At 47.2% G+C, this 71602-nt stretch overlaps 1 protein-coding gene and 1 long non-coding RNA gene across 3 annotated transcripts; one reads left to right on the plus strand and one right to left on the minus strand.

Annotated features, from left to right (window-relative positions):
- Nucleotides 1–694: 694 nt before the first annotated feature.
- On the minus strand, nt 695–56191 carry RYK (receptor like tyrosine kinase). Of its 2 annotated transcripts, none has more exons than XM_039556990.1 (15): nt 56028–56191; nt 38626–38747; nt 36829–36928; nt 36376–36510; nt 34094–34150; nt 33301–33445; nt 29279–29379; nt 26323–26457; nt 23769–23855; nt 10715–10784; nt 9132–9264; nt 8245–8354; nt 6159–6318; nt 2594–2730; nt 695–1696 (listed from the first exon to the last, which is right to left on the minus strand). In XM_039556990.1, the coding sequence occupies exons 3-15, from the start codon at nt 36890–36892 to the stop codon at nt 1585–1587; spliced, it is 1446 nt and encodes a 481-aa protein (XP_039412924.1). In that variant the 5' UTR covers nt 36893–36928; nt 38626–38747; nt 56028–56191; the 3' UTR covers nt 695–1584. The 2 variants fall into 2 exon arrangements, with proteins under 2 accessions (XP_039412924.1, XP_039412925.1); XM_039556991.1 differs by having other exon boundaries at nt 26323–26448; nt 56028–56190.
- Nucleotides 25456–28905, plus strand: LOC109146200. Its single transcript, XR_002048097.3, has 3 exons — nt 25456–25627; nt 28026–28086; nt 28831–28905. It is a non-coding gene; the product is annotated as an uncharacterized LOC109146200 (long non-coding RNA).
- Nucleotides 56192–71602: the final 15411 nt, after the last annotated feature.

The following is a 71602-nucleotide window of genomic DNA, read 5'->3' on the forward strand; positions in this document are numbered from 1 at the left end:
TACAGACAGGAAAGCTCCGGCGTTTTGAGGGACACAGACCACACAAGGCTCTACCTCACGTCACTCTAATTAGAGAGGATTAATTTTCTTCAGCAACTGCAGAAAGAACAGAAGCTGCACATCTGCATGACCCAGCCAAATCCAGCTGCTCGTACTTGCACAGCAGTCTCCCGAAATGCTCCGATGGCTCCGGAGCCTGTCAGGGCAATGTCCCACCCCTGCAGTTGCACAAACACTCGAGGCAGCGGGTGCTCGGCTGCACATGGTGAGAGACAAAAGGCAACTCTTCATGCCCCACATTGTGCTGAAGCACAACCCGCCTCGTGGTGCCACCAGGCAGAGGATGCAGCCTCCAGTTCACCAGGAAAACTGGGAGCTATCCTGCAAGTAACTTCGTTACACATAGAAAAAGCCTGAATCTATCACATATTTTGCTGAAAAAACAGGCTCAGTCCTCTTAGGCAATGTTCAACTTAAAACAACCCGGGGTGGAATGGACCTTTGGGTTAAGGAAGGCAGCAGGATAACACCTGAAGTCTCAGGGAGCAGTTCCACAGGGAGGCAGGTTATCCATCTTCCCTTCCTGCCAACTCCAACCTAACCACCACCAACGTGCACAATCCACACAAAGGGCAAGGTGAGGGACCAAGCTTTCACATTAGGTGTAATAGAAAAACATTCTTTACTCTGCAAGTGTCTTTACAAATATATATTTATATATTTAAGCCCATTTCAGGCCATAAAAGCCCATAAAAAACAACCAGTACCTTTTTGAACAAGAGAAACTGCAGAAGCCTGAGGTGACAGACTCCCACCCAGGAGGGGCTGCTCTGGCGCTTCTCTGAAGGCCTTTAGTTAGCACATAAAACCATCTCAAAAATCCTTTGATGTGAAAGGAGGGGCACCATTCTTACCCCACCTTCCCCACTCTCTGTATGAGGTAAACTGGGATCACTTTTACATCATCACTTTAGAAAGGAGATGTTGTATCCTGAAGACCAGCTTTTCCAAGAACATTTGTGAACGGGTTAAAAGGTAAGATGTGTGGATCCAACCAAAATGTGCTGTTGTCTCAAAATAGAAGAAGTTGATACTAAAAAGCTATTCCAGATACATACAAGTACAAACACTAGAGCTGGTCAGAAAGATTCAGTTTCAACTTTTTTTTTTTAAAAGCAGGGAAAATTTTCTGCAGTGCGGCTTTTCATTTCCCCTCTCCTCACTTTTATACCAGTTCCATAAACCCTTCTGAAAAAAATCACGTGTCTGTTGTCAGAGTGCAAAGTCCATCCAAATCTCGTGTTTCAGTTCACTATCTCTACACTTTACAAATCCTGATGGCAAACCAAAAGGTCTCAATTTAACTTAGCAAAAGTGATATCTAGAAAATATTCAACACCAAGAGGTCTTACAAAAAAACTTGAGACTACTAAGGCATTCTAAGGCACAGTGTTTTGGAAGAAGTGCTTTCTCCCTGTAGTGTTGCTTTATACACATCACGTGTGCGAGTCCGAGGGATGCATGGAGCTGCAGATGGATGCCATGGCTTCTCCCAAGCAGGGAATTCCACCTTCTGCTGCTGTTTCAGACGTAGGCTCCCAACGCTGCGTGGAATTCAGTGAGACATTGCACCAGCTGCTGAAACTTGGGTCTCTCCTCAGGATCTAGGGCCCAACAGCAGGCCATCACAGCAAACCTGCAACACAGAGGCACACAGAGCACAGGGGAACGTCAGCCAGGCAACCACAGCCCCAGCCTGAAAGGCAAAACAGCATTTGTCACTGGAAAACTGGCTGAGCAACCAGAGATCGACAAGGAGCCCTGGATCTTATGGTTCACAATGCTGAACAGCTCCTCCCAAGGATGGACACCAGGAATGACGAGCAAAGGGGCTGTGACCAGAGGTGCTGGGTTGATTTAGGATATGACCCATGGCAATCCAGGCAGGAGCAGTACACAGGTCACTGGAAATTGCTCAACTGCCGTAAAAGCATGGAATGGTTTGGGTGGGAAGGGATCTTGAAGATCATCCCATTCCAGCCCCTTCCACTAGCCCAGTGTGCTCCAAGCCCCCCTCCAACCTGGCCTTGGACACTTCCAGGGATGGGGCAGCCACAGCTTCTCTTGGCAACCTGTGCCAGGGCCTCCCCACCCTCACAGGCAGGAATTCCTTCCCAATATCCCATCTAACACTGCCCTCTGGCAGTGGGAAGCTGTTCCCTCTTGTCCTGTCACTCCATCCCTTGTCCCAAGTCCCTTCCCAGCTCTCTTGGAGCCTGTTTAGGCACTGGAAGGGGCTCTAAGGTCTCCCTGGAGCCTCCTCTGGTCCAGGCTGAACATTCCCAGACTGTCTCCAGAGCAGAGGGGCTCCAGCTGTCAGAGTATCTCCATGGCCTCCTCTGGACTCGCTCCATCAGTTCCACATCCCCAGAGCTGGAGGCAGTGCTCCATGAGGAATGTTTACCCCAGGGTTTGTCTGACAGGCAGAACAAACAGGCAGGGAAAGGCAAGCCCAGCTCTCTCTTCGGCCAGCCTGGCTTAACACACCAAACACAAAGCAGCCCCTTTGTCCTTCCCCAGCAGAGGCACTCACAGTTCATCAGGGCAGTTGATGGGTTGAGCTATTCGATAGCCATCCTTTAAATAAGCTGCCATCTCGAAGGGGTCGATGTCCACGTACGGGGTCTGTCCCAGGGTCATCAGCTCCCACAGTGTCACCCCGAAGGCCCACTGCAAAGGAACAGGGCAGGCATTAAGGAAACATGCTGAACCCCCAGAGCTCCTCCAGGCAGGGCACAAATCAGCTGTAAGGAAGATTACACACAGTAAGAAAGCTTTACAGAAATGCTCTATACAACCAAATTCAATGTGTCTCGAATTAGGCTAATTAAGAATCACAGAACTGGCGAGAAGCTGTGGCTGCCCAATCCCTGGAAGTATCCAAGGCCAGGCTGGATGGGGCTTGGAGCATCCTGGGCTAGTTGAAGGTGTCCCTGTCCATGGCAGGGGGTAGGATCCAGATGGTCTTAAGGTCTCTTCCAACCCAAACCAACCTGTGATTCTAAGAAGTTTACCTAAACTTAAAATCTTAGTGCACTAAGATTTCAGTGCTAAAAATCATGTGTTTTTTAACAAGACATTACAGAACACCTAAATCTAAACAAAACTGAACACTGCACCATTGTCTAGTATAAAACTGTTATCTACTGTTTTACATTTTACTTCTCCAAAATGTCTCAAAATGCCTCAAAGAAGTCTGTGAAATTCAAAGGCTCAGAAGAGCAGACTGAATAAAATTTTAATTTTTTGATTCCGAATCATCTGTGTATTTGGAGAGTATGCTCAGGAACAGGACTCAGGGAAAAAAAGAGATTTCATCTCAGCAAACCTGACAGCTGGATCAGCATTCAACACATTCAGCCGACAATCCTTGCCAGAAGGAGCTCAAAGTGATGAAAAATCCATCAATTAATGCACGCGTAAGCTGAGTACAAGGAAAATGATTTATTATCTGGTATCCAGAGACCCGGGAGAGCAAACAGAAATGGGGCTGACACTGCATGCTTGTGACTCACTGCTCAAGTTACACATCATCGTTTATTAAAAAGGGGCAGAATCCTGCAAGGCTCACACGATTCTTGTTTTAATCAAGAGAAATCCCACCACTGCCTTGAGCAAAGCCTTAGGGAAGGAATGTTTTCAGGTGGGAAGGGCAGAGAAGGGCAGGGGTGCAGATGTGGCCACGCTCCAAACAGCCACAGAAGGATATAAAGCCCCTTTTTACCCGCGGTGGAGAAGAGTGCTGAGGGACAAGGGGTGGTCATGAAGATGAGATAAAGGGTGATTCAAGCAAAACCACTCTGGGAATACAGCTGTTCTAACTCCATAGGTAGCTGCATAAAAATAGCACGAAGAAGTGCAGAGCTTCATGTCCAACAGCAGGAAAACCACGGAATTAAGATTCAGCAGGAATCGTGGTTTGTTTTCCTACACTCTGGCTGACTGATAGAGCTGCTGGCAGGGGAGCAACACATTATTGGGAAAGTTTCAAGCCAGCGAACACATTTGAAGGAAAGTCATCCAAAAAGCAAGCCTGGAACACGTCCCATGGCATCTCTGCAGACGCAGACACTGTTTGTACCACACTTCATCACCCGTTCCCTGTTACATGGAACGGGTTTGTTCCTACCAAACCCACAAAAACATCTGACATCAGCTTTTTGTGAAAAGAGTCCAGGTAGATGCAAAGCTGATACTTAGGGCAGATGGTGTTTTCTACACCCAGAAAAAATGTCCACTTTTGAACTCTACGAAACTCAGATGGTCACGTGTCTGCAGTTAGAACTGTGTGTTAAAAGGTGGGTGGCATTTATCGCTGTGCAATGAAAAAAGGACTTCTGGGTTAAAATGGGCTGGAAGAGATGCTGAATTGCATTGAGTTTTCAAAAATGGTTACATTACTGAGATTTACTCATCCTAATAAAATTCCACATCTCACTGCCACTGTTACATAACCTTTGATTTCCCAGTCCTCACAAACAGCAAATGCTTTCATGTTCCAGATTTAAAAAAAAAAAAGTAGAAATAAAAAACCCCCACCATTTAATTGAGTTCATTTAGCACTCTAAAAACATGCTTTTACAGGCAACCTCCATTTCCTTTTCTGTCTTCAAGTTTGGTGTAACACAAACCCCCACGTGTTTTCCAATGAATACACATGGAGCAGAGCTGGAACCTTCCCTTCCTTCCTTCTTTTCCTTGTTGTTTATGTGGCTGCAGCACTAGTACAGAGACCAAGGAGGAAAAAAAAACCAACCAAAACTTCTCTAAAATTTCCCAAACTGGCACCTGACCACCATCCTGGATGGGAGGCATCCAAGGACACCGAGGGAGCAGGCTGAGGTCACTGCAACAGTGCTCTTATCTTTGAAAGGTCACCTCCCACCAGGGGAGGTTCCTGGTCACTGGAATAAAGGCATCCTCTGGAAGAGCTGGGATCCAGGGAACTATGGGCCACATAGTCAAACATCAGCTCCTGCTACTGTTAGGGAGCTCCTGTTATCCTGGAACTCGCTCCCATGAATAGGAAGCACAGAGACATCTGGGAAGAGCCAGTGTGGATTCATGAAGGGAAGCTGTGCCTGACCAGATCTTTGCTGAGCAGACAGAGCACAGGGTGAACAATGGATGTCCATCTTGACTTCCAGAGGGTGCTGGGGCACTGCCCAGGCTCCCCAGGGAATGGGCACGGCCCCGAGGCTGCCAGAGCTCCAGGAGCACTGGGACAATGTTCCAGGGACGGGGTGGGATTGTTGGGGTGTCTGTGCAGGGCCAGGAGCTGGATTGATGATCCCGGTGGGTCCCTTGCAACTTGAAATATTCTATGAAAAGCAGACTAGTTCCAGTACAGCTCCCTGAACTTGATTGTGTTTCCTGCCAAGGGAACAGGGAGCAAGGGGCAATGTGGGTGTGCACAAAAGGCCTGACTGAGCCCTGAGCCATCTGCCATGAGCAGCTGATGCAGGAGTGGGTGCAGAGATGCTGCTCTGAACAGGCCACTGTTATCTATCCAGTGCCATGATCCCCTGCCTCAAGCTCTGGGGTCCCCAACATCACAAGGATGTGGAGCTGCTGCAGTGAGTCCAGAGGAGGCCACAGAGATCCTCCAAGGGCTGGAGTCCCTCTGCGCTGGAGCCAGGCTGGGAGGGCTGGGGGGGTTCACCCAAAGAAGAGAAGGCTCCAGGGACACATCACAGCACCTTCCAGTGCCTAAAGGGGCTCCAGGAGAGCTGCAGAGGGACTATGGAGAAGGGATGGAAGGACAGGGTACTGGGGAATGGCCAGAGGGCAGCATCAGATGGGATTCTGGGAAGAATTTCTTCCTTGGGAGAGTGGTGAGGCCCTGGCACAGGGTGCCCAGAGAAGCTGGGGCTGATCCATGCCTGGAAGTGTTCCAGGCCAGGCTGGACAGGGCTTGGAGCAGCCTGGGCTAGTGGAAGGTGTCCCTGCCCATGGCAGGGGGTGGAACTGGATGGGCTTTAAGGTCCCTTCCCACCCAAGCCATTCTAGGATTCAGTGATTCTCCAACAGCTGATAAAAGAGAAAAATGTCAACAAAACACATTTTCAAAATATAAGAGGCGGGGGAAAAAACCTCACCACATCACTAGCACTGGAAAATTCATTGTTGACCAGGCTTTCCAGAGCCATCCAGCGGACTGGTCTGTTCTCGTTGTCCCCCAGGCAGTGGTAGTCCATGGGGAACAGGTCCCGGGACAGCGCGTTGTCCGTGATCTTCACCTGCAGTGCATCGTCAATGCTGGGCACAGAGAACAGCACGTTCAGCCAAGCCAGCAGCACAGCTTCACAGCAAACAGTTCAGCTCAGCCCTAAATTGCAGACTCAGGATCTAACTGGGGAGTGCTAATCCACATCTCAAGCACTGGCACTCTCCTGCATCAAGACACACTTACTCTGTGATTAGCAAATATTATCACAGCACCTATTTATTCTGTGCCAACTGATAAGCACTAAAGAAATCAGCAGGCTTGATTAAATAAAACCAAACATTTACAAGTGCAAAAAAATACCGTTAAAGCAAACAAGTAACTGCCTCAAGTTACTCCTGCTCCTTGGAAGATGCCCTATCAGAGCAATTAAACACCTTTTAGCTCTAGTACTTCTGTGGCAATAATGAGGCAAAGATCTAAGCAAAGCAAGAGCCAGTAACCTCTTTAAGCAACCAGTTCTCTTTGTGGTCCAAAAGCTTGTCTCCAATCAAGCCATCTGGTGAAAAACTGTTTATTCCCTCCACAAGAGATATTGATGCTTGTCAGAAATAGGGCACTAAGGGAAACTTATTTTAATGAAGAAAAGATGACTTGAGATAGCTCAGAGAATTTGCCCCCTCTGGGGTGTGATTCAAACTCTTTGAACTTAAAACTGTGTGTAATAAAGTTCAGTGTTCTCATGAAGAGATGATGTCAGAATATGGCAAAGATGTTGGCTTCAGCATTGTAGGACAAAAATACAGAAGGAACATTGGGTTGGGGGCATTGTAACAAAATGGTTTTTGTTGTCTTCTCATCTTGCCAATTATTTATTTATTTTGATGAGAAAAATGAAATATAAATGCTCAATCTGTGTGGTTCCCTCTTTACTATCTCAGATACCTTTTTATTTATCTTATCTCTATGCACTTTCAGGCCAGTTTGTTATCCTCAAAATTTACAGACCAGGATCTAGTCAGGGAATTTCCTAGAAGACCCATCTGAAAACAAATGCAATCCAAAGGGAAGTTCCCCAGCGATTAGAGAGCCCTGACGTGTGTCATCCTCATGTCCACTGTAATTAGACCCAACTGTGTCAAAGGGACATGAGACCAAAAGCATTTCCTCCCTTAAACCTGCCAAGATCACTGGAATCCTGGCTCCCTTCCCAAAATTAGGACACAGGTCTGATGCACTTCCCAGCCTTTCACCACCCAGAGCAAACCTGGGGAACAAGGAGGGGCAGGTGGAACGAAGTCCTTCAGGGGACCCTGGCTAGTGGCAGCTCTTTCCCTTTCCAAACATCAAGCTCCAGGTGATGTCCCTGATGTTTGTGATCTCTGTCTCCTGTGTCCCACTTCCTCCTCAGTGTGCTCACCAGTGAGGAAAGGCAGCAGAAATGAGGAACAGCATCTCTCATCCTGAACATCCTTACGTGGCACAAGAGCAGATGGAGAGTGAGCAGAGATGGTGGTCACTGAGTGACTGGGTTTCTAGAAGGCCACCAAACACCTCCATCTCTGCATTTTGGGGTATAGTCCAGCCTGAAGATGGTCTCAAACCCCACTCTGGCATTCCTGCCATTCCAGAGCACATTTGCATCTATCCATCATTTGGCAACTAAGAAATCTACCAAAGAACAAAGTATTTAACTCAATTTTTAAGGGAAAAAAATGAAGAAAACCAACTTCAAACAAAAATCTATCCATCGATAAACTGTCAAAGATATTCCAAGATTCATTAAAGTTGAAGGGAAGCTTTAATTCTTTCCAAGCCTTTGAAAAAGTGATAGACAAACCCAGCTGAAGCATTTACAGAGAGGATGTTCTGTGTCCTTTAAAACCACTCTTCCTGCTTCTCCTTGGCTTTGGAGGAAAACAATTTCACGGACCAAACCAGTGACCCAGAACCTGCCTTCTGAAGAGCAGCTCAGGCTGACTGCAGGGAGCTGCAGCTGCTGAGGGGACAGTACTCACACGCAGTTCCTGGCAGCCAGGTCTTTGTGGATGACCTCCCGTCTGGCCAGGTAGCTCATCCCACAGGCGATCTGGATGGCCATATGTACAAGATCCTGCTGGGAGATGGCCTGCAAGAGCCCAGAGCAGCAACCATCAGCCCCTTCAGCCCAGCACCTGCAGGGTTACTGGGTTTGCTGGGTCCCAGTGCCCCCTCCCCTCCCCTTGTAGTCCTCACAGACACGACCACCTACTGACACTCATGGAGGTGCCTCACTTTTAACTTCTTTTTTTGATGTGCCAAGGGAAAATACTCCCATCTTGCAACTGCCTCACTCTTTGTATCTACTTTTCCTTTGATTAGAGGTGGACATAGACAAAAATGGTCCATTTTACCCCTCTTCCCACACCTTTTTCACTTTGTTTCCCTGGAAACCAGCTTACTTCCAGTCAAAATCCTTTTTGCTCTCCAAAACTAGTGTCAAAGGCTGTTCCTGCAGCTCCTTTTGCAACTTCACTGTCCCATCGTAATTAAAATCTTCCACGCATTTATAGCTTGGGATACCAAAAGTAGTATCAGTAAATCTGAAATTTCTCCATACACAATTTCCCCTAACTTAATCCATAATTTTCTCTATTTGTTGATATTATTTTAGGATGCATTGATTGAGCTCCTACCCTAATGAGATGTGACTCAGCTTCCTGCTCTCTGAACACCCAGGATAAACAGCCAGGAATGTTTTCCTGGTGGGAATCAAGGCAAACACTTGCTGGGGAGCCACCTCTGCAGTTCTCCTGCTGTCACACCAAACAGGAGAGTGCCACAACCATTCCTCTGGTGGCACAAACTCAGGTGCCAGACCAACTGGAGACTTAATGGGCACAAAGTCCCCCATGCCCGAGGGTACCTGAGGATTGTTGGCTTCCACCAACTTGCACTGTCGCAGGAAGAGTTTAAGGTTCCCCCAGTTCATGTAGGGCAGCAGCACCATTGGTTTCTCTCCCTCCTCTATACAGACATGAGTGATAGGCAGCAGATTCCTGGAAGACAGAGAAATTCCTAACCTTATGGAACTGGAATTTGATAAAAATACTTTTGATTCCTAAACGTGGTAACAAAATTAATTCAGCATGGAAGAAAAGCATTGAATCTTGTATTAGGAGACGCAGAGCACAACATGTCCGAGTAATTGAAGCCCTAGACATTACTTCTTTTAATAAACAAAATATTTGACTACTTTCCTGTTAGGAAGAACCCTCCAAATGTTTTCACTTGGTCCAAGAGGGCTGACATAAACTGTTGTGAATACAGGTTACCATTTGTACTCAGAAGTGCTATATCCTGAACTGCTAAGTGTAGCATTCTAAATCAACTACAGATATAAAACATATAATTCCGTTACAGCAGTTTAATAAAAAAAAAGTCACGACATCATGTTTGATTCACTGCAAAGTGACAGAACAGAACATTTGAGTTCTGAACCAGCCACTTTAAAGGTCCTTTCCAAGCCTTTTGTGGCTCAGGTAACCCCCACGCTGCAGTGACTCTGCCCATCTTCCTCAGAAGGAATATATTATTATATATATATATATCAATATGTAAATTCATAGAAACTCAAACCAAACTGGATACAGTTTCAATTTCCATTAATCACTTTTTAAAATACCCGTATTTTCCATTGGAAACCATTAGTAAAAGTCACCAATGACTTACAATTGTTTTTAATTTTGACTTTTGAATTTTCTTGCTCTTTCCTGAAGATTTCTCACAGCCAGGTGTCACATCCATGAGCTCTAGAGACCCATGAAGGTCCCAGCTTTAAAGGCAGGGTAGGGGAGAAAAGCTTTTTGGAATTTTTTTAAAGAGTTTGCCTTATAAAAGGGAGGACAAGAGCTCATTTGGAATGATGAGAGCGGGGCAGGTTCATTTGGTTTCTATTTTAAGTATGTTTCACCAAGAACCTGCTACTCCTGTATTTTAGGCAAGGCCTTTACTACATAAGGCTGGGAGAGCTGGGAATGTTCAGCCTGGAGAAGAGAAGGATCCAGGGAGACCTCAGAGTCCCTTCCAGGGCCTAAAGGGGCTCCAGGAGAGCTGGAGAGGGACTTGGGACAAGGCATGGAGGGACAGGACACAGGGAATGGCTTCCCACTGCCAGAGGGTAGGGATAGATGGGATCTTGGGAAGGAATTCTTCCATGGAGGGGTGGTGAGGCCCTGGCACAGGTTGTCCAGAGCTGCCCCATCCCTGGAAGTGTCCCAAGGCCAGGTTGGACGGGGCTTGGAGCACCCTGGTCTGGTGGAAGGTGTCCCTGCCCATGGCAGAAATGGGCTTTAAGGTCCCTTCCCACCCAAACCACCCTGGCATTCCGTGATTCTACAGAAGTGTTGCTGAATTCCCAACAAACAGCTCCCTCTTCCCAGGGAGCTTTAGCCCAGGTACTTCCACCTCACAGGGACATGGATTTGCCACCAGCCCTGCCTGCCCTACCTGTGGTGAAGCCCTCTGAGTTTACAGCTTTCCGTCAGCATCATTGTCACCTGCACCTCCGAGGCTTGATCTGAGGGAGAGAGGAACCACAGATAAACTTTGGAAACAAATCAACACATTAATTAAAATTCGGTCCAGATTTGCAAGTCACTTGAGGTCATTTGAGCATGAACAGAACTTGTTTGCCTCCTTTTTTAAAATGGCACTTACAAAAAGCCCCGAAGTTCAAGGCCAAGTTCTGAGGCTCATTTTTGCTGAAAGGAGTGGGGTGAAGCCCAGAAAGGAAATCAAGCACATTCCAGGTGCTGGCAGGGCGTAGCTCTGCACTTTCTGACAGCTTCTAGGCACTGGGCACTGTGGTCCCATCCCCATCCTGCACGGGACTGGTGCCCATGGAAGCAGTGGGATGTGCCAAGTGCTTCCCCACCACAGATGTGCTCTGAGGACACTGCTTTGCTGCTGAGTTACCACTGCAGGTACAGTTGTTTACTGCCCCATGGCTGGAGGCTGTTTATGTCTAGATGTACTTATCTCCATGCTCTCTGCTTGACACACTTGACTCTTGGTAACCTTAGAACTGTTTGCTGTTCTCTTCCCCACCTTTGAAAATGAATAAATAAATAAAACTCACTGCTGCCAGCTAAAACTCAGGCACCTGTGATAACTCCAGTGACCCACAGCAATCAGAGCATCCACAGGGCAGAAGCACAAGTGGTGCCTGGAACCCCTTCCCCAGCACCATTTGTGTATTTGGGGGGTTTTGCCCCCTTTGGTGGCAAGAACCTCCAGGGAAGCTTAAGGAGATGTCAACGAGAGCTCTCCCAATCCCACCCTCCTCACACCTGGGAGCATTTTCCTCTTCTCCCTCGTGCTGGGACTAGTTCTGGCAGGGAGCTGGCACAGGAGAGCCCAGCACAGCCCAATGAGCTCTCCTTGCTGCACTAGAGGGAATTTACATTGTGGATGAGTCAAGCCAAGGTTTTACTGCCCTGGGAGGAAGAATAGGCAAGAAATCCTCTGCTCTTTTCCCTCCTTCAAGATCTGATCCTGCTCCCTGTACAGCCCTGACACCCTTTCCTAACTAAGCCTGAGCCCTGCAAAAAAAAACAACTTTGGCTGAGTGAAGAATGATGGGAGCACTCTGGAGAAGCCCAGAGGTGCCACTAAATTAGTGACAATTATGGCTGCGGTATATTATGGGATACATCAACCAGTGTTTTTGGGCTCATCACTACAAGGACATTGAGGGCTGGAGCGTGTCCAGGGCAGGGAACAGAGCTGGGGAAGGGGCTGGAGCCCCAGGAGCAGCTGAGGGAGCTGGGAAAGGGGCTCAGGCTGGAGCAAAGGAGGCTCAGGGGGGACCTTGTGGCTCTGCACAAGTCCCTGACAGGAGGGGGAAGCCGGGGGGATCAGGCTCTGCTCCCAGGGAACAGGGACAGGACAGGAAGGAATGGCCTCAGGCTGGACCAGGAGAGGTTTAAGCTGGATATTGGGGAGTATTTCTTGACAGAAAGGATGGTCAGACATGGGAACAGGCTGCCTGGGGCAGTGGTTGAGTCCTCATCCCTGGAGGGATTTAAATCTGTGTGGATGTGGCACTCGGGGACATGGGTCAGTGGTGGCCTTGGCAGTGCTGGGGGAATGGTTGGACTCGATGGCCTTGGGGGGGGTTTTTCCAACACCAACAAAGCCAGATATCCCTCAGTTTGATAACAAGTGCATATGTGGGGATGGTATGAACAGGTTCTTGCAGTGCAGGAGACACTTAAGCCATGGCCAGCTGAAGTCTCTGGTCTGCACTCCAACAGAGGCATGAGAAAGAGAAGGTCCTACCCCTGTGGGCTGGACACTTGATGAATTTGATACACATGAGACAGATGCAAAAGGCTTGGAAAGAGGAAAGAAAAACCAAGATCCTACATTAAAACGAAGTTACACAGCCCTGAATGACTGAATCAGGCAGTTCTAAAAGCCAGCATTAAAAATGGAGGTGGCAAAGCGGATTCTGGTAAGTCAGAGGAGCAGGTTACCTGTACAGAGCTTCAGGTGTAAAAGCACTAATTACAGGGCCCAAAGACCTCAACCTCTTCACCCAGCACATGATGAAGGGAGGAAAGAGATTCCTGGGTGTGAGTTTAAGCTGATTAACTCCTCACACACCCTCTGGCCCTTGCTGAACTGGTTTGCTTTTAATTATAAGAGCCACCAAGCAATGATCTGAAGCTTTCAATCAGAGATTGTTTAAGAGTGGATTTAAAATCTACAGAACGAGTCAGGCTGGTTTGGACAATGCACCCATTCATTCATCTCCTCATGGTAGCTCTTCTGCCGATGCCTTTCCCTTTCCAGCACTCAGGGAAGTTTCCAGCAGGTCACTGTGACGTTCTGTTGTTCTCTCTCCACGTTACAGTGGTTGAGCACCCAAAAGGACGATTGACTCCCAGGCGAGTATATAAGGAAACTGAAATCTTATCTTGTGAAACAGTCCCACCATCCACATTGTGTTTGCTTATCAATATTATTTCCTTGTTTTCTGCATGGAAAAAACCGTACCCAACACCAACAAATTCAACAGACTCAGAGCAAACAATAGCAGTTCAAGGCTAATCTTCCCCCAGTTGAGACCAGTGCCAATTTAGAATCACCACACAATTTGATTATTGTGGGTTTGTACTAGATATAATTCAAAACACAATATTAATCACCACTTCTTGGAGTGATTCTTGTCAAAAGGGGGAAACAACACAAAAATACTGCTACTGCAACAGTCCCCACTGCAATCAGGCTTCCTTTAAAGGCCATTTTCATCAGTCACAAAGAAGAAAGTTCAGCTAAACAAACTCTGCCACATTTAGTAGACTATAACCACTTTTGAGCAACCCACACACAGATCCTCACAGATCAGGACAAAGGTGATTCTGGCAATTTGACATTTTTGTTGTGAGGGCCTGGTGAATCTGACCATCCTGTACTGAAAACCCTTAAAACCAATCCAGCAAACCCACCATTTCTGGCTTTGATAAGAGAACCAGAGTCCCAGAGCCTAGCCAGTGACCGCTGTGCCACAGCAATCCCAGCTCGGTGAGACGTTGTTCCAAGGACATACTGAGATGAATCCTACTGATTTCACCTTCCTGCCTGGGCCAACGTAGAATCCCAAAATCCCCAAGCTGTGTCAATCCCTGAGTGTTACACTTCGTTTTCTTCTCAGAGCTGTTTGTGCAGCCACTCAAAGGAGACAGGGGAAGGAACCTGTCAAACCCACGGGATGCCCACGGGCTTTTCCAGCTCCTTTTGTCTGCCCCAGATCTGTGAAGTTGTGGGATATGAGCACAGCCACACACGCAGCTACAGAGGGGAGGGGGGGGAAGCCTCCCACAGAGCCAGAAACCTCTGAAATTACAGCAGCTGCTTGGAGACACAACTGAGGAGGTCACAGTTTCCCATTTATTAAATTTGGGCACCAGGAACAGCCCTGAATTTAAGTTGAGCGCTCCAGGGCGAGGCAACAAGGGCTTGTTGCAAGACTTCCTCAAAGCCGTGAAAAAAGCTAAATTGAGGTATTTACATTATTTGTGATTAAGAACATGTCAGTGCTCAGCCTTGAATGGAGTTGCAGTTGGATGGTCGTGAGGAACAGCCAGGTTTCCATAAGGTGATCACGCACCAGCAGCTGAGAAACCAAAGAGCAGCAACTTCAGGTGAGTTCAGAGGAAGATGTAACACCCAGTAATATTCCAGATGTTCAATTAGGACCAAAGAAGTCCAACTTTCAGAAGGTGCTTAAAACCAAGACTGAGATGGATGTAAATGCATTCCAGAGAGGAAGGTGCTCTCCAAGCCCTGGTTTTACCCAAAAGCCTGGCTGTGAAAGCCTGCCCTGAGGCCCAGAGCAAGAATAAGGCAGGATTCCAAGCTCTGACAGAGCTGCAGGTTTATCTCCTGATATCACAGGATTTGCATGCAGCCAGGCACAATGGGGCTCCTGGCACTGTTGATTTTATAGAAGAGGCTGATCCCTCTGTGCTGGGATGTGCTGGGGCCCTGCCTGGTTCAAGGGGAGAAAAAACACCTATTCCATTTTTACCAACTTCTCAAAATCCAGCTGCAAAAATGTATTTTAAAATCTTTGTTCATTATCACTCATCAACCACATGAAACATCAGGTGAAAAGATCTCAGGGAAGTTCTGTGATGACGTTAAATTGAAGGAAATTGCCTGCTCTGAGACCAGGCACTCATCAGCTGCAGGGCACCAGGCTCTGCTTTGCTAGGAAAAGTCACTCCACACCCCAAAGGACGTAGCAGAGATGAAAAGCAGCAATTACCTGGATATTGCAGAGGGTAACTGAGTAGCTGGATGCTTTCATGAGTCACTTTGTAAGTCAGACCTCCCAGAATCCCAAAATAGCAAAACACAGCTTAAGTAGGATCACAGAATCCTTTAGGTTGAAAAAGCCCTCCAAGATCGAGTCCAGTCATTCCCTCAGTGCTGCCAAAGCCACTCCTAACCCACATACCCAAGTGCCACATCCTCCAGGGATGGGGACTCCACCACTGCCCTGGGCAGCTGTGCCAGGGCTGGACAGCCCTTTCTGGGAAGAAATTTTCCCTGATATCCAACCTAAACTTCCCCTGGGGTAATTTGAGGCAATTTCTTCTTGTCCTGTCCCTTGTTCCCTGGGAGAACAGACTGACACCCACTTCACTACAACCCCCTCTCAGGCAGCCCTACAGTTTAAAAGACTTCTGATTGTAGAGTGGTCACTGAAATCTGTTTCTTCAGAAGACAAAGAAGAACCTGAAAATCCATGTAACCACAGGTTTCAAAATTGAACTAAGTCACATTTGAACCCTCTCACAGCCTGCTACAGGCAGTAACAGCAGATTCTCTCAGCACTCCTGTCAGAAGCACCTCAGCAAACGCTACAGCCAGGAGCTCCAAGGCTTCTGATGAATGTTTCCAACAGCAATATTTAAGATGTTTTACCTGCAGCTTTTCTCATCTTTGGACCATTTGTAATGGCCTGTTCCCCTGTGAACCTCTTCCTGCTTCATATTGCAAAGTAATATTCCCCCACATCACAACACTTACACAGCCCATTTTCTACACACCTGCCTGTTTTCACAAGCTTCTATTACCCTTATTATTTTTCAGCCTTGTGGGCTTTGCCAAATAACCCAAGTGCACAAGCTCCAGTTCTTGAAGGGTGACAGGCACACAGGCAGGCACACTGGTCACTGAGTGTGGCCACAGGAATTGAGAGTGCAGGACTAGAACAGCTCCAGGTGATAAATGCTCCCAGTATCAACACATCCTTGTTAATTACTGCTGCTTCTGCATTGTAATTAATTAGGTAGAACTGCTCCCAAGGCAGAATTTCACCCCAGTTCAAAGAGAATGCATGCCTGAGTATTGCTTTAACCCCTCTACACGAGTCTTTGGAAGAAACTCAACGCCCGTGCTCACATCTGTTGCACAGGACATTTTTAATGCTCCTATCAGGTAACTTTCACAACCTTCCTTCACCAGAAGGATGCTAAAGTGATGCCATGAAGATTTTTGCCTTTTCTTTTATACCCCTGTTATACCTTTTTACAACTTCTGTATTCCTGGTGCTTTTTGCCTACATTCTTGGACTTGTCTGTCAAGCTGAGAGACTCAACATTTCAGAAGCTTCGTAGCCAGGGATCAGTGTGCCCCAGACCCCAAGGTGCTCTCCAGAACACATTCTGTAAACCAAGATAGAACCATCCAGGGGAAGGTTCCTTGGGGAGGGGGGCTCACTTGAGCCTCTCATTAGGGAATCTTTGATAGATCTGCTAATTAGTAAAACCTATAATGTTGTACCCAATGTTGGTGGGGGGGGAACACACACTCTCAGCGGGGTGCATCTCGATGCATATGACCTGGACGTGTGCACCTAAGGATCCTTAAAAATAAATACCAAGGTAAAATCCCTTTTCCCCTTCTAACCGTGTATGACTCTTGATTTTAAGACCAGGAAAAGGCATCAAAGGAATGCAAGAAGTCATGATCCAACCTACTTTTTCATAGGCAGGAAGGAAAGTACATATAAAAAATATTTCAGCTTTAAAATTTCCAGAGGCCCTGGGAGTCAGACAGGGTCAAGTGGAGCATCCAATGCTTCCTCCTGCCACGGACTGAGCACAGGACACTGTGCTCCTGTTTGCAGCTTGGAGCTGCAGGAGGTGCTCAGGTCCTCACTTCCACACATCAACATCCCCCTGCTTTCCAAGGCAGCCCTGCATCCTACGGAATTCCAGTCTCCTGTAAAGGTAAGACATGCACTCCACACCACAGCAGCAGGAGGTTACAGCACGGGAAACCACACTTAGTCCTGCTCCAGAGAGCAGGATTTCTCTTCCAATCCTGGTATCCAGGCATCAAGTATCAACCACGTGGGTCTATTCTGCAAAGCAAGGCAGCTCAGACTGACAAATCCAAGCTGAATTTTCATAAATCCTGGGAGTGAGTCAACATGACACTACTAAAATAGGGAATGCTGTTCTGGTTTTCCTCCATTACAAATGCACACGCAGTTTTAAACCACAGAGAAGGGCTGAGAAAAGCAGGATTTGGGGATAGTCTTAGTTCCCTGTGTAACAGTAACACCAGAATCCAAGAAGCAGCAGCAAAGAGGAGGAAGTAAAAGGCTCTTTGTTCAACAATGCATTTAACTCAAAATGAACTGAAAGTGTTAAGTGCAAAGTGAAAGTGGGAAAGAGAGACATGACTGATGTCATGACCCAAGGGTCATGGGGAAGCAGGTGATAAAATTGATATACAAAAGTAGGGATTTTAACTGTATGTAAATAAAGTGTCCTGCAGGTGAGTATTTTTCAGCACATGGAATAACAAATCTTTAAATGATGTAGTACAATCCTTTGGAAATCACCCCCTCAGTATTTTCTGAAGCATATTGTACTCCTTTAGGTGTCTCAGGGTATTTTCTTCAAGAACTAGGATTAAATGACAAATCAAGTGCATTTTTATCCAGCAATTTCAGAAATCTGAAATTCAGAAATTTGCTAATTATCCCAATTCTTTAAATTCAAGTATCTTCATTTATAAAGAAACTCAAGAATTTAGCTCAGATGAGCAGTAGCTCTTGATTTTTAATTTTTTTTGGCATAAACTATATTCTTCTGAAACAGGATCCCGCACTCTGATTTTGGGAAGTTAAATACTTCGAACAATTAATTCAAATACCGTATGTTTAAGGTATGAACTTAAACTTAGAACTGTTTTCACAAGGCTGTACTTTTAAGAATGAACTGCCCAGAATAGCAAATTCCATCAGGTTAAACATGACCTATTCAGAACAACTGTGGATGCTCCAAGTTCTGGTATATGTTTAATGTGAACAAGAAACCTTCACCTTGATTAGCACAGAGGTGCTTAAGTCCCCTAAATGCTCCTATTGCTTTCTCCTGCTTGGCACGGCCTGAATTCTCAGGATTTCTATTCCTACACTTCCCAAGTGCATGAAGTCCTAAAGGGTCACCAATCTTGCAATCACTGAACGGTTTGGGTTGGAAGGGACCTTAAAGCTCATCTTGCTCCACCCCCTGCCATGGGCAGGGCCACCTTCCACTAGACCATGATGCTCCAAGCCCCATCCAACCTGGCCTGAACACTTCCAGGGATCCAGGGGCATCTCCTGTTAACTAGATCAGCAATAAATTAAAAACATCTAAAGAGTAAAATGTCAGAGATAGCCAAGAATGCTGTAAGTCTTTTAGTGACCTAAGATGACAAAACTCAAAGCTTTGTTACAAGTTGGTAGAACAATGAAGTTTAAAGAGCTGACCTTGGTCACACACCAACTTTGTTTCCAGTGCTTTCCATGGGTTGTTTGTTTCCAAACACTCCTTCCTTGTACATCAGAAAAATGTTAAGTGGTTAGAACATGAAATGGGAGCAGCCGGGTTATCTTGAACAGCACACTGGGTTGTTTTTACCAAAAGTGTACCTTGGCCAGAACATCCTAAATGAGTCAGGGCTCTGCACAGCTCACCCTCACTTCGTATGTTCCTGGAATAACACAATTCCATTTGTTTTGCTAAGAATTTTCTACTTCACAGGAAAAGCACCATTAAACAATGTGTTCTTTAAATCAAAGGTGAAACCTGTGCGGTTTTTTCCTCCTCTGACATCAGATGATGTAAATAATTCCCAAGAAAGGCAGAAGGGATCTGTTAGACACTGGCAAGAGATGCAATGCCAGCTTGGAGAAACATGTCATCAGAGACACTTCCAACACTGAGAGAGATTGGAAATCTCAGATTGGAAAGTGAAGCATTCCACCCTCATAACACAGTTTTTCTGTAAAACAAAAAAAAAAACAACGAAGAAAGCAAATGCCAGTTAAATCTCTCATCTTTCCAAAAAAACTTATTAAGGTTGTGTTGATCCAAAGATTCCAGAATCCCAAATATTCTAGATAACAAATCCTTGGTTCCTTCTAGCAATGACACACATCCTCAGTCTTCATCAGTGTCTGAAGACAGAACGAAAGTGGATTTTCCATTGAAATGTCTAAGTGTGAAAGTAATTATGACTTTGAGCACCTTGCCTAGCAAATGAACACAGTGGAAGTGTAAAGTGCAAAGACAACACAACAACTGTATGGCCAACATGAAGGATGTAGGGACAGGCTGAACAAGTCACACCTTTTCCCCAGGGCTTGGGATCTTTGTAGTCCGAAGTCATTAGAGCTTCAAGAAAGCCGAGAGAGATCCATTTTCCTTTTAAGCTCTCCTCCTTGGCACAAGGCACTGCACATATCAGAAGGCTCAGGCACCCAGACACAGATGATATAGCATGAAAAAAACTTTATAAACTCATGTATTTCATGAACCTGCACGTAGAAACTTTATCACTGCCACGGGCATGTTACAACTTTCTCCCTGGAGTGAACTAAAGTTCCATGAAAGAAAAAACTCTTTCAAGGATGTGGAGTGAAACCCAGGGATGAATCCTCCTTCAGCCTGCCTTTATAAGAGATGTGGTGTTGAGACTTCAAGAGAAGCATCTCCAACTTCTACATCCCATCAATTTATGAGCTACAGAACAAGTAATCACTGAATCACTTCAAAAGTACTTCAATAACTTCATGAAGCGTTCAAACGAAAGACCCCAAATTCTGTGGTGGAGGAGAAACCAGTCAGATCATGCTGAACAAGCACACCCCAACCTGTTCACCCCCTGCACTGATACTGCTTAATCAGGCTCAAACTTGCCCTTTGAGAGTCTGACCTAACAGTTCTACCCCAGCTTGAGACAAGAGGGAATACAGCATATTCCTGGGAACTCCCTGGATGGGCTCTTCCACCTCCCAGGCAGGTCCAGGCTCTCTCGGTTTTCACGTCTTACTGACTCCATTAAGAACAGATCACTTCAGAAGGGGAGCAAGCACAAAGCTCAGAGAAATCCAGGGATCCTGTTTTCACTGGGCACCCTCCTGGTTTATAGCAATGCTCTGCATCTCACTGGAGCTCTGGAAAACACCAGGGAAGGAAAGTGGGAAGGGCTGCTGCAGTTACTGCAGTCAACTACCTGTGCTTATGGTCCTTTGAGGGCAACAATCAACCATGGGGAAAGAATATAGGGAAAAGACAAACTGACAAGGTTGCAATCACTCTCCATCCAGAGCAGGAAATACCCACAGATGTGACTATTGCCTGATGAGCACAACAGCCACAACATTCACCTTCCCTGGCACAGGAAATGGGAAAACTGACAGCACGTTCCCTCTGTCCACATTATTGGAAATAACACCTCTTGAAAGGGTATGGATGCTGTAATACACTGACAGCTGAAGGAGGGACACATGAAAAGAGATCCACTGTGACAGGCACTGAGGGCATGACTTTTCCTCATGGATTTTCATCCAGAAACCATTCCCTGAACAGCACAACCTTGACACCTGTCCTAGTGGAGCAGAGCTCTTCTCCTAACAGCCCACAAACTACAGCTCAAGGCCCATCTGTAACACTTGTTGGGCTGAGGGGGTTCAGCCTGGAGAAGAAAATTTTCCAAGGACACCTTTCTGTGGCCTTTCAGCACTAAAAAGTGGATTGTGAGAAAGACTGAGACAGACTTTTGATCATGGCTTGCAGGGACAGGACAAGGGGCAACATTTTTAAATGGGAAAAGGGTAGATTTATATTGGACATAAGGAGGACAATTCTATTTATTTATTTTTCCCTGTGAGGTCAGACACTGGCACAGGTTGCCCAGAGCAGCTGTGGCTGCCCCAACCCTGGAAGTGTCCCAGACCAGTTTGGATGGGGCTTGGAGCAACCTGGGACAGTGGAAGGTGTCCCTGCCCTTGGCAAGGGGTGGGACTGGATGGGCTGTAAGGTCCCTTCCCACCCAAACCCTTCTGGGATTCTAGGATTCTCCTGAAATTCCAGGTTTAAAGCCATAACAACTCCCCTAATGTCAGAATAGCCAGTGCAGTGTCTTCAGTTTCTCAAGCTCTGACCCTGGTGAGAAGAATGAAGTGCTTATTCTCTCAAGGAGGTTATTCTTCCTCACAGTAGCTGCTAAAAAAACCTCAGTTCACATTTTCCAAAGACCTGAAATACTCCACCCCCCTCCCCATTGTTTCCTGACATTTGGGGCACCGCTGGACTTCCTTTTATCACTTTCAGAGTGCACCTCTGGGTAAAACAAGACAGCTCTGGAGCAGCTCGTACTTTTGGGAAGGGATAATTTAATTCCACAGACAAAACCTTTATTCCTTGTCTATTTTCCATGACCCTCAGGCTTTACTGCCTTCAGCAAAGAGATACTTAAGTCAGTTTAATGTTCTCATATCCATCAAGCTTTTATGGTCCTGCCCTGCTCCTGCTCGTGCCAGAACAGCAGTGTGTGTGTGGCCACTGAATGAGATCAAGGAAAAACTCTGGTTACAAGAGAAGTTTTGCAGGTTTTTTCTTCCAAGGAGATCAAATTCCCAACTTATTACATGTCCCAGCTGCACACACAGCAATCACAGCCAGGGTGTGAAAATGAAGCTGTGTAATATCAGCACTGCAAGTGAGCTGCTGTGAGGCGAGGGGATGTTACAGTTGTTTTCCTTGCAAACTTCTGCTGCCCAAGCCCCACAAGCATCAGCAAAACCTACTCTACACTTTTTCCATATAGATCCTTTTTAATGCTGGGAAATTCTTTACAGGGATCCTACGAATGCCATCACTCTCTGAAAGACCTCGCTCCAGTTCACTGCAGCAAATCCTTCCCTGCAAAGGGAAGAGCTTTCTTCCTTTAGGACATGGCTGTGTCACTGACACAAGCCACTGTAAGGGAGAATTATGGACTGAGGAGTCCACTGGAAGTCCCATTTTGGGAAAGCAATTCAATAAGAGGTCATGGGAGGCAGCTAAATTAAGATCACTTTTGACAGATGTTATTGGGTTGTTTAATCCAATGCTAGAAAAAGTAGCTTGTGTGCCAAGGGCTAAGTTTTTGGGAACTATATTAAGTAAGAGTCAAGAAAAAAAAAGACAGAACTGTTTGGCAGGGAAAGGGAACAGAAGAAGGCAGAATTCAGAAAATGTACCCAAAATACTGGAAAGAAGGATATTTTTTTGTTTTTAAATAAGAGAAGCCAGGCTGGGAGAGCTGGGGGTGTTCACCTGGAGAAGAGAAGGCTCCAGGGAGAACTCAGAGCCCCTTCCAGCACCTGAAGGGGCTCCAGGAGAGCTGAAGAGGGACTTGGGACAAGGGATGGAGGGATAAGACAAGCTTTAAGCTGCCAGAGGGCAGGGATGGATGGGATATTGGGAAGAAATTCCTCCCTGTGAGGGTGGTGAGGCCCTGGCACAGGGTGCCCAGAGAAGCTGGGGCTGCCCCTGGATCCCTGGAAGTGTCCAAGGCCAGGTGGGACTGGGCTTGGAGCAACCTGGGCTAGTGGAAGGTGTCCCTGCCCATGGCAGGGGTGGAGCTTTGAGGTCCCCCCTCAACCCAAACCATTCCATGATTCGTTCTATGATTCTAGGACATGTGAGAGAAAAGAGCAGCACAAGCATCTGATTGTGTCAGAAACAGACCAAGGCAGCTGCTTCCCTTAAGTAAAATACTTTTCTTAAAGGTGGCAGAGAATAAATGGGTAGCAGAAAGATTCAACAACAGAATTCAGCAGCTTCACCATTTCTCAATCAGTATCTTCAAAAATTAATAGCCAGGCAAAAAAAAAAAAAAGTAGAATGAATTGAAATTCTTACAGACACTTATTTTTTTTGCAAGAAATAATTAAAGAATTTGTCAAATGAAAAACCAAAGGCAATAAGACACCCAACTGAAATGACAAAAATAACTTGTAAAACAACCACTGTACTGGGAATTCGGCAAAACTCTTGTGAGCTACCAGAGATCATGTGATGATTGCAGAGGAAGGGACACAAGTAGGATACGTGTAATGCAGGGATATATGTAGGATACATGTGACAGACACGTAGGACATTTGCAATATGGTTTTCATCTACACCTACCTTGTTCCTTAAGTCTACCTAGTCCCATTTCAATCACTCCAACAAGATATTTCTTGAGCACAGGCGCTCTGTTTGGACAAATTCAGTTCTAAATGCCAGCTCTCACGCTTCTGTTGCAAACCTTAAGGAGGGCAGAAATTATGCCCTGTCTTTTGTACAGCCATGCATTTGTCAAAGATTTTTAAGAGGCGTTTCAGGTGTTTTTCAGCAATTTGCAGGGGACAGGGCTGTGACTGGGAAGACAATGACATACCAGGGGAAAAAAAACCAATATAATTTTTACTTAGAAGAATAATAAACAAAAGTATTCAAGGGCAATGACTGAAGGCACTGGTGGAGAACACATGCATTTTTCTTCCATATAAGATTGCTGCTCTCTGTGGCTCAAGGAAGCGTCCAAATTGCTTTTGCTTTTCATCATTTGCGTGTTTTGGGGAGAAGGGGGTTGTTGTAAAGCCAGCTTTGGCACCCTCAGCCTGCAGCACAATTCAAACACCTGCACACAAACCCGCTCCTTTATGCCAACATACCTTTAACAGTTTTGACAAAAACTTGTTTCTCTTTACTGGGGTCTTTTTCTTCTATTAGAATTCCATGGAAAATGCGCCCAAACGTGCCTAGGAAGAGAACATCCAATTAGTGTTGTGTGGTTAAGAAACACTGATAACAAACATTAGGAGTGTCTTAAGCAAACAGCACCTTTCACAGCAGAAAGTGAGGAGTAACTGCAATTCAAGTGTCCCTAAACCCTAAAAAGTCACTAAGAGAGAACCCAACCACTCTCCAGCATGAGGGGGATTCACAATTACAGGCAGCAAATGCTGAAGTTTTACATAAATAAAACTTAAGGGGACAAGCATGAGAGTGAACTAGTGATAGCAGCAGAGTCCAGTGAAATTAAATATCAATATGATGATGGTTTATTTGTGGCACTTCAGTCAACTCCCTGCACTAAGAACTCCAGGTCCTTTTTTTCACCCACCCAGTCTGGAATTCTAAGCCAAGGCACTTCTCACAAGGACCAAGTTTTTTTTGGGGACATTCACAAGGCAACAGGAATTTTGGCCAGCCAGCTCATATGGAACAGTTTGAAATAACCAGCACCACATTATTCTAAAGTTTCACCTCAGCTGGAAGGTGCTGGGTTTGTTTGGGGGGGTCTTTCAGACTCTCCAACATTTTTCCATTCACAAGACATTACTGATGCTGCTACAGGAAGAGGAGCTACTCTGAGGAGCTGGGCTGAGAACAACTGGCAACACACACAGAATTAATTGGTTTTTACTGCTCAGCTTGGCAAAACCTTTCTGCACCAAGGTGTGCATCATCTCCACGCAGTCTATTCCAGCATTACAGCCCCTTCCCAGGCATTCCTCCTCCCTGACTAGGTTGAAAGATCTTTGATAGTATGAAATACAGGTCTTAAACAGGGGCAGTGCAACATTTCTGTCACCTACCCTGGGGCTGCAAGGAAACCCTGCATGACAGGGGTCTTCACACTGCAATCTCACTAAGCAGCAGCTGAACTCGGGAGGCTCTCAGGCAACCACAACTACACACCACGAATTACTGAAGCAACTAAAACCCTCCTGTCTTGGTTCTTGAACACTTCGAGGAAAGTGCCTAAGTACATATTTCCAAAATGTTAAAGCAGGTGAAGCTACGGAAACTACTTGAAGTTTAAAATTAATCTGTGGCCCAGATCCATAAAATGTATCTGAGTTCCATGCACACATTTACTTTATCCCCTTCTTCCCCTCTGAAGCTCTTTTGTTCTTCAGTGGCAGAGACCCAACACTGCTGCGATCCTGACCTAAAATTGGTCAGGTCTTTTAAGTCCTCTGACATGTGGATGTGGCACTTGGGGACATGGCTGAAACTGGCAGTGCTGGGGGAGTGTTTGGACTCATGACCTTAAAGGGCTTTTCCAACCTTAATGACTCTGTGATTAACTTTCGAAGCTTGGGACTCAAATTAACAGCTGGAGGCTAAGAGATGAGATCCCAGAATGAACTGGGTCCAAACTGCATTCAACAGCTCTTTGTGCCTCATCTGGCAGAACAGGGCAGCTTTGTCACCAAACATCTGAAGCGTTGCTGGGGCACTGAGTCACTTCTAGTCATGGATGACTCCCAGCATCCCAGCTCCAGGCAGCCCACAGGAACACAAAGCGCATCCCACACGCCAAGGAAGGTTTTTGCAGAGCCCACACTGGAAGTGAGCACAGAGCTGCCTCCTCAGAGGTTCACTGAACGAGAATGGGAACATCCTCCATTGCTGCTCAGACTAACACAAAGCATTCTGTCTCCAAAGGATGATTATCTCCAATCTCCAGCTTTGGGAAGTTTGATTTCTCAGGGAACAGAGACTCAAAATTGCAGCAATGAAGGTGAGTGACAAAGAAAACCAAATATTTAAGGCTATTTTTCAAACTCAGTATCAACAAGAATCAATTCATGTTGTGCATGAACACTTTTGAAGTGCACATTAAACAAAGAGTGAATAACTCAGGAACTGGATGATCCTTGTGGGTCCCTCCAACTCATGATATTCCGTGAAAACAATCAGGTAATCTCTGAATCTTTTATATAAGGCCTGTAAATGTTGCATCTGCTGATGAGATTTCCAAATCAAAGTTATCAAACTGAGACACCACATTGGGACAATTGAAGTTTTTCTGGGCTTTGGGTTGGTTTTGCTTTGATTTTTATGCTGTTAAGAGCCGCTCTCCTGTAGGAGCTCCCAAAAGTGAGTTACCTTGGCTGCTGACTGAGAGCCCTGACTGCTTACCTCACTCCTCAGCCACCCTTCACTTCAGGGAGCAGCTCATTAAGGCAGACAAGCTGAACGATTTACTGAGCACACTTGGTCGCTCCCCCAGCCTAATGAATTCTGGAAGCTGCTTTCCCCACCCCCCACACCCCAAATGCAAACATAACTCATCATTCCTCCCCTCCACCAAAGCTATGAAGATCAGGAATGTCATCCCTGAATGATTTCAGAAAAATCTGCCAATAAATATGTATTTCTATTTATGTAACTACACAGTGTGGTAGGAATGAAGTGTCTGAGTGCTGTAAATACCTTCTTGGAGCACGTCTTTGAGGGTGATCCTCTCCCTGGAGATGGCTATGTCCTTCACTTTAGCTTTGGCCTCCATGAGAGTGACACTTTTCAGATCATTCTTCTCTATCCGTAATGTGGGATAACCTGAGGAGCCAGCAGAGCCAAACAATCCAACATAAATACCCTTGGAATGAGAACAGGCACAGGGCTTCACCTCTGCACCACCTATGGCTCCACACACAGCAGAGCAGCACGGTCTTAAATGTGTTATATATTAATTTTAGAAAGATGATAATATTAAGCAACAAAAACCACAAGAATAATCATCTGCAGGGAAAGAAATCACACAGGAATTCTCTGTAGTGTCATGCAAACAACTTTTATTATTAACTCCAGGTGAAGGAAACTCCTGTACTGAAGGTGATCAACACTGCACTGCCCTCAGGAGGAGGAAATAGAGTGTTGGAAAACTTGGAGCAGGGAAGATGCCTTACCCCAGCAGGGCATTAACAAACTACCAGTGCCCTCTTCTGGCACTTCCAGACATTTGGATACACCAGTAGAGTCAGAAAAGCTGGAATATTTTTGTACACGTGTATGAATCATTAGAGAAATCTTGAGAATTACTCTGATAATACTTTCTTCAAAATTTAAACGTTACTGAAAACAATATTATGCAACTGTGAAATGACCAGGAATGTCAATCTTGATTCTTTCACACATCCAACCTTTTCTCTTCTCCTATTTTCACCATTTCCAGCGCTACTGGGCATGTCCCAAAGCAGGTAAGAGACACTGAGAAGCAAGGGCTGCCCCCAGCAAACAGCTGCCACTTGGGCACATTGGCCACCACACTGGGCAGGGTGAGGAGGGTTGAACCATCATCCTGGGCTTGGTCCCCTGCCCTTGGCCAGAGGATTCTGGGAGACAACATTCCAGCAACTGGAACTCAGCTGAATTAACCTGTGTCACTTAGAAAGCCAAACAAAAAACCTGAGGTTGACAGGACATCAACAGCTCAGCCTGAGCTGGGATAAGACATTGAGGGCCTGGAGCGTGTCCAGAGAAGGGAATGGAGCTGGGAAGGGGCTGGAGCCCCAGGAGCGGCTGAGGGAGCTGGGAAAGGGGCTCAGGCTGGAGCAAAGGAGGCTCAGGGGGGACCTTGTGGCTCTGCACAAGTCCCTGACAGGAGGGGGCAGCCGGGGGGGTCGGGCTCTGCTCCCAGGGAACAGGGACAGGACAACAGGAAAGGGCCAGGAGTTGTGCCAGGGGAGGTTTAGATTGGGCATGAGGAGAAATCCCATTCCCCAAAGCGTTGTCCAGCCCTGGCACAGCTGCCCAGCTGGTGGAGTCCACACTCCTGGAGGGAGTTGAAAGCTGTGTGGCACTTGGGGACACGGGTGGCCTTGGCAGTGCTGGGGGAACAGCTGAACTTGGTGATCTGGGAGGGCTTTTCCAACCTAAATGATTCTGTGACTCTAAGAGATGGAAAATAAAAAGGCTGGGGAGGACTCAGGTGACAAGAGGGAAAGCAGCTCTAGAATAAGCTGCAGGATAAGGTCTCTTCCAAACCCTGTGAAAAGGAATTTTTTTAACATTTCATACATTAAATTTTTAAAAGACTGTTTTTAATTTAATGCTTTTAAGAAATAAATTTTAAAGGCAACTCTTTGAGAGGGAAAGATGAACTCAGGTGACAAATAAGATCCTTTTTTTTTTAGGGAGATACAGAACAATTTAGAAGCGAGCCAAATCTCTCCCAGAGTTGCAGTTCAACCTCAGGTAAACACCTGCTTCTACACATGGGGAGGAAAAAAGGAGAACACAGGAGGGCTGAGAGTAATGACAACCTTTCTGCTGTGCTCCCTCATGATGGGACAGTCACTGTCACCAAGTGCCATCAGAGGACAGTGGGAGAGACTTTGGGGTGCTTTAAAAAACCCCGTGTGTGTCCCTATGCTGGCCACCTTCCCTCCAGCTGGAACAGTCCCTTCCCTGGAGCAGTGCTGGATGGGATAGTCCTCCACCAGACAACAATTTGAGGAGTAAAAATTCCACAGATAATAAATACGTTCATTAACTACAGAATTAACTCAGAACACAGCCAAGAGCACTTGGTCTGTTCAACCTGGAGGAGACAGAGACCTGATCTCCGTCTGCAGCTCCTCCTGAGGGGCAGCTCTGAGCTCTTGTCTCTGTGCCCAGGGACAGGAGGACCCCAAGGAATGGCCAGAGTTGTGTCAGAGGGGTTTATGTTGGAGATCAGGGAAAGGTTCTTCCTCCAGAGGGTGCTGGGCACTGCTCAGGCTCCCCAGGGAACGGGCACGGCCCCGAGGCTGGGGCAACATTCTCAGGGATGCCCAGGGTGGGACTGCTGGGGTGTCTGTGCAGGGCCAGGGGCTGGCCTGGATGATCCCTGCGCGTCCCTTCCAGCTGGGATATTCTGTGATTCTGTGGTATCAGTTACCAGATCAGTATAGAAACTGCTGCCACCCTTCCTTTCCACTCACTGCTCTCTCTCTTCAGCTACTTGGTATCACTTCAAGCACAGCTGAAAGCAACAGGAGATGAAAAGAGTAACAACAACAGGATTCACGCACAGGGGATCGATCATCTGCTTTGGTAACTGATCCCAGGGCGGGGTGGATACATCCTGTTCTCTATCTGCTTGGACTGCACGAGGTAGATTCTTCCCAGTGTTAAAGAACAGACGCTTCACAGCTACTGGTGAAGCCTAGCTGGCTGACTGCTCTGGGTGCAGGGAAAATAACCCAAGGGACAAACACAGTCTCATGCTCATATGACCACTCACATGCCCCCGAACTCGCTCCTGACTACGGCATGGCTGGATAAAACACACATTGTGTGAATTCAAGAGGCAAAGTGACAAAGCCAGAGGATTATTCATGCTCTCCTCTTGTACTTGACACCAAAGCAGTGTGGCAGGAGGGTCTGTGCTTAGATTAACACTTACTGGTTACTGGTGTGGCGTTGTTGGGCGTGTCAGCCCGCAGGTACTGCGTCGTCTGCGTGGAGGGCTGCGACAGCCCCTGCGAGCTGCTGCTGTCGCTGATGCTGTTGGGAAACAAAATTACACATCAACATCGCTGCTTGCCACTCCAACACATTCCAAATTAACTTCCCCAGGTGAAAATCAGGAGATTTTCCAAGCAAGGCTTGAAATGAGCAGAGTTTTTGAAGTCTTGCACACATGAAAATATATTTCAGGTAACTCATAAATCTTGGCACTACAGTTTGTTGAGCACGAACAGCTCCCTCCTATTTGTTTTCCAGAATTTGCTCTATTTTCTAGTACTTCTCCTCACTTTTGAACAATCAAAGTCACAAAACATTCCTTACCAGAACCACCCTGTCACACCAAGAACAGCTATTATATTCTAGAGAAGCTTTGCACACATTTCTCTCATGGCACTGATGTCCCACTCAGACGAGGGCTCTGTTTTACAGCCCAAACTGCTCTACTGACCCTACTTTGTCACTCCCCTCCCTAAGGGTACCTGCTTCCCCTTCCAGCACCACCTAAAATGTGCTTTTTGAGATGCTTTCTTTGGGCAGAACGACCAGGGGGCCACAGAGTACCCATGATACAGGTAAACCACAGCCTAAACCACAGCAGGCTGATTTCTGCCTTATTTTCATAATCAAAACCCTACAAAAAGGGCTGTTGCAGCCCTAACGGACCAAAAACCTGTCAGCAGGTCAGATGGCAGGCCCAGAAGCTTTTCTGATGTTCCCCCCTCCAAACACACAAACATCCCCCCCCCTTTTATCCAACTTCAAAGCTTCTCCACTGCTGACTGCATTGGGAGGACAAAGAGGAAATTGGTTTAGGATATCACCTCTGCTTTGCCAAATAATCAACATTTAATGTTTCTTGGGCTGCTGCTGAGCACTGACCAAGCAGTGCCAGCCACCCCCTGTAGGACTGTCAGACATGGCTGGTGATGCCCTCCAGGCCCACAGCTACCTCTGAAGCCAGGCTTCCTTTAAAAAACAGAAATCCAAGTCCACTCTTCCCCATTATACCATAACCATGGATGCACCCACTGAATTTTTTCTTTGGAACAGAATCTACTGAATCTCACAATACAAACTTACTCATTTATAGCTGACCTCCATCTCTCCCTGGAACCATTTTTTTACAGTTATTCCCACATTCCCTGGCTTCCAGGTGCAGGATTCCAACACAGCATTTAGCACAAGGCTAAAAGCCACAGATGCTGGTCTAGCTACTCCCCTTTAACTTCCTTCAGAGTTTTTGAATGAATATTCTCTGGTGCTGGCAATTTATTGCTGCTTATTTGAGCTGTTCCCACTATGGTGTCCATGAGCTGCTTCAGGATGATGCACTCTGCAGCGAGCTCCCCAGGAAGGAGGGTCTTGGCATGGTGTCCACATCACACACCAAGGCACAACTTGCACTTCCTTTTCTTGCTCTGGCTGGAAACTCCTTTTGTAACCTGATCACCCACCAGCCCTGCGGATTCCTTTGGCTGGAGGCAAGTGTGAGAAAGGAATTATTTATTCTTTTAATGCCTGTTGCAAGTTTGAAAAACTCCCTTTTGGGTTGGCTTCTTTCTGGGTTTTAGGTTTAACTCAATTCCTGAGCTTCCTCACTTGCATATTTTGTCAGCAATTTGAATGATGCCTTCTTGCTTTAATGACTCCCATTATCCTGCTGTTAAACCATGCCAGTTTTCCTTGGCACTCTTCCAGTGCCTTTGCTCTGAGATTTGCAGCATTTGCTGTGGACTTTCCAATACAATGTTCCTAAATAATCCATGTGCAGCCTGTAAACTCGGCTGCCTGACTTGAGCTTCCAGTTAACAACCCTCCTCGGTTTTATTTAATTCTGGGGGTTGAAATTAAGAGCACCAGTGGGTTTTCCAGGCTCTGTTGCTCCTGGGAGGTCGTTAACCCTTATGACATTGTCATATTCCATTCACAAACCTTTTACAGAAACAGTCTGAGATTATTATTCACAACCAAATGAGAAGCTGTTGCTTCTCTCGCTGAGTTTGTTCAAAACAAACCCCACAGCTCCTGATTTTCAGGCACATTTTGCTTCTGTTACGCCTTTGCTCTGGCACTGCCTGAGCACAGCTTTTACACAGCAGCACACCCACAGTTCTGCCAGGCCAGGCACCTTCAGGCTCAAAAAAAAAAGTCATCATCTCATGGCGCTTGAAGAGCTAAACCCCAGGAGCTGCACAAACTTCATATAATCCCTCAGTGGTCTGGGTTGGAAGGGACCTTGAAGATCATCTTGTTCCAATCCCCTCCCACAGACAGGGGAAGCCCCCTGAATTTATCAGAATTTATTAGCAGGATATACAGTGATTCAGAGCAAATTATTAACACCTGCAATCCAAAGAGGACTAACATTAGATGGATTTTTAGCTTTATCTCCACAGAAGGTCAGCTGGTTTTTTAGGATTTTTACCTTGTATCTCCACAGAAATCCAGTGCAATGGAGTAGATGGAAGGACACCTGATCACACTGCTGGGCTGGCCACCTCAAAACCTCACAGATGACACTATCCCACACTATAAATGTAATGTTTTTCCTTTCTGAATTAAAGCAAGCTGCACATCCTTTAACACCTTCAGCTGATTAAAACCCATCAATCAGACAATCAGGCACAAAGGATTTGAGGAAGGCTGACAAATTCATTTGGTTACAATCAACTGAGAAACCACAACTGCTCGATGCAGTGGCACCACCAAAGCCACATGGGCTGGGGACACCAGGGGAGGGAGTGGCAGGGAGAAAACTGAAAGGAACAGATGAATGGATAAAGAGGAGGATGAAAAGATAAAGCTACTCCATGAGGCTGCAGGCAGTACAGAAGCAGTTCAAGACATCCTTTAGTTCAAGATATCCTTTCACAGGGGTGACCACCCACAGGCTGACTGTTTTCCAAAGGATCCAGTTTCACACTGCCTGCTCCTGAACAGTTGCATCTGATGCAGGCTGTTCACACAGCCTCAGTCCACCTGCTCTTCCAGCCTCCCTTCTCCTCGGTGTTTAATCCCCACTCCAATGCCCTTGGACTCATGTTACAAGTCCCTTTCCCATGCATGTGCTACAGTTTTTCCGGACTGGAAATATATCTGGGAGAGCCCAACATTATTAGTTTTAAAACCAAGCAGTTGTAATGCTCAGACTGCACCCCAAGGCCAAAGTGAACACTGGAAAATCAATCAAAGTAGGGAAAACTGAAATTCAGTCTCCTGCAGATGTCAGTAAAACCCAAATGTTTTCACACAATTGTGGATCACAGAATGTTATGGGTGGGAAGGGATCTTAAAGCCCGTCCAGTCCCATCCCCTGCCACGGGCAGGGACACCTTCCACCATCCCACGTTGCTCCAGGCCCTATCCAACCTGGCCTTGGACACTGCCAGGGATTCAGGGGCAGCCCCAGCTTCTCTGGGCACCCTGTGCCAGGGCCTCCCTACCCTCACAGGGAAGAATTTCTTCCCAATATCCCATCTAAGGTAAAATAAAGGTAAGAACTCCAGCAGTGGGAAGCCATTCCCCCTTGTCCTGGCACTCCAGGCCCTTGTTCAGGAGCCCCTTTAGGCACTGGAAGGGGCTCTAAGGTCTCCCTTGAGCCTTCTTTTTTCCAGTATGAACACCCCCTGCTCTCTCAGCCTGCCTTTCCAGTGTGCCCAAGTCAATTTTTCCTTCAATCCTGACAATCCCTGCAGATCTGATTCTGTCGGAATCTTCCCCCTCCACACAAATATTCTGGCAAAACCTGAACAACCCTTCCACCTCATAAACAGCAGAGCACCTGCAACTGCTGCCTTTCGGCAGCACAGCTCTTACCACAACCCTACCCAGGCAGTATCTGCTACAGCTTGCCACTGGGAGCAGAAATTGCAAACTACCCCAGAGTGCTCATTCTGAGACCAAACTCCCACAAATCTGGGAGTCCCAAAACCACACTGGGAAAGCCTGAACACATACCTGTCATCCAACTCTATCCTTTTCATGCTGTGGAGGTGCAAGACAGCCAGGATTATTGCCACCAGGAATATCACAGCACAGCACACGCCCACACTGATATAGAACACCCGGGTCGAAGTGGTGGGAGCTGCGTTTACAGGATCGACTGGAACAGAGGTGGAAAGTTACTGAATCCTCCTCGAAAAGGAGAAAAACCAACAAAAAACCCCAACTAAAACCTCCAAGAAACGACATTTTGTTAGTTTGTTACAGCACCACAAGCAGAGGGGCTGGAGGCAGGGAGAGGCAGCAGCCTCAGCCACCCCAAATGTTCAATCAGGAATCCTGGAGAACAACTACCCTGGAAGAGACAGTGGGAGGTAAAGAGAGCACTGAGCACTCTTTCCCACTGCTTTCCAACAACATTTTGGCAAAAACGCTCCCATTTTGGGTATTATGGAGCCACAGTCAGACAATGACGTTTCCAGCTAGAAGGGGAGAAAAGGAAACTACCTCATTCTATTCCTTCAATAGTGAACAGCAAACCAGACAGGTCCTAAGGTCAAGAAAATAGATCAGAGTCTTGTACGGAAACCAGAGCCCCTCAGATGTGATACAAAAGTTTTAACAAGACTTGGAAAAGGTTTTTTTCCTCTTCACCAGTTAAAACAATTAATTACCAAAAAACCACTGCAGTAAGGGGTATAGCAGAGACTACTTGGGAACTGTTTTCATTGGGGAAAGCTGTGGAATCAAAGCACATAGCAAGTTTTTCAGTTTTTACACCCCAAGTTGTACATTCAGGATTACTTACAGATAGCCTTGCTGCTGTTTTTATCAGCTGTTGGAGATTTGACTTCTGGTTCGAGCTCTAAAGAGATGAGAGAAAGCCATGAAGTTTGGAGTACATTTATTATTGCAGCCCTTCACATTGCCTCAGGTATGGAAAAACGGATGTGCTTTTCCAAAAATGAGAGCTGACTCGAAGACTACACTTATCCACACATTTCCATTTAAATATCTAACCATGGTAGAATTAAAATCACACTGAAACACCCAGGAGGCCAGGTATTTCACCACTGACACACATGTCCAGTGAGGCAAAGCTTGAACCCCCTGAATCCATCTAAAACCCTGCAGCTTGCCCAAGGTCCAAAGCAGCAGAAAGAAGAGGTGCAGAATACATGTTTGCTAAGGCACTAAACAAAGACCTCACAGAATCAGTTCTGAATGGGAGAGAAAATCATTCCTGGGATGTTCAGTCAAGACTGCCCTGATCTTTTGGAGGAAATCCTGGCTCCAGTCTAATGTTGCTCATCCTAGGAAGGGATCAGAGATGCAGCCACGGACACTGTGCCTTCTCAGCTGATGCCAGTCAGGAGTTAAAGAGTTAAAACAAGATGAAAAAGGAGATATCCATTTAAATACTCATAAATATGCAACTGAAGGCAGGAGGCCAATGCTCAGCTCATGTCCTTTAGAAAGTGGGTAAATCTTCATGAAGCTTCCTCTGAGTCTGGTTACCAAGAGGAGCAGTGCAAACCTGGGGGATGCAGGCTGTGGAGATGCCTGCAGATGAACTCCCCTGAGGATCTGCAGGCAGCTGAGGGAATCCCATGGATTTCTGTGGCTGCAAAGGCACAATCCCACTTGCACATCCCCCTTCCTACTCCCGGCTGTGTCCAGCACAGCACAGTCCCTTCCCACTCCTTGGTAAGCCAGTTCAGCTTAGGAAAAAGGGAGGAAAAAGCCAAGGGAGGGAAAAATCAGAGTTTTTATTTTTTTATCCCTTTTTTGAACTTGAGGAGGAACTATCAGGAATTCCCTGAGCAAAACCACTAGCATGTTCCTGCATATTCCTAAATTATGCATTAAATTCAATCAGAACCCCCTGTATGCTCTACACCAATCAACTCACACCAAACAAAGCCTTTTTTTGGTTTTTATGAACCTGCAGAAATGAGATCTTTGTAAGGAGCACTTCTGATGGTTCAGGCAGTGGCTCTGTCTCACCGCCCAGAGAATTGTGTGGTGCCTATGGAAAGCCCCATCACACATCCACAGCTCAGTAAGCTGTGAATGGATCAGCAGGGCTGACTTCCCTCACTTGGAGTATTTGAAAAAACACCCAGGAAAACATGAAATAAAGGTAAAAACATCAACATTATCAGCCAGACCTCCATTTTTACTAGAAGGAGATACACACTTTGAATTAAGAATGGTCCTCCTGAAGCCTCAATGCAAGGAACATGAGTATCCCAACGTTATGTGCTACAAGGAATGGTTGCCTCTTCCATCCATACCTTCCACAAGTTTATCCTTAGAATTTATACTCAAGAAAAGTGATAAACCTCCCTTTGGAATGACAGCTACTGTCCTCAAAGGCTCCAAGGAAGCTGAACAGAGGCAGGAGGGGCATGCAAAGAGAGAGGTGGCCATCCCCCAATACTGCCTAGGAGTGGGACACCACAGCCATTTTTAAGGAGGGCACAGCTCTTGGGATTCTCCAAAATAATTTTCTTCTGATGCCTATGAAAATACTATGAAAATTCTAGGTAGCAGCAACAGTAAACAGGAACAATCCAAGAATAAATTACGATTGCAGATTCCCAAGTGGTAACACAGAAGAGTCAGTCCAGGATTTCCAAAATCTGGATCATGTCCCAAGATCATTTTGTACTTCACATCCAACAGACTAACACCTCCTACACTCACTAAACAGCCAATTTTATCCCAATCTATAAGGTAAGTAGATTTTCTTGGTAATTCTTAGAACAATCTGAATCCTCAGAATGTTGCAGTTTTGAGGCAACTGCTTTTTTCTTTCCAAACACAGAGAAAATGCTTTTTGTTATATATCTATAAAAAGGTCAATCAGTGCAGCAGAACTCTTGGGGAAAGTTGTTCATTCACCAGCTTCTGCTTTAACCAGAAGTCCCCATTCCTCTCTGAAAGGCAGAATTTTACCTGGTTTCTTCTGATCCTCCCCAAAATTCACTCTCTTACTCCTGTCCTGGATCATGCACCATCCCACTCCCCTGTCCTATCATACTTAAACAGCAAGAACTTTTAAATATCTGAAACTTAATCTCTTACTTTTGTAGCACATTTTCCTTCGTTTGAAATTCAAAACTGTGATGTTTTTTGAGGAATTTATTGTTAAGTTGAGCTGCATCAGTATTGTGACGTCGGAGTCGAGTCTGCCAGTGCAGGAGAGTTCGACACGGAACACTGTGAACACAACACAGGGGTCACAGGGGAGTGGGAGCCATTCTCAGACACTGGCATGAGAGAACATTTAAATAAGGGCCTTTTGAGATGATGTTCATGAAGTACATCATGAACATCATAAATTAGCACATTATAAAGAACTCCATACCAAGAAATGCTATTTTAGTCTTCACGCCTCATCACTTCAGCTATCAGAGCACTAAAGGATGCAGATTTAAAATTAATTTATGTCAATTTTATTAAGCATTTTATTAAAACTGCATTTGTGGCTAAATAACCATTATTCATCCATGAGCTGGATGGGGGTGGGAAGTTTACCTGAGAGGGTGCGAGGAACTTCTCCTTGTAGAGAAATATTGGCCTGGGGCAGAGCCATAGCCATGGGATCATGGACCTGAAATCCCAGTTTATACTCAACCTGTAACAACAGTTGGGAGAGAGAAAACACATCAGAAATCTGCCCAGGAGTATAAAGAAATGCAGCATCCCTTTTCATAATTCTTCTTGAAAATAAAAACCCATACATTATTTTCAAGGAGTGCTGGTAATTTTAGGCATCCATATTGCAAGTTTCTTATGTGACATTTAAGTATCAAGACTTTTGTGACAGTTCAAATTAAGAAAGCCAAAAGAGAAACTGCTCTTAAAATCTGGGGCAGAATTCAGAGTGCTGTATTAAAAAAAATTCCCCCACAAACCTCACTTGATAATACTTTTTAACTTACTTGTTCAAAAGTCAGTTTGTTAAACCCGTAAGAATTCAAAAAATTCCCCCTCCCCCAGTCAGTTTTACAAACAAAACTGCTTAGAAATAGTTTATTCAACTATAGTCAAGATTTTGTTTCCACTTAAGAAGCTGACTCTGCAAACATTCGTTCAAAAAAAAAGTACAGGACCTACTCTTAAGTCACAAGATCTTGGAAATTCATCCTACCCCTCCACTCTCAGCTGAATGAATTTGTTTGACTTTGCCCCAATAGTTAGTTTTTCCCCCTTTCTAAAATATAATAGGTTTCACTTCTGTTATGAATTTATTTTTCAGTCAAGATGCCAAGAGAAGAGACACAAAGTTTCTGAGCTCCTCCAAGCTGCACTACACCAAGCTAGAATGGAAGATGCTGATGGGTGGAATCACAGGAATGGGAAGCAGGGCTCCACAAGCTCCAAAATCCCTCCTCACAATTCACAGCCAGGCCCAAGGAAACCCAGGGCAGGGCCAGTGATGCAGGCAGCCCACGGCTGAAGCTGTGACAAGGGAACTCCTACTCAAATGGTAAGTGACTGAAGTGTCACTGTGCATGTGGAATATGGTATCAGGGCTGCCTGGCACTTGACCCAATTCCACTGCAGGCCCAAAGTCACTTCTCTTAACAAGTTACATCTCAAAGGGAACAACAGTGGCAGGAGGAATCTTCAGGACCTGCACTGGTGGAGTTGTTTAATGCTACTGCTCCTCCTGCAGCCTTTCCTGCTTAAGGGCAGAAGAACAACCATCACTCAAGTTTAAAAAAACCAGAATGAACATCTGGCAGAGACTAAACAGATCATTTCATATATGAAAATAAATTGTTAAGTAACTGGAAATGCTTCAGAATGTAAGAGCATATGCAATCTCTCTGACAGCTGTTGCTGCATGCTCCAGGCATAGTGATTAAGTGACATAAAAACCCTTTCCATTTAATCAGGGCTCAGTAATAACATACTGGATGCTGCTTTTATAGGCTCTCCATGTCTCCAAGCATATGTTTCTAGAAATCTCTACAACAATTGCTCTATGTATGATTTCCAGAGGCTTCGGTTCATGGCTGCCCTTCTGTGTGTCCAATGCACCAAAGGAAGAGATTCCACAGCCAGTGGCTTGCATGCATACGTGGACCTTGCCAGGAGCAAGAAGTACAAAATACATTGAAATAAGTGCTTAAACTTTCTAAAATAGGGAACAGCTTGGACGTATACCATCTTAACCTGCTGCCCGCAGTCATATAAGTAAGTATTTTACACATTGCATATGCTAATTTTTGCAAAGAAAAAAACCCTTAAAAGATAGCAGTGGGTATTCAGCAAGCAGAACAGCTCATGTCTCAAGTACCCAGAGCAAAAGTCATGCCTGCTCACCTTGGATTTGGCATGCCAGGTGAAGTGGAGATTGTTGGTCTCGCTGGGTATGAGGAGATTGAAGGACAAGGCATAGTGATTAACCACATCATTCCTCACGTAAGACAACTCTGCATCCAGACCTGTAAGGAGAAAGAGAAGAATAAGACAGGGAAGAACAGGACCAAACACATTGGAACAAACAGCTTTCAGGACCAGCAGCTCCACAGCAAGTTCAAGCAAACACTTCCCCCAGTCCATAAATTCCAAGGCAGGTTTGGAGACCAAGGTCAACAGACGTCAGCTCTCACAGAGTGCTCCAAAGCCTTACAGAGCAATCACTTCAGAGGTGCCACAGCCTAAGGAACAGGTAAAAGCTGGAATATAGTGGAAGGAAACACAACTTTTCATACAAACATCCAGGAGAGTCATTGCAGGCTCTCTTGAACATCCCCTGTTCTGCTTCTGGGAATCATGGCTCGTTTTGTTTACAACTGTGTTCACTCAAACCAAACTGCTCTGGATTATCAGCCGGTTAATCATAGGTAATTCCTTCTGGAATAGCTCATTCCTTGAGCCCAAGACACCTAAGCAGTATGGAATTAGCTTCAAGGTAATTAGATCACAGAATCCCAGGAGGGTTTGGGTTGGAAGGGACCTTAAAGCCCATCCAGTCCCACCCAGGTTGCTCCAAGCCCCATCCAACCTGGCCTTGGACACTTCCAGGGATGGGGCAGCCACAGCTTCTCTGGGCAACCTGTGCCAGGGCCTCACCTCCCTCACAGGGAAGGATTTCTTCCCAATATCTAATCTAAATCTCTCTTTTATAGTTTAAAACCATTCCCCCTTGTCCTATCACTGTCTGCTCGTGTAGAAAGTCACTCTCCCTCGTACAGACTGAGAGGTGACATTTGTACACCCAGCAATAGTAACACTTTGTGGCTACCCTTTGCTCTCTGAACATTTAAACACACCTAGAGACCTGAAAGCCCCACAATACTATTCATTACAGAGCACTAAGGTGCATTTCCCTAAATAAGACACAGACCCTGATATTATAAACACTGCAGCTGCTGTTATTTTTTGCAGCACACAATCCAAGGTCACGCTGAACACGGAGTAGGACCCTGCAGCTTGCCCTGGGTGTCAAGAGCAATTAGTGGTAGAGTAAGCACTGCTTCCCTGCAGGGGTAAAATTAATCCCAGCTCCATATCCTCCAGGACAAAACCACACTGGATTTGCAGTCAGTACCATTTGGCCTTGTCTCATACAGCTCTTCCTCCAGTGCTCCAAGAGCTATCAAGGCTCTTGGACATGCCAGGAGAACAACGGGGTAAATCAGACACTGAATAGTCCACACTGAGGGAATGGAGTTCAAATCAAACAGTCACAGTGCAAACGGGAACACAGCGGATTCTGGGATGCCTCCTCATGGCCTTCCAGTACCTAAAGAGAGCTCTTAAAAAACAGGGAGACATTTTTCAAAGTGAGACAGTGACAGGACACGGGGGAATGATTTTAAACTGAAAGAGGAGAGATTTAGATGGAATATTAGGAAGAAACTCTTTCCTGCGAGGGTGGGGAGGCCCTGGCACAGGGTGCCCAGAGAAGCTGTGGCTGCTCCGTCCCTGGAAGTGTCCAAGGCCAGGTTGGATGGGGCTTGGAGCAACCTGGGCAAGTGGGAGGTGTCCCTGCCCATGGCAGGGGATGGAACTGGATGAGCTTTTTCCAACTTAAACTATTCTGTGATTCCATGAATTATTTTTTTTATGGCTAGAAAGTCAAGAATATTAGAGAGGCTGTGACTTCAAGACAACAGCATTTAAGGCATCCTGAAGTCATTTCAAGAATCCAGCAAATCATGAAAGGTTGGGTTTTCTTAAGAAATTAAGGAAAAATAAATCCAAGCTAACCACTGAACTGTGTAGATAAGCTGTATTTGAAGAAAGGGAGCATCAGCTCAAAAGAAATAATTCCTCCTGTTTAGTGCAAAAGCCAGGCATGGATCAGTACAAAGTGACATTTTCTCTTATTTCAGAACTTGACTTAATCCACCTTGTTTCCACAAGCTACAGAAATGCAGCCAAGATGTTCCTCTTCATTCTTGTTGCTGTTAAATACTTTTAATCCCTGCTGGCTCATAAGGGTCCCAAAACTTAACCAAACCCCCACAGTTTAATCACAGGTACGTGGGGGTGGCAAAGGGGAGAACCCCAAAGATGGGATGTATGAAAGGAATCAAGATAATGGAGTAATTCCAGGAAGGAATTCTCTTGCACAAGATGTTGAGCAGAAAAAGATGCAGGTGCTGCTCTAAGTGTTGAATGTAAACAGCCTGAGACAGTATCTAAAAGAGAAGCTCAATATTCTCTGTACACATAGTCCCTATTTTCACTTAATAATAAATGGGAAATGCAAAAACATATCCACCAGCAAACCAGCGAGGAGGGAGAAGCCAACACAGACCCAGAAAAAAACCCCCAACTTTGAAAACACATAAAAGCAACAGCAAACTTCAAAAATCCCTGCCCAGATCATTTTACATGTCTACATGTTTATACATGAAACTCAACTCAAGAGTTAGAAAACATAGGAGTGTGAAGAAGAGCTCACAACTATCAGACACTTGGCATTAGATCCAATCAAGATGAGAAGGTTTAAAGGCATAACCTTCATTCAAATGAGCCCCATTAAGTACAAATTGTTTTTAAAATTAGGAAAACAAAAGGATTACCAATGTGAAATAATGAAATTGGAACAAGGAAGCTGCCTCCGGAATAAAGAAAACCTTCTCTTGTTGATAAATGGTCCCAGCAACCAGAGGTTCACAAAAACATTTCAGAATTTCAGGATGATAATCCTTGATTTAATAAAAACTTTGTAGAGAAACAGGTTATTGTAATCAAATGGGCACATGGCAAAAAAACTGCCTGTTGCAAAAACCCAGCTTCAAAAAAGTAATACAAAATGCAATCCTAACTGAAGCTGTCAGAAGTATCTTGATGTGCAATATCATCTAAAGGTGTACAAAACCAAATTACCCTACAGAAGATCAATCAAACCTCTAAGCTTTAGTGGTGGTACAACACTGAATAGTTTCATTCTATAGGACACTGATGCTTTGTGCCTGTACTGCCAGAAAAAGCTCCACTCTAACAGGAGACACTAATTATATGAATTTCACATGCAAAATGTAAGAGCTGCACGAGAATCAATGTTGTGCTGTATTGCTTCAAAATATTATGCTTCAAGACTGGCACAGAAAAATAATTTCAGAGGTTTTGTCCTACAGCTCTGAATTCCTAAAAAAGGCACAAGATTGTCTGGCTCAGCATCCTGTTGCCATCAGGGAGCTAAAGAAAGTGTCTAGGGAAGGATTAACACCTGAGGACGCAGTGACCCTTTACCGGCAGATCCTCTGTGCTTCCAGTGTTTGTGGATCACAAACTTTAGGAAGTTCTGCAAGAAGGATGGAGTGGGACTTTTGATAAGAGGCTGGAGTGCCAGGCCAAGGGGGAACGGCTTCACACTGCCAGAGAGCAGGGTTAGATGGGATACTGGGAAGAAATTCTCTGTGCCAGGGAGGTGAGGCCCTGGCACAGGGTGCCCAGAGAAGCTGGGGCTGCTCCATCCCTGGAAGTCCCAAGGCCAGGTTGGATGAGGCTTGGAGCACCCTGGGCTAGTGGGACGTGTCCACCCCTGGCAGGGGATGGAATGGGATGGGCTTTAAGGTCCCTTCCAACCCAAACCTTTGCATGATTCTGTGATTAAACTCACAGGCAGTATCTTCCAATTGCTTCTCACTAGGTATTTCTTCTCCTAGCAATCTGGGTCAATGCTTTCTCCAAGCCTGGAAACCAATAGATACGCCCTTGGGAAATAGTCAGTGTTTCAATACTGTACAGTAATTTCCCCTTTTAAGCTTATCAGCAATTAAAACATTTCCTCTAGCACATCTTTTCACACTGAACTACAGACAAAATTCTATTTCCCATGCACAGCTAAGAACCAGGGTCCTCCCCAGACAAGCAAGCTCCCATCTCCCCATCTCCAACCCACCACAGGACAGATCTGCTTCCAGACCACCCTTCCATTCCTAATTTTTCATCCCCTCACTGACTCCCCAACTCAATCCTGAATTCCCCAAGCACTCTCTCTGTATAATTTATCTCAATCAGGCCAGCAAAACACACAAAAATTTGCAGCTGAACCTGCCAGTGAGAAAAAGCCCCGGCCTGTGCTGCAGGCAGGCAGGTGTGTTCTGCTGCCACAGGGGAGCCCAGTGCCAATCCCGATCCCGGCGATGCCAGGAGCTGCACCACATTCCAGCTGCAAGGGAAGGCACTGGGAAGGTACAGACACATCAGGAATCACACAGGGCACTGCAGAGAACAGCAATGAGAGCCAGAGCCGTGCTTCACTGATGGGGTGTGGGATCCAAGTCTCACCATGACAGCTGGAGTTTAACTCAGAATTGCTTCAATTCTGCATTTCCCCCTTTTCCTTCGGACTTGCACACTCACACATGCCTGGCAACGTTCCTTATTCAAGCCTTCAGCAAGCCAAGTGCAAGAAGTCAAGCTGGCACTATGCAGGGAGAGGAACAAGTGGGGGAACACTCCTCAGTGAGTTTAACTCCCTGGATTAGTGAGGATGCCCAGGAGTATCCCACATGGAGGGTGAGACTGCAGCAGCACTTAGATGGAGCTTATACTAAAACAGTCCTGTGAATTCATTTGGATACTGTAAGGTTTTTCCAAAGCATTCTTTGGGTGTAGGTAGCTTAGAAAAATGGCATCAAGTGAAGCAGGTCACTGTCAATACACAGCCTAAAGCAGCGACCTCAAATTTTCACTTTTTTAATGTAAATCTCTTTCAAAGTCAGCAGCAGCATAAGATGCAGCAGCTGAGGCAGCAGGTTGCAGTGGAAAAGAGAAATAAGTTCTAGTTTCTCAGTTGCTTCAGATTTCAAGAATGCTCAGTACACTACTAAACCTAAACCTCGTGGTGGGTGAGGGGAGGGAAAACGTCATTCTGCAAGATGCTGGGTTCCTCTGAAGGTGCTCAATTCTTCCTTTGCACTAAGTAGGGCAAATCCAAGATGGATTTAATGTCTTGTGTCCTAAATGGAATAATAAAAGGAGAAAACAGGTGGCTCTAGGAGGAAAACACAGATGCAATACAAACAGCTACAGGAAATGGGCAGCTCCTCAATAATTTTCTACACAAAATGGCAAAACATAAAGAAAGGGGTGGAGAATCTTACAAAGAAATATCACAAAATGCAGAGGAGAAAAAGCAGCTTTTCCAAAAGGCTTCTGTTGGTTTAAGCAGGATATTGGTGATCGATGCTGACCAGTTTGAAAAGCTGGGCTGCAGCTTTGCTTTGGCAAAGCTCCCTAAACAAGTCCATATGCAGACAACGCACAGCACGGAAGGATCTGGTTTCTCCTTACTTGGACTTGACTAACCTACACCAACACACATGAAATCAGTTCAGAGCAATGCTCTGCCTGGATTTCAAGGCAAAACCACCACCCTTTTACCCAGGCAACCTCTAAATCTCATTATTAACTTCCCCATCTTTGTACCTTGGGCACAGAGTTGAAAGAATAAATTAAAGTTGAAGGCAAACAAAAAGGTAAATTTAAGCAGCAGCACAGAGAAAGTCTGTCATTCTTTGCACTGTTTAACATAACAAAACATCTGAAGAAGCTCAGAAAGGAAGGGGAGAGGCCAACTTTCATTCCCAGATGCCAAGGATGCTGGGCAGCCCTTGTGTTCATGACAAAATTGAATCATGTCAGTCTAGCAGCCTAACAAAACACTTCTTTTCAAACGCCCTTGTGCAAATGCGGTCTAGCTTCAACTCTTTTTTTTTTTTTTTTTTTCATTTTAAGCACAATATACAAAAGAAGCTTGCCTCTGCCACCATGGGAAAATTGGATTTTATTTTTATCTATCCTGCAACATGCACCAGTACTAACACGTTCTTCTTAAACATGACAGCAGTGTTTAGGAGTCTCTTACCTGGGGTTACACTTCATTACTAAATCACTTCAAATCTCTGTAACATAATTTGGGCAGATTTTGTCTCAAATGGGGAGATCAAAAATGAGTGTGCAATGCAAGAGTTTGCTACTAGACTAGGGCTAGAATACTGCAACAAGCAGCATTTTCATTAAAAGCAGTCTGGTAACAATAGCTGACATAATTATCTGTCCAGTGGCTCTCCAGCAGAGAAATAAGTGAAATTGGGGGTTGTTTTCTTAATGCTCTGGTCTGTAATTTAAAAGAGTTTCTTCATCAGCAGCTGAGAAATCTCTGCAGTGTGACATCGAACCACCACAGCCCTCCCAGAGCAGAGCCACTCCTGATCCTGGCTCACAGCCACTGAAACCAATTAATAGGGAAGATTTACCCAGTTCAGTGAATTATGATCCTTAAATAAATATTTTATTTGTTCTACTATGTACTCCAGAGAATGAGGCCTCTGCTCCTGAGCAGCTCATCTGGGTTAGTCCTCTGGCCAGACCAGAAGTTTCCACTCCAGGATGAACACTCACATGAGAGAGTACAAACCTCAAGGCTCAACACCCCTCCAACGTCACCCCCCTCCCAAGCCTGCTCATCCCACTCCATAAACACACTGGATTCTCCTGCCACTGGACAATTTACCTTGCTGAAGAAAGACAGCTTCTTTTTACTTCCATTTTCCTTTCATTTAAAGTGCACCCTAAGTCTGAAACACTGACTTTAAATGCTAAACTTTGCTTTTTTTGCAGCAGGTTCTGCAAATGTCCACTGAAAAATACAGCCCAAACACAAGGAAACGTGACTGAAGGATTAAAAATCAGCTCTTGACTACTGAAACTTCTTCTCTTTACAGGGTAGAAAGAACACGTTCCCAGAGCAAGCCTTATTAGTTTCAATGCACTTAATTCAACAATCAGCTTGCCCAGGGCTGAAACTACAGCTGGGAGTTCAAAGATACAAGAAAAAAGATGCAAGCTGATCCACATGGATCAATTTAGTTCAGAAAATAGCAAACTATTTGGGATGCAATACTAAGCATCTGAAAATACAGGCACATAAAAACCTTCTTACATCCTATTTGTACATATCCAGTACATACAACAACAAAGTGAACTTTGCTTTAATAAAACAAGTAACTGACCACAGCCTTCCATTTGCATTTTTACTTAAGCTTTCCACAAAGCTACAGTCTGCCAGTTGAGTTGCTGGTCAGGATTTTGGGCTGAAATACTTGTTTTTAAACACCTTAAAGATTGGGAGCCTGTGGAAAAGACGACTGATGAAAAATGAAACAGGGCAAAAACAAGTTAAACCTTCAGCAACGTGGAGATGATGAAGAAGCAGCTTTTCAGTCTCCTAACACAGGCACCAGGGAGTGTCAAAGGATGGTGATCAGTGTCAAGCCGAAAGACAAAGCAGCAGCACAAAGCCAGCAATACTCACAGCTCTGCAAGCTCACCCAGCTCCAAGGAGCAGCAGCAGAGGGAACATGGGCTGTGGTTATTTTGTTACCTGTGCAGAGTTAACTTCTCACGAGCTGGAGGGGGAATACAACGTGCAAGGCATTCCATTTGAGGAAATACTCAACATATCTTTAAGGCAATTAATGCACCCTTGAAAACCAACCAAGACTCCCCGGCAGGAAATCTTAGCAGGAAGTCTCCCAACATCCAGCAAACAGGAGAAAAACTCTTAGCTACGAGCTCTCATTAAGTCCTTGTGAATCTTCACAGGCAGTTCACCCCCAATTCACCTCACTGATGCTGTTAAATACCATTTGCAAGTTCAACACCCCAGGCAAATGGGATTTTTTCCACTGAAAGGCCTTTTGGAAAGTCAGAGGGAGGACTTCTTCACTTCCACAGGAAGAAGCTCCCCTAGGAGATGCCAGCTGCTGAAAAACAATCAATATTTAACTCGATCCATACTAAATAGAAGATACTTATTGTTCCTAGGACCCACCTGCTTACCCTTTGTCTCTGAACAACAACAACAATTACATTTCAACCATGTTTTTCTCTCCTTCACCTACAGAAAAAAAATCTCCACTTTTCTGCTAAGTAGGATATAAAGACCCTGCAGAAAAAGTTAAATGACACTTCTTACTGGGGGGGAAAAACCCAAACCAAAACCGTATATCTCACCTCAGAGCAAAATGCAAGTGAACTCTGCTCCTGAGAGCACCTTTCTAAATGAAATTTGGCCATTTCAAGGAAAAAAAGAGAAACTAGTAAACTCTCACCAAAACCAGCAGCCACGTTGCTTTAATGGGTAGGATGGTGCATATGAGTTACCTGAAGCGCTGATTCCAAAGGAAAAATGCAGCAGACATGTACAAAATGGTTACTTGAAGGCAGAGGAAAATTAGTGGCAACGACCTACACAGAAGGCAAGGGGAAATGGGACAAGTGGGAATAGGAATGGCAAAGGTACAGGGCTGGAAGCAACTGAAAGGAAACTCTACAATACAAAAGAATAAATCTAACTTTAGGGAAAAATAGAGAATAACTTTATTTTTAAGTGTACTTACGAAATAAAAATTTAACTTAGCAGCTATGGCAAATCTCATCATTACTGCAATAAGAAGTTTGATGCTCCTTTTGAATTAGAATGAAAGCTAACACTGAGAATAGAAAACCTAAGGGTTCACTCCTCATGAACTGCAGTTGCCAAGAGCACAGCCCTCAAAATAAAACAACCTCTGATCAAGTGCTCAGTAGTGCCCCAAAGCTTTGGAAGGGAGCTGCTGTCATCTTCCCAGCTAAAACACCACCACCACGGTATGCCAGATGTCATTTGGGCTCGTGAATAACGTGTGTTTGTGGTGTTTCAGTGTCACCTACCCACAGAAGTTGTACCATTTTATTTTTATTTCATTTAGTTATACTAATGCATCCACATGTTGATTTAGTCATCCCTGTAGGCAAGACCCTAAGTCACCTCCAGAACAGTGTCCCTTGCCAGTGCCATGGCTATTCCAGTAATGAGTACCCAACAGAGTACAGATAAATTTAACATTAATTAGGAAGAACTGATACACCCCCTCCCTCAGTGCTTCAGGCCTCTCAGCCTTGAAGCCCATACTCCTGGTTCTGTGTCCAACAGGACTGCTGAAGGGATAATGGACTGTCCACATCTTTTGAGATGTTTCGAACACTTTCATCAGAGTGACACAGATTGTTTAACACAAAACCAAGCTCTAAACAGACTAAGCCAGGTCTGTTCACTCTTGTGGCCATCTCTAAACCCACAGAGCTTAATATTTTTTTTTTAATTAGGAATTACTCGGCAAGGCCATCAACTAATTTCATAAAGGCCGAAACAGACTGGAGAGGATAACCATCATTAGTTTATCAGCCTGCTCTAGCTTTCCAAGCCTCCCAAGCAGCAGCTCCCATGCCTGTGTTCCTGCTCTGCTCTTTCCCAAGCAGCGTGCTGAAATCAATATGCTGGTTAATTTAATTACAGCTATTCAACACCCAGTAAGTGGCAGGGAAATTCTAAAGCATCGCATTAGTTTCATGCTGTTGCTTCTGCTCCCAGCTCTCTGGAGCAGTCAGTGCAAATATGTGAGTTACCCGCTTGAAAGAAGGACAAAGGCAGCGATGGAAAAGGAATAATGCGTTTGAAGCCTCTGCCATCGAGCCCTTTGTGCCATCACAAGGCGTTTGCAGAGTGTGTTAGCATTCATCCCGACATGGGAGCTGCTGGTGCTGCTGCCATTCCGGGGGAAAAAGGGAAAAGAACTCAATTCATCAGGCACAACTCATTAAATGTACTTCAGCCTGCACGCACCTCCTGCTCTCGCTGCTGAGAGCTCGAGTATGATTCAATCCTGCACACTAAAGTACAGAGGAGTAACTCTGACTAAACACTGCAGGGAAAGTAGGAGCCTCCATGATATTCCAGTCTGGACAGTTTCAGGTAGGAATTAGTCATCAAGCCATTTCACTAGAGCTCAGCACACACAACCGTGAATCAACACATTTGGAATCTGTCTCATTAATTCAGCTTTTCCAGTATCCAAACACAACTCTGAATAGCAGAAGGGGAGGAGAAAAACACGAGGCTTCATCCTTTAAAATACCCAGAGTGTACAGTACAGCTGCCTCCACAGCTCCCACTCGCAGGAAAACACCACCCTGGGATTTTTCATGCCTGTGAACACGATCCCTATCTCTTGTATTTCCCTCTGAACAGGTGGTGTTTAGGGACAGTTTCGGTCCCTGCCTTCCTCCCAGTATCCTGAGCCCTTCTTGCTGGCTTTTCGCATGCACACAGGGAGCTGTGCCTCCATTTCCTCTCTCTTGTTCCCATCCTGTCAGTGCACTGGAGGGAGAAAGAGAGCATGTATTCCAAGAGGCCAAACAATCAACAGGGATAAATAGGATGCTGCCAAACAGAATGCAGGTGTAAAGCCACAGCAATGAGGAATGCAGCTTTGGGAATTTTTCCCCCCACCACCATCAGGACAGCCTTCAGTCTCCGAGGTCAGGTTTCTTCCAAGTCCCTGACACACAAATGTTACAAGAGCCACAAACATTTATCACTAGACAGACCTTGGCCTCTGGGGAGCTGAAACGGCTGTTTCCTCCCAGGCCTGAGCACAGACAGAGCTGCACAAGGCAGCCCAGCCGTGCTCTGCCCGTACAGTCCCGCCTGAACACCAGTTTGCAGAAGGAAAGAGCCTTCTCCAGGCAGGATTCGGACAGAACCCCCAGCAGTTTAAATCCCAACACATCAGCTGATGTGCTAAAGCAGGATTCAGGTATCAACCACCCACCTCAGCAATGCTGAGCAGATCAACACACACAAGGACTGAAGTTTATTTCACAGACTTCCGCCTTAGTGGCATCACAGAATATGGTTTCAAAGCAATCCTAATTCAGGCCAGAGGCTGCCTTCTCTAGGAGGAAGGCCTTCCGCTGGCTATTTCAAGCTTCTAGAAGTTTATTCTTCTGCAGGTTTGCAAGCATTACCAATACTGCAGTGGATTATACGATTTTGCACATATCCAAAGAAATGGCGGTCCACTGTTACTTAACTTTGCAAGCTAAAGGGGAGGTAACAGAATGGAAAGGGCCAGATGAACCCCAACTGCAGCTTGTTCTTAAAGCCTCAATATGGATGTGAAGCATGGCACTTGGTCAATCAGACAGCCAGCCAGGCACAATGGGAGGCTCCAGAATGAACACAGGTAAATCAGACAGACAGACAGACAGCCAGGCACAATGGGAGGCTCCAGAACGAACACAGGCTGCTCGACACCACAACGCAGGAACTTGTCACGACCTGCTGCTGCTGCACACAGCCCTGAACATCTGCCTGTCCCCAGCCCCACTGCTCCAGAGCAGGCTGGGTAACACCCGCCCGCAACTCCAAACCCACCGGCTACTGCGCACCCATCACGGACTGTCAGCAGGTTAAAGGGCTTTGCAGAGTGAGGTAACAGAATCATTATCCTAAAACCAGCACTTGCACTTCACTGGATATAGCAGAACATTTCCAGCAGATCAGTTTTGTTTCAGTGCATAGCGTCTGTCAGGATTAGAAGTAGGCTTTCCATCCACGTGTGCACCTATGTAAATCTTCCCTTTCTACTGGTGCCACGAAGTGGGATTTTGTACTCCTGCAAAGATGGGCATGTGGACCACAGCAAAAATACAGCATGGAAAAAAGCTTCTGTTCTTCAGAGCCAAGCACTTAAAAGCTACGAAATGAAAATTTCAGAACACGTATATAACAGAACCTGATCTTGAACTGTAAGTCATGTACCACACAGACATGTGCTTCCACACCTTGGGGTACTCAAATGTCTGCTCCTTGGGGGACGACACCTCCATCCTCCTGCAACCTTAGAGGCTCTTTGCTGCATTTTTTCCAGTATCTGTGAGTTCCCCAACTCCCATGGAGAATGATCTTGGGTGCTGCTAACAACCCTCACTCAGAGCACAGCACTGGCTGGCTGGTGGTACTCCAGACTGTGATGCTGTCCAACACAGGCTGAGTGGGATTTTAACAAGGCCCTGAAGCCTTTCAAGAATCACAAAGAATACATGCTTTCAGCTCCCTTTCATAATAACCAGGCAACGAAGGAACAAGAGGATTTCCAGTCACTATAGACTCCGTGCAAGTACCATAAAGCGCTTTTGATGTGAACTCTTGTGGCCAACTCCTAAAAACAGTGACATCAACAAAGCTGTTTCACAGTATAAAATGAAGACAATTAAGATCATCTGCTGCAATAAGATGATGTTTAGACTCCATTTCTAACATACAAAATTGCATTTGGCCTGTAATTTCCCAGGACTCTGCTCAGCCCTGGTGAAGCCACACCTAGAGCACCGGGCTCCCCAAGAGAAGAGCCATGGAGCTACAGGAGAGAATTCAGTGAAGGACCACAAAGAGGATTAAAGGGACTTGCAACACCTCTACCATGAGAAGACACTGCAAAGCTGGAGCTGTTCAGCCTGGAGAAGAGCTGGCTTAGGGGGATCTCATCAAAGACATGTGCAGAGAGGATGGAAGCAGGTTCTTCCCACCGGTGCTCAGTGACAAGATCCAAGGCAAGGGGCACAAAATGAAACACAGGAGGGTCTGCCTGAACATCAGAGGGTCTGCCTGAACATCAAGAAAAACTCACACAGTGAGGGTGACTGAGCACTGGCACAGGCTGCCCACAGAGGTGGTGAAGTCTCCATCCTCTGAGAGGTCCGAAAGCTCCTGAATGTGGTGCTGAACAACCAGCTCCGGGTGGCCCAGCTTGAGCAGGAGGTGGGACCAGATGACCTCCGGAGGTCCCTGCCAACCTCAAGCACTCTGTGAGTCAGCAGCACAATTTAAAAACCAAACAAACAATCCCCTGCTGTAATAGATTTTGCATCAATGTTGCATCTTCCAGCCAGGCAAGTCATTTTAGTAAACTGCACACTGGCTTTTAATGAAATCCTAGAACACATAAGTAAAAGTCACATAAGTGAAATTAATTTAACTCTGTAATTAAGTGAGTGCTAATATAAAACTAACAACAGACAGCATTCAGTGATTACTCAGAAGAAACCAGGCCAGAGAACACTAAATTTGGAAACTCGATGTAAACACTGTAGGACTTCTGACTTTAAAATTCCCCTGCAATTCTAATTTAGCCCCCCATACACATGCACTATGATAGCCCCTAGCTGTGGTGGTATTTCCCCCCCATGGGACTCAAGTCTCAGTTAACATTCAGACCAGACCTCTAAAAAGACCCAGAGCCATGTGATAGGAGGGCTATCCACAAGACCAATTTTACAGCTGAAAGGCATGTAGTCTCCAAAAAAACCCCTGCAGGGACAGAAAGGATTGTCCTCGCTGCTTAAGCACCTTGTTGCTGCCATGAATGCTGCAAAAGAACAGCCTGCAATGCCAGGAGAACTGCTTAAGCCAAGTTTTCACAGGCAGCTATTGATTCTGGTCCTCAGAATCAGAGGGTAGATCCTGAAGTGTCCTGTGAGGCTGAGCTCAGAACTGCTGGGAACTCACAATCAAGGTCTAAGAGATACACCACGAATGCACAAAGTGCCAAATAACACTGTGTATTGAAACAGACTAGATCCAATCCTTAATTATTAGAGTGACCTATCTAATAATAATGAATATTTTCTACCTTATTCTCTAAACCTTAGATTGCTACCTGCAAAACAGGGATATACCAGCCTTCACATCCCAGGATCCTGTAAAAAGCAGAACAATGGAGCATTTCAACATGAGGCAAACAGCACATCTTGATTTCACTGGAAAACTGGAATGAAAGTCACTAAATCAAGTAGAGGCCTCCTACTGAGTAACTCATCACTAACTTCACACCACCTGTGTGTTCAGCACCACTGGAAAAAGAGCTAGGATCAGGTGGTGTTATCACACCTGCACAGCCACTGCGTAAGACTAACAAAACTTTCTTCAGGTCTAAGCACAGGCCCAAAAAAGATTCTCCATATGAACCAGCTCCAAAAAGCTACGGATGATGGCGCCAAGAGAGTTCACAGACACCCCTAAACTGGTTGTGGTGCTCTGGATGATTCTCCCCAAAAAGCAGCACTTCCCTTCCTCCTCCCCAGCTCTCCCTCACCCTGTACCTCATCACTGCTCTCATCCTGACACCTCTGGCTCCTGCTGCCATCGCTGGAGTCATCTCAGCCAAATCCCCTCAACCAACTCCCTTCCTACCTCCATCCCCTCTATCTCCAAATCCTGCCTGGTGCAAGTGGAATCTGACATATTCAATTATGTGAAAACCACAGATTATTTTTCCCAAAGGCTTGCAGTCTGGATGGCTGGGAATATTTTCCATGGGAATGGCAAGAGATATTTCTGACAGAGACACCATCTGCCTGCCATATAGCAAGTCCTGCTTTTAGACCCTGAGAACTCTGCAGCGTTTCGAAATAGAAATCCACCTCACACAACAAGACGAGCCAGTTTCCTCTAGTTTTCTTCTACATAAAGTCCTGAAGACTTCAAAACAATTCCTCCTAAGGCAGACACATGGTCAGAATCCCACAGCCCGACAGTGGAAATCTGCTGTGAGCATACAGGAAAAGCAGCGGGCAGCTTTCACTATAAATCACCGTATCTGTCCTTCCTCCATGCCACAAAGAACAGCAGCCACAAATAATCTGCAAGAAGTTTCTCTTACAAGAGCCACAACCTGATTAAAACACAGCCCATGGTTTTGCAAGACACCGAACGCCGGGTTTGGGGAAAGCAGCAGCATCAGACACTCCACTGAACCGTATCAGCCTGGCTGCTGGAGAGACAGCACGGGGATACGGCCCCACAGAGCTTCCACCAGACCCTGGGGATGCTCCAGCTCTGCATTGCTGTCTGTGACTGATTCAGCAGCCACATGCGTGCTTACATTTATTCCTAATCAAATTTGTTACCTAAAGATGTATAGGGGTGATATTTAGAGGCATGAAAACAGCACAGGCTGTAGTAATTGTAGTAACTCCATGTAAGATTTGGGTTTATGAGCAGTTCAGAAAGTCTGAGAATTTCTGTTCAGCCACAGCAAGACAGTAGGAGAGACCAGAGTTTGTTTAGAGACAAAAGGGGAAAGAATTCAGTTTCTATCAGCAGCTTCACTGAACTTAACACTTCACAAGCAACCTCATTTTCCTATCCCCCGTGACTGACTATCCCAGCATCCGCTGAACCACAGCTTTTCTCAGAGAAGTTCCAGAAGCTGAACCCCCTCTCTGCTCTTTGCAAGTTCACACATCAGTACATGGCTTTAAACCATGAACTTGATTGTATATAAACCCCAATCAGACACTACAAAATGGAACATATGAAACAGCTGGGCTTGTTTTCAGAATCATGGAGACCTGGAACAAAACTGTCTGTCCCTCTGGATTTTCTTCTGCCAGGGGACTACATGAAGTTATTGGTAAATTGGCCCGTGTCTAAATGCCTCCTTAGACTACACCTCGCCTACAACAGAGAGCGTGTGTAGAGGATACCCCTAAAATTAAATCTGCTCATGCCAACAACACAATTTAGATCCTGGAGGTTTAGTTTGCAACAGATTTCCAGTGATCTGAAGCCCACTAACTGAAGGAAGCCCCAGTTTACCTCCACATTAGATTTCAATTTATCCAAGTCTCTGGGGTCACAGAGGCAGAACAGATTATTCATGTCAGATATTTAAAGTGATATAAACCAGCTACAGACAGCTGAGTACTAAGTGCCTTCAGCCATGTAGTAATAGACACCCGTAAGGGAGGCTACAGGAAGGAATTTCACTTAAAAAATAGTAACAGCACATCTTGCCTCCTCAGTTGCTACTTCATGATGAATAATTATGCCAGTGGGCCAGAGAAGCCTGAACAAATCCAACTAGCAGAGATTTCAGGCACTAGACCAGGCAGAGTGCAAACCTTACCACTCAGTACTCCCAAGATTAACTACTTATTTAGAATCCCAGCTCACCAGCGAGCCAGACATTTTCACCCTCCATCTGTACCAGAGAATCTGGCAGCAAGCACGTGCCACGTACAAATGACAACAGCAGAACACTGATCACCAGGGTAAACCATGAGGGAAAAATGTTTACAGTGTCCTTCAGTTCCCAGATCCCCTGACTGTGTGCTCACAGAGTGCAAATTAACTGGAGATATTTTTATTTTGTCCATTTGACGCAAATAAAGTCTTGCACTGCCAGTTCTCCAGCTTGCAGAGATACAGGGCACTTGGGAAAAACAAATCACCGGGGACACCAACAGATTTGTTTTGAGACTCCAGCCACCAACTCTAAACAAGAGGCTATGCAAGCCAAAGCCTACAGAAAACAAATCTTTGTTTAAGTCAGACTCTCCAAGCACAGAGCTCCTGTGAAAGCCTTCCACAGCAGGCCAGATGGGGGACTTCAGGAACTGCCTCCAAGTCCTTGCGCAGCAATTGTCAGCCTGCCTAGAAATTAAGATTCCTTTCACACACACACCCAATTATTGCCAGGTCTCCTCTCTGCCCTCTGCATGTTGCTCGCCTGGCTAATTAAATCACGGGCCTGAGCTCACCTCTTCCAGGGCTTACCCTGCTCCCACAGGACACCACCCCTGGTCCCTCCAACCTGGGGAGTCCCTCACCATAAGGGTGAAGCCCTGTGCCCTTTTCTTCCCCCAACCACACACACACAAGGCAGCACAGAGACCCCTTTGACTCGTCCATTCTCACCGTGACCCCAGTCCTACAAAACCCACAGATCCCTGATATCACCCATCCCCACCCCAGTCCCATAGCTCTCCATCCCCTCCTGAGCTCCAGGAGGGGATTCATCCCCACTCACGACCCTTTCCATCCTCCTCTGCACCCCCAAATCTGCGTCCCTTGCAGGAGTCCCACAGACATCCCCAGTCCCCACAGCAAACCCCTGGTCCTGCTGACATCCACCATCCCCACTCCAGTGCCTCAGCCCCCCACACTCCTGAGCCCAGATCCTTCATCCCCACTCACAGCCACTCCCACAGAACCCACACAGATCTCTGGATTCACCCATTCCCATTCCAGTCCCACAGACCCCCATCCTCTCATGAGCTGGAGATCCTTCATCCCCACTCACAACCCTCTCCATCCTCTCCTGCATCCCCAGATCTGCTTCCCTCCCAACATTCCTACAGACACCCCCAAGCACCTCCTGGACCCCACAGCCACCTCTAGTCCCGCTGACGCCCACCATTCCCAGCCCAGTCCCACAGCCCCCCATCCTTTTCCAGCCCCCCAAACCTCCACCCCGGCCCGCGGAAGTCCCCTCAGCCCCTCCTGAGCGACCGAACTCCCCCCACCCCAGCCCCACCACCTCAGCCCCGGCACTGCCCCCGGGCCCCGTGTCGCCCCCGGCCGCACTCACCGATCAGCTGCCGCACCTCCTCCTCGCTCAGGTAGATGCTGAGGCTGGGCCCGGGGCCGCTGGGGGGCCAGTCTGGAGCGTGCGGCCCGAGGCCGGGCTGCCCCTGGGCGCCGGCGGGCAGCAGCAGCAGCAGCAGCAGCGGCGGCGGCGGCGGCAGGAGGCGGAGGAGATGGCGGCGCGGGCCCCGCACCCGCCGGCCCCGCCGCGGCCCCGCGCCCGCCTCCCCGCCGCCTCACGGGGCCGGCCCCGCCGCCCCCCGCCGGGCTCCCGGCGCCGCGGCACCATCGCTCCGCGGGGACGGAGGGACGGACGCAGGGCCGGGGGGAAGCGGGCGGGACCCCCCGCCCCGCCGGACCCTCGCACGGCGCGGCCGCCGCCAGGCCCCGCCCCGCGCACGCGCCGCTCCCGCCGCCGCGGGCGCCCCCTCAGCGCGGACGGGGGGGGGGGCGGGATCCCCCTCACGGCTCTTCCCGCCTCTTCCCGCATCCCGCCCGGCGCCGGGAGGAAGAGGAGGAGGGAGAACATCGCCGGTCCCTGCGTGGTGCCGGTCACAGAATCACAAAATTGCTGAGGTCGGAGAAGACCTCGAAGGCCATCAGGTCCAACCTGTAACCGATGCCCACCTTGTCACCCAGCCCAGAGCACTGAGTGCCACGTCCAGGCCTTCCTTGGACACCTACAGGGATGGAGACTCCAAACCTCTCTGGGCAGCCCCTTGCAATGCCTGGCCACCCTTTCCATGATGTCCAATATGAACCTCCCCTGGCACAATTTGAGGCCGTTCCCTCTCCTCCTGTCCCTGTTCCCTGGGAGCAGAGCCCGACCCCCCCCCGGCTGCCCCCTCCTGTCAGGGAGTTGTGCAGAGCCACAAGGTCCCCCCTGAGCCTCCTTTGCTCCAGCCTGAGCCCCTTTCCCAGCTCCCTCAGCCTCTCCTGGGGCTCCAGCCCCTTCCCCAGCTCTGTTCCCTTCTCTGGACGTGCTCCAGTCCCTCAATGTGGTTCTTGTTGTGGGGGCCCAGAACTGGACACAGCACTGGAGGGGCTTCACAGTGCCCAGTCACTGCCCTAGTCCTGCTGGACCCATTGGCCTCTTGCCCACAGGGGCACACCTGGGCTTGTGTCCGGCCACTGTTGACTACCATCTCCAGAGCCTTTTCCAGGTCCCTTATGGCCTCTGACCCCATCCTGGAGGTCACCCAGGTCATGCTCACCCTGAGACCCTGCACATCCCCATGCTCCTCCTTAGCTGTCATTGCCTCCATCCCAAAACTCTCCCGGCCTGGCCCAGCCATCCATCCAGGATGGGCCAGGGGGTCACAGCCACGACTGGAAATGCTCTGCCAAAATATCCCGGAAAAAAGATAATCCCAGAGTGACAGACTGTGGGATGCCTGGTGCCCACCAGAGCTGCTCCATCACTACTCTGCTCAGCTGGACAGGGGAGAGAAAATACAATGCTCCTAAGTTGAGATAAAGACAGGGAGAGACCACTCAGCAATTTCTGTCATGGGCAAAATAGTCTTGATTTGGGGAGATTTATGGAATTTATTACTAATCAGATTGTAATAATGAGAAGTCTGTTTTGGAGCCAGCCAGCATCAGCTCTGTCTGACACAGGGGAAGCTTCTGGCAGCTTCTCAAAGAAGCTACTCCTATAGCTCCCCCACTACCCAAACCCCAACACATTGCTCAGAAGCTTTCCCGACTGGAAATGCTGCTGGAATACCAGTGTTTTAGTTTAAGAGAATTTCCTTTTTTGGTCATTTTTTTAAAACTAAAAAATAAGGGTTTTTTTAAATACACTGTTTATAAGTATATAAAACATACTGATGTTATATTTAATGTTTTAATCTGCTTTTTTATCTTACAGTCCTTTCAGAGCTAAGAAGCAGCAGCAGCATTTCATTTAGCTGTAACAAAGGGCCTTTGGCCCACAGAGGATGGTAATTTCAAGTCCAGCCAAGCCATTGCTGCCTGTAACAATCCTGAAGTAAAATCCAAACTGTAAACACGTCTCCTGTTCTGCTACAGTACGGAATGCCAGCAGCAGGGCTGCTTGACAGCTGATATATTTTAAAAGAATGCAATAATAATCAAGTCCAACGATGCAAACAACATTAAATTCCAGTGTGAGGCTTTGAATCTCCTATACAAACATTCCTGACCTTTTCCCAAAATCATCTGCTGTACAAAATTTCAAAAGGATTTCTATGGTAGTTTGGTGCAAAACCCTTTTTCAAGGTGTCCACCTTTCCCCTGAAACACAAAACCTCTGTTCCAATTGGCTTAGGAAGGGGGTTTTGTTTTTCTGAGCTGGCTGCTGACCTAAACACACCTCCTTCCTCACTCCTGCATTGAGAGCACCTGCATTGTCACCTTCCTACCTGCTGTCACACCTGGCTGCTCTCCAGCTCGTCTGGAATCCCCAGAGCAGCGACAGCTTCGCTCTTAGCAAATCCATCACTGGGAGCTGCCTCCTTGGTTGAGATTTTCAGCAAAAGCATCACAATATTCACTTATGACCATTAAATCCCTTAATGGCTTTGGATTCTACGCTCCCTCCTGACCTGCCAGGAGGAATTTTTTCCCGTGGGACACCATGACAGGAGGACACTGCAGGCTAACTGGCCATGGAGGGATTTAATCAGTGAGTCTTTCAGCTCACAATCATAAGAGTGGAAGGTGTGTAGGAAGTTCTGCTCTTCTAATTGCTGGGGTGAAAGAGAAATTGCTCGCACTCCTCCCCACAATGACCATCACTTACTTAAACAGTGTGAGGCATAAAAAAAATAAAATACCAAACTGGAATGGAGCTGGAAATTACATGCAGGTCTGTAGCTGGGGGATGTGGTCCAGGCTGCACAGTGCTGGTTGCTGAGAGAGCCGTCCACACCACAGCTTTTCCACAGGCCATTTCCTCAGCCTGGAAAGCCGGCGCCTGGGCATCTGTGTTTATTTGCCCTGCAGACGTAGCCTAAATCCCAGACTCCGCGTGGTTTCTGATGCACCTCACTTAGGGACTCGCGGACAGACAGACAACGTCTGGTATCTGGTGTGATCGGAACCAAGACTGAGGCTCACCAGCCAGAGACCAAGCAAAATTTTGATGCCCTTTTCTGGTGACATCAGCAGGCAGCTTATGTGGGAAGACACTGCCAAAGCCAGGCAAGTGTTGGCATGGATTTATCACTTGGAGAGATCCCTGCTTCACTCACAATGAGCGTGAAGGAACAGCAGAAATTGCTGCTGCTCTCTGGAGGCTGGACAAGCCCAGCAGGGACAAAAACGTGGAGTAGGCACCAGGCAGGAGACAAACAGCTCTTTTTATCCATGAGTTTGTCGAAGAGTTGGAAGGACAGACAGAAAAACACGGACACTCCTCAGCTGTAACACCCTGTAATGGTGGCAGGACCCACAGGAACCCAAACATCCATTTTCCACTGTGCCCCATTTTCCCCAAACTTATTTCTGGGCTGTACTTCTTCACAAGGATCAAAGGGACAATATCCGTGCAGCCACCATGGATAACATGCCTTTAACCTTAACCTCAGCCACCCCTGCCTTGGGCACAAGGACACGATATTCAGCACAAATGTGACATTCAGCAGAAGGGCCTGTGCAGGATTATTTCCCTGCATTTCTTTTCAGTGAGTATGTAACTTTGCCTCCTGGAAGCCGCTGGCTGATTTTAACAAAAGGTCACCAAAACCACATAAACCAAACACAAATAAACACATTCTTGAGCTGCAGCTGCCAGCCTGTGCACGGGGCTACGAGCCTGGCTGGGCCCCTCTTGCCCATGAAGCCAATTGCTTGCCCGGCTCTGATGTTGTAATTAAAATGAACGCTGCAAGGATAATTGGGGGTATTAGAAGCCAAATGAAGGTTTCATGGATGTCAAGAAACATCTCATTGGAAAAAGGTGAAAAATGCAACTCACGGGCCAGCTCAAACACTGAAGATCTTGTGTTGATTTTGTTTGGCTGCACAGACTATTTTTGGCAGGATCGAGTTAACAGTCTTTCAAAACCATTCTGGGGAAGATTATATTGCAAGAGGATACACAAAGTCTGTCCGTGGCAAGCTGCTAGCAATAGCTGTGAACTCGCAGCACTCACATGGAAAAGTTTTGCTTGGATAGACACTGGGATGCTTCACTGCGTGTGCTCCCAGCCTGATTGTATCAGCACTTACCACGACCGGGTCCCAAGAGACACGGAAGAGCTGGGATTCATTTCTGGATGTAAAACAAATCTGTAAAAGCAAATAGCTGACAACTAATGGCACTGATGGGAATTTGATACATGAGGGCCCCATTGAAGACACACGATCTAGGGATGTTTACGTGGGTGCTGGGAGATGGGAGACAGGGCTTTGGGAATGACTGCTCCATGTCCAGACTCGCTCACACATGCTGCTGCGATAGGGGCTGGCTTTTCCCACCTCCTCTTTATGATTCTAAGTGACTGTGCAGCATTCCCTGGAGAGGAGAGCTGGCCCCTTCACACAGACACAGGAATGAAGTCCTTCTGCCTCTTCCAATCAGTCTTCCAACATTTTTCCCTTCAAGCAGCTTCTCTTCTTTATGAGTACCAGGTGACCTCAGTGCTTGGATGGCTTCCAACACAACTGCACCTTGGTTCTGTGGCCCAGGAATCTTTCAGCTCATCGTTTGCACAAGGACCTCTGCCCACAAGGCTTCTCTGCAGAAATGCTCTGGAGCTTTGGTTTTGCTTGTGGATGGGCATTAGAAATGGGCAAGAGGGGCTTCAGATTTAGGAGACCTAGAAAAAGATGGCACAGCTGAGCCTGTGCAAGCAGCAGGCTTCCTAAGCAATTTAGTATTGATTGACCCCTTTATTATTTAGTGTTCCTCTTCATTTAGTATTTATTTACCCCTTTCCATGGGCAAGGATGTGTCCATACACCTCTGAGTAGGGATAAACCCATTCATTTGCTCTGCTCCACTTCCTGCCATTTCCTGAGGGGTTTCCCACTTCTGTCTTTCACAGAGCAAGGTGCCCCAGGATTTCCAGTTTTCCTCTCATCAGGATGGAACAAACTGGGGCTTGCTGCTCGTTTTCTCCCACATCTCTGAATTTGCCATCCCTTTGCCTGAGGAGTACTGAGAAGGAGGGAACGGACAACATATTGAGTAATATAAATACACAGATGGCTTCACTCCAATCAGCACTGACCCGTGGAGTCTTCCAGGGGAGGGAAGAGCTGAAATTTCAAAGTTTAAAATGTACAGACCTTCCCACAAACTCTTTTTTTTTCATCAACTATAAACAGGAGGCACTGGGAAGGCTGGTGTCCGCTGTTTCTGGAATAGCACTGAGGCAAAGATAAAAGCCTTCAGACTTCCAACCTGCTCCCCTTTGCACCAGACTTCTATTTTTCCTTTCTTTGTTTCCTAATTGTGCACACAGGCCCATAAAGCTGCCCTGGAGAAGGAAGGCTGCTCCGCTGTGGCAGAGTCAGACTGCTCAGGCTGGGATATACAGAGAGGAAAAGTCACTCACACAGCAGCAGACGGAAATGTGTGTACAAGTTCCTGGAAATGTAGCATTTAATGGAAAAAACATCCTGGGAACATGAAGCTGGCTGGAGCTGCTGTGGCATTAAGCAAGGGAGGGAGGCTGGGGGAGAGCAGAGCCTCAGAACATGGTTTCAGCATGTGGTTGGGAAGGCACATGCCATTCTTGTGTTTGCCTTATAAGGGGAGTGTGCATGCCATGATATTGCTAAATATGAAATGAATTGTTTGTGTTTGGGGGCTGGCTGTCTCACCTCTTCCCTCCCCAGGACACCCGGGGGTTGCTGGCTGGCATGTGTGTCATTGGGAGCGTGTTCCTTGCCAGTGGATGCCAGGATTTGGGGCCATGGATGTTGCACAACAAGGCTTGTCATACTGTTAAAATTTGTTCTGCACTCAGAACAGAGCTCACAACTCAATCAGAGCTTGATGCTCAGGTGAGTTTGGTAACAGGACAGAAAATTACAAATAAAACCATTTTCAATGGAAAAATTGAGGGAAAATCGGGTGAGTATCTGTTGGAGGGGGAAGAGAAAGAAAGCAGGCACCTGAACCTGCTTGGTCTTTTGTTGGCTTTTCAGTGCAAATGATCCTTCAAACTTTGTCTCCAGGGGTTTTATTATGTCTCTGCTCAAAGAACAGACCTTTCATTGTAGTTCAGCACGACTCCAAACGCAGCACCCATCCTCAGAGAGCTCAGTCCTTTCCATGACTTCCCCTTTTCCCTTGGGAAGCCACCAGAGCAGCAGTTATAAACTGATGTGGTTGTGTTTTACAGGTCACTTATGCAAGTGTTTCCCTGTGCTCTGGCAGTTGGAGCTGGTTTACGGTTTACCACGGTTTTTCAGAGCCCACACACAATACAGGAATGGAGATAATTAATTGTAGGAGTCACTGTATCCCATCCCTCTTTTACAAAAGCACAATTGGAGCATTTGCCCAGGAAGTGGAAAATACTTATGTGACTTTCTTTCTGAGAAAGTATTAAAATCCCCATTTTCACTGGGATAAATGAGAAGCAGAAAGAAGTACTGAGCAAATCCCACACCCTCTACAGAAGAGGTTGTGGAGCCCCTGGATCCATCAAAACTAAAAGCAGGAGAGAGCAGGACTCTCCCCCTCCTCTCAGGGTTTAGATTGCTCTGGGCTGCAGCAAGCCTGAATTTCTTCAGGTTTCAGAGATCTAACTCGTCTCCCATTTTCGGTCCAAGTGGCATTACAATTCTTGGAATGTCACCAGCACCAGCCAACAAAGGGGCTGGGAAGCAGCAAAGCCAGGTACCTTTCTCTCTTCCCAGCACTGGGCAGTGCTGTTACCCACTGAGCTCACCTGCACACTTTTATTGAAGACAAATATATTTTACTTCTTAAAAAAACCAGATTCCTTTGGCTGATATATTCTCATATGGATAAAAATAGATGGATTTTAATCATGCTTACGTTGCAGATCCCACAAGCCAACTATTTTAATAGATTCGGAGTCCTTTTCTTTGGGCTTGGAACAGGCTCAACACCAGTAAACCAAAAGACTTAGCAGGATGTTTTTGCCTCATTAAAATGCTTTGTTCCTTTGGCTCTGCTCTTTCAGTGCTGCTGTGTTTTCATAGATCCTCATCTTGAAATTGTGGGAAGAGTCAGGAAAAAGGCTTTGGAAAGGCAACCTGTTCTCCTCCCATCCAACCATTCGTGGGTGATTTCAGAATCAGAAATTTCCTGGCCAGACCATTTGCTCTCCAGCAGCTCCCATCACATGAAGCCCTGTATACCAAAATTCAATGAAAACTTCTTTCAAAAAATAAAAAAAATCCCAAACATTTTTAAATGCTTCTCTTAAAACATCCAGTATTCCCACATTGATTTCTGTGCTAGGAAATCTTCTAAAGCCCCAGAGACAGTGAGAAGGGATCCTGGAAGCAGGAACTTGCATGGGCCGGGTCTTGCCCTAGTTTGGATGATGGCTGCAGGATCCTCACACATTTTCACAAGCTGATTAGAATTTTGTCTCCATTGTGGCAAAATTCCTTGGGAATTTTATTGTTTTGCGATCACTGTGCTCAGCTTTTTCTCTTGCATGAGAAAAATAAGCTGCATTTCCTTGGGTTTTCCCTGTAAAGCAGAAGCCTGACCTTGAACCACTTCCATAGGTCTTATTTCAGCATTTTCTTGAGCTGGGGGTGACAGGGCTGGACACTAATGGGTCACAGCAGTTAATCCCGTCCCCTGTTTCCTACTGGAGGCATCTCCTCGTGGGGCAGGGTGAGGTTAGGTCAGCTGGAAAGGAACTTTCTGCTGCTTCACATCTCTTGAACACCACAAAAAAGCAAAGAGCAGGTCTTGGAAAACCATCCACAGGCATTTTTATGGGGTGAAAGCTGTAGGGACAGTTTACAGCCATGCATTTCACTTTCAAAACCGCTTTTAGTTTGGTGATATTTGCATCTCACTGCCCATGCTGATAATCCCTCCTGGAGAGGGCAACAGATTCCCTATCCCTCATTTATAAGCTTTGTCCTGAACATGCAACGGGGTTGTCATGAAAGACTCATTATTGTGAGCAGAATGAAACCAGACAGGGAGAAATGTTCCTTAATGAATCATGGGGAAAAGCCCTTGGCTGGAAAACACCACTGCCACGCTCTGCCATGGGGAGTGGGTGACTAAACGCAATATAAAGATGGAATCATAGAACCATTTTGGTTAGAAAAGCCCTCTAAGACCACAGAGTCCAACTCTTCCCCCAGCACCACCAAGGCCACTGCTGACCCATGTCCCCAAGTGCCACATCCACATGGGTTTTAAATCCCTCCAGGAGTGGGGACTCCACCAGCTGGGCAGCTGTGCCAGGGCTGGACAGCCCTTTCCATGAAGAAATTTTCCTTCATATCCAATCTAAACTTCCCCTGGCACAATTCAAGGCCGTTCCCTCTCCTCCTGTCCCTGTTCCCTTCGAGCAGAGCCCGACCCCCCGGCTGCCCCCTCCTGTCAGGGACTTGTGCAGAGCCACAAGGTCCCCCCTGAGCCTCCTTTGCTCCAGGCTGAGCCCCTTTCCCAGCTCCCTCAGCCGCTCCTGGGGCTCCAGCCCCTTCCCAGCTCCGTTCCTTTCCTGGACACGCTCCAGCCCCCGGGATTCGCGGGCCCCGGCCCGGGCCGCCAGGTGTCGCTGTCGGCGCGGGAGAGGGACCCTCAGGCTGAGGGATCCTGGGAAGGGACGGGAAGGAGCCGGGATCGCCTCGCTGCACCTTCCTGGGCTAAAGGGGCTCCAGGAGAGCTGCAGAGGGACCTGGGACAGGGGCATGGAGGGACAGGACAAGGGGGAACGGCTTCCCACTGCCAGAGGGTAGCGTTAGATGGGATCTTGGGAAGAAATTCTTCCCTGTGAGGGAGGTGAGGCTCTGGCACAGGGTGCCCAGAGAAGCTGGGGCTGCTCCATCCCTGGAAATGTCCAAGGCCAGGTTGGACAGGGCTTGGAGCACCCTGGGCTAGTGGGAGGTGTCCCTGCCCATGGCAGGGGGTGACACTAGATGATCTTTAAGGTCCCTTCCCACCTAAACCTGATTCTCTGATTTCGTCCCTTGGGAAATTCCTGTTCGCATCCAGCTCCAGACCAGCTCTTGCATGTGGTCAGACAGCCCTGGCACTCCTGGCATGGAGCAGAGACCGTGGCACCATCGTTCCATATCTCATAATTAACAGTGGGAATCCCACGAGAGAATAAACATTGCTGCAGATCCAGATTCCTCCAGGAGGTATGGGAGCCAAAGGTGCCGATCATTGCAGGGTTTTAAATCCAGCTGGATTCTGGCATGCCTGTGGCTCCCCTGCAAACTCCAGTTGGTACCACAGGGATACATGAGCCAGACTTGCATCACCCTGGCCAGAGTGGGAACTCCAGGCTCACGATGCTGTGCATTGCCTCTGCACAAGAAAGGGATGCTCTTCCAGAGTGTCACGGACACGAAGCACAGGTAGCAATCCATGTGCCAAAACCTGCTCATAAAAAACTGCCCACAGACTGATTTTATATACCCAGTGCACCGATAGCAACAAATCCCTCCAGGATCAGAGGAGCCAGGATACCTTCCCGCCTGCAGGTGTGCCTCTCACCCTCTCTCAGGCTGGGCTCGCTGCTTGCCTCAGCTCCATTCTCATGCTGGAGCCAGCCCTTGCCTGTCCTTGCTCAGCCTCTCCAAGGATTTGATCCTATAACTTAGGAGTTTACATCCCACACTGCTGTTTGCCAGCTCCACGCTGGGTGCTGCTCTCGGGATACAGCCCCGCTGCCGTCCTGCCAGCAGCTCATCTGGAGCAGGCTGCCTTCCGCAGCCAACAGGGATGTTTTGCTTCCAGCCCCTCTCAAGTGCTCCTGGAGCCCCGGACCAGCTTTTAACAATGTTCCCGAGCAGTGCGCGGTGCTGCGGAGCCCCAGCTGGTGCCAGGAGTCATGGTTTAAATAACACACAGTAAATATTGGAACAGCCTGAGCTATGGAGAACTCCTCAGACACCAGTTTCTAAGGATGATCTAATCCATTTCTTGGACTCGCTCGTCCTTCTCATTACTCTTCTGCATTTTTTCCCCTCCTATTTTTCTTCCCTCCCATTGAAATGTTTTGGTTTCCTTCTTTTATTTTTTTCACTGCTTGAGTCTCTGAAATATGCAGCCATGGCAACAGGCTGGAGGAGCGAATTCCCCTGGTCCGCCTGCATGTCCTTGGGGTCTGGTGGGGAGCGAGGGGGTGAATTCCAGCCATTCCCTCTCGCCAGGAACAGTGTTTAGTAAACACACGGCAGCACACATGTGCTAACCCCTGCCCGTCTCTGCCAGCTCGGGAAAGGCTTTTCTGCGGGTTTAGCAAGTCTCCCCTCATCCCCCCGGAGCGAGCGGCACCCTCTCCCCAGCACCCTCTGGGCTGGCATTCTTTGGGAGCAGCATGGGGGAGGAATGCAGGCTCCTGGCGTCAGGACAGGAGCTGACATTCCCGGCCCTGGGCTGAAGAATGTGGACACAGTGTCCTCTCCAAACTCCAGCACTGGAGTTCGTTCACCCTGGAGGAGGGGGATGCTGGGATCTGAGCAGGACTTGGCCCTTGGTGACCAGGCTGCCATAACCTGAGGGTGATGGGCTCCCCTGTCACTTCCAAGGATCTCCCCACGTCATGCCATGGCATCTGGGGACTCATTTGTCCTTGTTTTGGTGGCTCCATGGCCTCTGCTCCTCAATCTGCAGCTGTGTCAGCTTTTTCTTGGAAAAGCTGGGAGAACACGAGGATGCTGCTGGCTGAGGAGTTGGGTTCAAGGCATCAGGCGGCTCTAACTTTGGAGAAGCCAAACCCATCCTCGGTGAGCCAGTGGCAGGGAAGGGGACCAGCAGTTAGGGACCAGCACCTCAATTTGATGGGTGTTACTTAAAGACCCAGAAAAGGCAGTGCAGGCTGAAGGTATTAAGCAAAACCAACCTGTTTTAGTGTCTGTAACATGGCAGGAACCAGGACTGAGTGTGAATTCAAGCCCCAGGCCCACCGCTGGCTTTCAGCTCATCTTTCCAAGGCAAACACAGCTCCTCTAATTCCCCCTGCCCCTCCGACACACCCGGCAAGGGCTATTTATACACTTTATAATGTTACACACCGCTTGGATTACTGCATGGCATCCCGTCTGCTTGGAGCAGGGTCCCATGAACCAGAATAGTTTTGCATTAATACAGTTCTCACCAGTTCCTAGGTTTGAAATTGGATACGGCGGGGTTACTCGCCATTTACTCCGGCTGGATTGTGCGGGGCTTTGTGGATTAAAATAGCAAAACTTCAGCACTAACAGTGATACAACACGGTTCGGGCAGAAAGATCCCCACTGATTCACCACCCTGTTACATCAGCATTTCAACACCAGGAAATGCTGCTCGTTCCACATGTTTTGGAGGACAGTGAAGCCCCGAGATTGCAGGGAAGCTGAAAAAGTCCGGGAGTCTTGAAAGAATTTGTGGAATTTTTGCACAAAACCTGAATACAGGAGGAGAGTTCTCCCCAGCCCCTGGGTAACTGTTCAAGAACAGGATAAAATAAAATAAGGTACGATAAAATCTGCCTTGGTTCTGCTCCTGGGGAAGGGGGTGAGTGCAGCAGCATTCCCAACCCGCTGTGCCAGGAGCAGGGCTCAGCAGCAACCTCACGCTGCGGGACCGCAGGCTGAGCCGGCAGCATTCCCGGCACAGGCTCCCATACCTCCCTACCTGCCGAGCCTCTGGAAAGGCTCCAGGTGTTGCACAAGGCAAAGCACCAGCAGTTTGTTGCAGAACCTGCAGGAAGAGGCAGCGCTTGCCTCGGCACGTTGGAGGCAGCCAGCGCTTTCTAGTCATGCTCTGAGAGTCAAGCTTGGGGAGCACACGGGGTTACCCAGCAAATTCTTGTCTCCAGGAGGGAGTCACTGAATCCCAGAATCGTTTGGGTTAGAAGGAATCTTAAAGCGCATCTCGTTCCACCCCCTGCCATGGGCAGGGACACCTCCCACTATCCCAGGTTGCTCCAAGCCCTGTCTAACCTGGCCTGGAACACTTCCAGGGATGGGGCAGCCCCAGCTTCTCTGGGCACCCTGTGCCAGGGCCTCACCTCCCTCACAGCCAAGAATTTCTTCCCAATATCCCACTTAACACTGCCCTCTGTCAGCAGGAAGCCATTCCCCCTTGTCCTGTCCCTCCATGCCCTTGTTCAGCTCTCTTTCAGCTCTCCTGGAGCCCCTTAAGAGACAGGAAGGCTGCAGTTGGGTAACCCCAAAGCTCTCCCTTCTCCAGACTGTTTTATGGTGGTAGAGCTCACCCTGGAATTCTCCTGCTTTGTCATCCCAGGATTTTGTTCCCTGGCCTGTGAGTGAGATGTGACAGCGGGGAACGTGCACAGCCGTGCCTCGGTTGTGCAGCACATGACTCTGTGTGTGTGTGTGGGCAGCCAGAGGGATGCATAGCACAACAGGACTGCTCAGGATTCCATCCCTACGTGTTTGTGCCATGGTCACCCCAAAGATCCCTCGTTCTAGCCCCAGGGATCCCCAGTGCTGAAGCGAGGAGAGGTTGTGGAGCTGGAAATGTTCCAGCTTCGGGGTTGTTTTCAGTGCTCTCCCACGTAGCAGGGCACCAGCCACTGGGAGTGGAGATGGACCATGGACTGGAGATGGTCTTTGGACCATGGGAGTGGGGATGGTGTTTGGTGGAGCATGAAGAGCATATGGTTTGTAAGGGTTGGGACTGGTTCTCCCGCCTGGAAGCAAGCGGAGGCCAAGGGGGGGTGATGTGATGGACTGACTGTCTTGCTTCACCACAGAATGACACTTTCTCCAAACTCTCTCCAAGCCTCCCAAGCCAGCCCATGGTGCAGCAGTCCCGAGGGAGATATCCATTCCCATTCACTCCTGTTCCCCTGACCACAAAGCCACCTCCCTGAGCTCTGCTGCAGCCATGGCACACATCCCTCTTTTCCATGGGTTTTCTCCTCCCTTACAGCTGTTTTGGACCTTGCAAAGCCAGAGTGGATTTTCCTGCACTGTCTGCCCAGCTTCCCTCACACTCTCCTGGATGCAGCTCTGTGGCAGGGCAGGGAATCGCTGCCAGCAAATGCCTGGCATAGAAGAGGAGGACAGCAGGGATTACACCCTGCAAGCGGCCGTAAACAAGAGAGCAGAGTACAAAAAAATTCCTGGGATTTGCAATCCAGTCTTCCTGATTTGCTGGTGAGCCCTGTGCTGGGGTGCTGGGCGTTGCTGAGCATTCCTCCCCACTGATCCATGGGCATTCCCAAACCATGGTGGCTCCATGCACTGCTCAGCCTTGAAGCCAGCTGAACATGGGGATGGAAAGAAAAGCTGCTGATTAAACAGCCACAAAGCCAAGGGAGTTGGGGAGGAAAATGGATGGAAGAGGAAGGAGCGAGGACCAAAATATTGGGGCTTTTGGGCAGGACAAGCTGTGTTTGGGCTGCAGGGATGGAGCCTCCCGGGTGCTGGAGACACATTTAACCCTGCAGGCACACAACCCAAAATAGCTGCCATGGGGGTAACATCTCCATGGGGGGCTCTATTCCGGGATGGAGCCGCTCCTGGTCTGGGCATGGGGCAGCAGCTCAGGAATAGCCTCGACTGGCCAGGGCAGCCCTGGTGTGCTTGGAGACAACCACGAGCATCTCCCCTGTTTGTATGCATCCAACATTCCGCAGGAAGGGCCAGGGAGAGGGACCAGCCTGCCAGTTTTCCGTCTGATTTCATTTTCTTAGAATTTCCTCTGATGGTTCCATTTTTTTTTTTCTCTAATTCCACCTTTTTTTTTTTTTTTTTTTTGGCAGCTGGAAAAAATAATGTTTTGGTTGCCTAGGAAACACGCTCCTAAACTTTTGGTAGATCCAAGACATGCCTGGAGTTCCAGGATGGCCTGTCAGGGTGGTGGGGGCTTGCCCTCCCTTCCCAAAAGTGGCAGGAGCTGCTCTCCAGTGGCTCTGGACACACGTGGCCCTGACCTACCCTCTGTCCCGACCCCTGTTTACTCGGCAAATACAACGTTGCTTACAAATTCCTGCGACATGCCATGGGATCTCTAGGCTGGGTAGTGTTACTTCATGCTGGACCCTATGCAAGAGGGAAAAAAATAACAGGATTGCACTTTAAGGCTGTAAAAATGCGGGTGGGAATATTTTCCAGCCTGTGTCATTTTCCATTGAGGCCAAAATTCACATTCTGCCTTTCTCTGTTTGTGTTTTTCTCCCTGAAACTTGGATTATTTTTTTATTCTCCAGCTTTCTCGAATGAAAAATTAGGAAATTCAAGGAAAGTGATTCTCCCCCCGACCATGTTTCAAGGAAACTTTGTACATATACAATTTTAGGTGTCAGGAGTTAAAACTTTCCTTTGGCCTGAAGCCAAATGTTTTCCCGAAAATTCAGTATTTCTGTGATTTTCTGGGGAAGTGGGATATGGGCCCCTTCTCTTTCATTAACCAACATGCACTCTTAAACTCTTGTTTATTCAGAAGAGTTTCAGGTCCAAAGGGGGGAGGAGAGGAAAGGAAAATCACAATGACATGTTTCCCCTGCAGTGGGCAGAGAGGCCAAACATCCAATTTTTCCTGGAAGGAAGAAGGTAAGTTTTTTAAATTTAAAAAGAAAAAAAAAAGAAAAAAAAAAAAAAGAAACCAAGGCACTTCTGTATGGGAAAACACTTGAAGTTTCACTTGAAATGGCCTGAGCAGCATTAGTGTGCATTGACTCTGTGCTGGGAGAGAGAGACCTGGGAAATGAAGCTGGGTGGGTTTTAAAGGCTTTCCCTGCCTGGAGCGATGGCTCCGGCCGTCTCTGTCTCCTGCGGCTGGATGTCGTTTCCCTGTCCAGCTGAGGAAGTGCTGAGAGCCTTGTGCCCTTTCCAAGCCCCTTTGCTTCCAACTGAGCTTCTAATGACCACAATTTTTCTCCATCCAGTTAATTAATCCCTGGTTCCCTCCAGATATTCGGCCAGAGCATGTTGCAGCACCCTGTGATGGGACGTGGCCCATCGCCCCAGGGACTTGCCCTTCGCTCCATGCTGGATCCAGCCCTGTGTGCCAGGACTTGCCACAAACCTCTCAAATTTTCCTGCTGCAGCTAAACTCAGCAAGCAACCAAAAAACCCCTCCATCAGATCTAGCAGGATGCTCCTTCCCTTCCCTTCCCTTCCCTTCCCTTCCCTTCCCTTCCCTTCCCTTCCCTTCCCTTCCCTTCCCTTCCCTTCCCTTCCCTTCCCGTTCCTGCCATTCCACACCATCCCATGCTCTGTCTGGCCCCTACCACCCTGTCCCAAAAGCCCTGGTCCAGGGAAAGTTTTCAGAGGGAGGATGAGGAGGCAGGAAATAGAAGGAAGGAGTCTCAGACCTGTCAGGGGACCTGTGGAGTGAAGCAGGGAATACTTGCTGCCTGCAAGGGCTGGATGCTCCGGCTGTTCCCATGTCCCTCTCAACCCCCAGCTGCCCACATCCTTCCAGCTCCTGGGGATGCAAAGCAAGGAGCACAGGCAGCATCCCATTCCCCT

This window comes from Corvus cornix, chromosome 9 (genome assembly GCF_000738735.6).
Source record: "Corvus cornix cornix isolate S_Up_H32 chromosome 9, ASM73873v5, whole genome shotgun sequence".
Taxonomy (NCBI): domain Eukaryota; kingdom Metazoa; phylum Chordata; class Aves; order Passeriformes; family Corvidae; genus Corvus; species Corvus cornix.

Excerpts from the sequence above, each read along its gene's own strand:
- RYK (XM_039556990.1), bottom strand. The coding sequence starts at position 36,892 with ATGGCTATGGCTCTGCCCCAGGCCAATATTTCTCTACAAGGAGAAGTT. Across the intron at positions 36,511-36,828 it reads AGTTCCTCGCACCCTCTCAG|TGTTCCGTGTCGAACTCTCC; the intron begins GTAAACTTCCCA and ends TTGTGTTCACAG. Across the intron at positions 34,151-36,375 it reads AAGGAAAATGTGCTACAAAA|AGCTCGAACCAGAAGTCAAA; the intron begins GTAAGAGATTAA and ends TCATCTCTTTAG.